At 39.6% G+C, this 72,089-nt stretch overlaps 1 protein-coding gene across 2 annotated transcripts; it reads right to left on the bottom strand.

Moving 5' to 3' along the window:
* Window positions 1–22,317: 22,317 nt before the first annotated feature.
* On the bottom strand, window positions 22,318–54,968 carry RBBP6 (RB binding protein 6, ubiquitin ligase). Of its 2 annotated transcripts, XM_043560267.1 has the most exons (18): window positions 53,711–54,968; window positions 48,927–49,026; window positions 46,566–46,602; window positions 41,982–42,026; window positions 39,801–39,889; window positions 39,592–39,688; window positions 39,052–39,191; window positions 36,014–36,186; window positions 34,218–34,321; window positions 33,769–34,103; window positions 32,159–32,255; window positions 31,939–32,017; window positions 31,537–31,591; window positions 30,149–30,217; window positions 28,099–28,461; window positions 27,705–27,806; window positions 25,088–26,845; window positions 22,318–24,306 (listed from the first exon to the last, which is right to left on the bottom strand). In XM_043560267.1, exons 1-18 carry the CDS (start codon window positions 53,874–53,876, stop codon window positions 22,737–22,739), a joined length of 5,379 nt encoding a protein of 1,792 aa, XP_043416202.1. In that variant the 5' UTR covers window positions 53,877–54,968; the 3' UTR covers window positions 22,318–22,736. The 2 variants fall into 2 exon arrangements, with proteins under 2 accessions (XP_043416202.1, XP_043416203.1); XM_043560268.1 differs by lacking the exon at window positions 27,705–27,806.
* Window positions 54,969–72,089: the final 17,121 nt, after the last annotated feature.

The following is a 72,089-nucleotide window of genomic DNA, read 5'->3' on the forward strand; positions in this document are numbered from 1 at the left end:
TGGGGGTACACATAGGGCCAGGAATACCTCCTGCTCACTATCCTAGAATGGAAAACTTCCTAATTCACAGGGTATCAGGTAGGACAGTTAGAAGTGTTTTGCCTCAGTGGTGGGACTGAATTATGCCTAGACTAAACACAACTCTGGTTTAACCAAACAAACTTTCAAAGCAAGCTTTGAAAGGATCAGCAGGTTTCCAAGTAACTGAACTGCACCCCCTATCAAAGTTCAAAAGTATTTAAAGAAACACAGAAACAGCTAGCACACGTCAAAGTAAAATTCACAAGTCTACCATCTGATCTCCAATATTAACAGACATGCAAAGAAACAGAAAAACATAACTCATGGAGAGGAGAAATAATCAATCAAAACTAACCTAGAAATGGCCCACAATAGAATTAGTATATAAGGAAGTGCAAGCAGTTACAATAATTACCTTCCATATGTACTAGAGGAAAGATGAGACATGTTAGGTGGAAACATGGAAGATGGAACAAAGAACAAAATCAGTCTTCTAGATTTTAAAAAAAGGAAAAAAAATTATGGCTGAAATTTTTCCAAATAGATGAAAACTATAGACACAAAGATCCAAAAAGCTAAACAAACACTAACCATGAGAAACATAAGGAAAACTACACCAAAGAATGTCATAATCAAACTGCTTAAAACCAACTATAAAGAGGAAATATTAAAAGTGGGTAGGGATCATTTCACATCTGCTGGAATTGCTATAATTAAAAAAAAAAACACGCTTTTGTGTTGGCAAAGATAGGGAGAAATTAGAATCCTCTACACTGCTGGTGAGAATGTACAATGGTGCAGCCACTTTGGAAAACAGTTTGGCAATTACCTAAAAAGTTAAATATTCAATTACTATTTGGTTCAATAGTTTTGATCCTAGTTGCATACCCAAGAAAACACGTGTTTCATAAAAACTAATACATAAGTGTTCGTAGCAGCATTAATCACAATAGCCAAAACATGAAAATCTAAGTGTCCCTCAAATGATTAATAGAGAAGCAAAATGTAGTATATACTTAAAATTAAATATTATGTGGTCATAAAAAGAAATTAAATGCTGATACAAGGTGCAACATGAATGAACCTTAAAAACCTATTAAGTGAAAGAAGGCAGACGTCAAAAAACCCATGTATTATATGATTCCCTTTATATTGAATATCCAGTATATGCACATCTGTAAAAAAAAGTAGATTAGGGCTGGAGAGATGAGGGTATTGGGGATGTGGTAACAGCTAAAGGGTATGGGTTTCTTTCTGGGGGTGATAAAATCCTCTAAGGTTGTGTAGTGATCACTGCACAACTCTGTGAATATACTAAAAACCACTGAGTTGTATACTTTAAATGTGCAATATGTGAATTATATTTCAATAAAGCTGTTACAAAAAATAAACAAGCAATGAGAGAGTGGAAAATTTTACAGAGAAACAAAAGGAAGGATGATAGTAAATTTCTGTTGGAAAAAATGCATATGAGACAGTATAACATCTTTCCTTTAGTAAAAGGAAAAAAAGTCAACCTAGAATTCTACACTTAGCAATAAATCTTTCAAAAAGTAAAGCAAAATAAAAATGTTTTTAGTCATACAAAAGCTGAAAAAAATTCATCACCAGCAGACCTTCACTATAGGAAATGTTCAAGGAAGTCCTTCAGGCAGAAGAAAATGATGCCAGATGGCAATCTGGATCTACATAAAGGAATCTCAATTACTTGAGATTATAAAGGAATAAAGAGGACAAAGAATAGTAAATATAAAAACTTTATTTCTTATTTAAAGCTCTGTAAAAATAATAATAATGTATTGTGGGTATACAAAATAACTAGAAGTAAAGTATATGACAAAAAAATAGCATGAAAACCAGAAGAAGAGAAATAGAAGTATAAGATCCTTATACTAACTATATGTGAAGTGGAATATCACTTGAAAGTGGGCTGTGATTTCAGTATAGTATAGTATAAACCTAAAGCAAGCACTAAAATAACATAATTAGAAGTCATAGCTAATATACCAACAGAGAAGATGAAATGGAATAACAAAAATATTCATTTCACCTGAAAACAGAAAAAAGGAAAAGGGAAACAAAGATGATTTCAACCCATTCATATCAGCAATCACATTAAATATAAATGATCTAAACACCCCATTCCAAAGCAGAGACTGTAAGAGTGAATCAAAAAGCAAGAACCAATTGTATGTTAAAAGAAACCCATTTTAAATATAAAATACAAATAGGTTAAAAACACAAAGATGGGAAAAGATTATACTATGCTAACATTAACCAAAAGAAGGGTAGATTGGTTCTATCAATATCAAACACAGGGAGATGTCTACTACAAGAGATAAAGAGGGTAATTTCATAATGACAACAGGGTTAATTAATCAAGAGCATATAACAAACTTAACATTTATTCACCAAATAAGAGAGCTTCAAAATAAATGAAGCACAAGAGATAGTACAGTCAGGAAAAACAGGCAGATCCACAATGATAGGCAGATATTTCAACATCCATCTTTCAATAATTAATAGAACAACTATACAGAAAATAAGCATAGAAAACTTGAACATTTTGACAAACTCACTCTAATTGACATTTACCAGACATTCCATATGACAATTGCAGAATACACATTGTTTTCAAGTGCGCATAGAATGCTTACCAAGATAAATGACAGCCTCAGTCATAAGACAAATTTCAATAAACTCGAATAAATAAAAATCATATAAGGTCTTCTCCTACCAAAATGGAATTAAATTAGAAATCAGTAACATAGTTTTTTGTGTGTGTCTCACATCCATGAAATATATAGCCAGATCAACACTAAACCATCCTGCACACCAGAAAACTGATTTGAGGATTAACACAACAATCTGCACAACCTGAACCACAATCTGCACAACCAGAACTCAGCAGGTAAGCGTCGCAGAGAGGTGAACTGGGGGAGAGAGAAGCCACAGAGGGCAGGGAGTTGTTTTTGCTTGTGGAGAGAGGATGGGGCGGGGGGAGACAGGAAAAGCACCCCCAAAAGCAGCTGGAGAGAAAATGGAAAAGTGGAAACAGCCACAGCGACTGAACTAAAAAGGGAGAAAGGAGAAAGGAGAGGGTTTCAATTCCATTAAGACTCTATAAACGGGGAGCGCAGAGGCTGAAACTCTGCAGCTGATACCTGGTGGTGCTCTGGTGGGAAGGACGAATCCCCGGGAGCAGAGTGGAGTCTGGGGGTCTTCGGGCCACATGGCAGAGGCGGTTCCCCAGCTGGGAGGGCATCTGGTAGAGTCCGTGTGGCCACCTCGGCAGACCCCAAAGAAAAACCACATTCGCTGGTGCTGGAACACGGTCCCTGGGGGTGAAGCCTGGTGCCAGACGCCTGTTGTGATTTGCCATAATCCCTGAAACGCTGCTACTACACTATCGCGCAAACGTTTTCTGGGGCGGGCTGGCACCCAGTCGCGGTCTCTGGGCCTCGTCAGCAGCACGGTACTGCAAACATTCCTGGGTGCGGCCGGCACCCGGCCATTGCTCAGTGAGACCCTCCACAGAGGGGCAGAACAGCTCGAGGCCACAGTCTCGCAGAAATACGGGGTCAAGAAACACACCCGCATCTGAGATAAAACTCAGAAGGGAGGTGCTGCCTGGGGCTTGGTCACGGAGGGTGTAAAAGCAGGGAATGGATGGAAGCCGAAGACAAAGGACGGGTGCACGATTGCTGATCATGGAGAACGGAGATCTGATAAGAGACTGGGTGGCTGGGTGACGCCATTTTTGCCGCTCTGGCGCATGCGCGTACGCACCTACAAGCGCCACAACCGTCCACCCCAGTAAGCTAAGCGGCGCCATCTAGTGGAGAATGGAGCCATTACACTAAGCCCCACCCAACTGGGCCAACCTCGCTCTTCAGGAATAAAACTCTCCACCTGGTTAGTTTACGGACTAAAAAGTGCTTCAGTTTGACTTCTAGGGGAAAATGAAGTAATTTTAATCATATTTCAGTCTGTTCGCTGGTCCATCTATTCAATTTTCTTTTTTTTTTCATTTCTTTTTTCTCTTTTTCATTTTTCTTGAATACAGAAAGAGAAAAATTTATTTTTATTTTCAATTTTTATTAAAAATATTTTTCTTTATTTTTTTCTACTATATTTTTTACTTTTGTGTAAATTTTTTCAAATTCTATTTTACTTCCATCATTTGATTTTATTCTGTTTCAGTGTATTCATTTTTTCAAATTTTCAAACGATTTCCTTTTTTTCCCTTTCCTCTTTTTTCTCTAATCTATCAAGCCCCTTTCAACTCCCAGACCAAAACACACCTAGGATCTAGCATCATTTATTTGATGTGTGTGTGTGTGTGTGTGTGTTGTTTTTAATTTTAACTAACAAATTTTTTTTTGTTTTTACCTCATTAATTCCTTTTCTCCCTTTAAAATGATGAAATGAAGGAATTTACCCCAAGAGAAAGAGCAGGATGAAATGACATCCAGGGACTTAACCAACACAGATACAAGCCAGGTGTCTGAACCAGAATTGAGAATCACAATAATAAGAATACTAGCTGGGGTGGAAAATAGATTAGAATCCCTTTCTGTGGAGATAAAAGAAGTAAAAGTTAGTCAGGATGAAATAAAAAATGCTATACCTGAGCTGCAATCTCAAATGGATGACATGGCAGCAAGGATTGATGAGGCAGAGCAGAGAATCAGTGATATAGAGGACAAAATTATGGAGAATAATGAAGCAGACAAAAAGAGGGAGACTAAGGCAAAAGAGCAGGATTTAAAGAATTAGAGAAATCAGTGACTCATGAAAAAGGAACAACATCAGAATCATAGGGGTCCTGGAAGAGGAGAGAGAAATAGGGGTAGAGGTTATGTGAGCAAATCATAGCAGAAAATTTTCCTAACCTGGGAAAGACACAGACATCAAAATCCAAGAAGCACAGAGGACTCCCATTAGATTCAACAAAAACCAACCATCAAAGAGGCATATTATAGTCAAATTCACAAAATACTCAGGCAAGGAAAGAATCATGAAAGCAGCAAGAGAAAAAAAGTCCTTAACCTACAAGGGAAGACAGATCAGGGTTGCACCAGACCTATTCACAGAAACTTGGCAGGCCAGAAAGGAGGGGCAGGATATATTCAATGTGCTGAATCAGGTAAATATGCAGCCAAGAATTCTTTATCCACCAAGGCTGTCATTCAAAATAGAAGGAGAGATGAAAAGTTTCCCAGACAAACAAAAATTAAAGGAGTTTGTGACCACTAAACCAGCCCTGCAAGAAATTTTAAGGGGGACTCTCTGAGGGGAGAAAAGATGAAAATAAATAAATACATAAATACACACACACACACATACATACAAACATAAATAAATAAATAAACAAATAAACAAATAAATAAATAAAAACACCAAAAGCACCAAAGACTAGAAAAGACCAGAGACCACCACCAGAAACTCCAACTCTACAAGCAACATAATGGCAATAAATTCAGTATCTTTCCAGTACTCATTCTAAATGTCAATGGACTCAATGCTCCAATCAAAAGACATAGGATAACAGAATGGATAAGAAAACAAGATCCATCTATATGCTGTTTACAAGAGACCCACTTTAGACCTAAAGACACCTTCAGATTGAAAGTAAGAGGGCGGAGAACCATCTATCATGTTAATGGTCAACAAAAGAAAGCCGGAGTAGCCATACTTATATCAGACAATCTAGACTTTAAAATAAAGACTGTATCAAGAGATGAAGAAGGGCATTATACCATAAATAAGGGGTCTATCCACCAAGAAGACCTCACAATTGTAAATGTTCAGGCGCCAAATGTGGAACCACCCAAATATATAAATCAATTAATCACAAACATAAAGAAACTCATTAATAATACCAGAATAGTAGGGGACTTCAACACCCCCACTTACAACAATGGACAGATCATCTAATCAGAAAATCAACAAGGAAACAATGGCCTGGAATGACACACAGGACCAGATGGACTTAACAGATATATTCAGAACATTTCATCCTACAGCAGCAGAATATACATTCTTCTCCAGTGCACATGGAACATTCTCCAGAATAGATCACATACTGGGTCACAAATTACCCCCTCATGAGTACAAAAAGATCGAGATCATACCATGCATATTTTCAGACCACAACACTATGAAACTCAAAATCAACCACAAGAAAAAATCTGGAAAGACAGCAAACACTTGGAAACTAAAGAACATCCTACTCAAGAATGAATGAGCTGGGGCGCCTGGGTGGCGCAGTCGGTTAAGCGTCCGACATCAGCCAGGTCATGATCTCGCGGTCCGTGAGTTCGAGCCCCGTGTCAGGCTCTGGGCTGATGGCTCAGAGCCTGGAGCCTGTTTCCGATTCTGTGTCTCCCTCTCTCTCTGCCCCTCCCCCGTTCATGCTCTGCCTCTGTCTGTCCCAAAAATAAATAAAAAATGTTGAAAAAAAACTTTTAAAAAAGAATGAATGAGCTAACCAGGAAGTTAAAGAGGAAATTAAAAAGTACATGGAAGCCAATGAAAATGATAACACCACAACCTAAAACCTCTGTGATGCAGCAAAGGTGGTCATAAGAGGAAAGTATATAGCAATCCAGGCCTTCCTAAAGAAGGAAGAAAGTTCTCAGATACCCAACATAACCTTACACCTTAAACAGCTGGAAAAAGAACAGCAAATAAAACCCCAAACCAGCAGAAGACAGGAAATAAGAAAGATTAGAGCAGAAATTAATGCTATTGAGACCAAAAAAACAGTAGAACAGATCAATGAAACCAGAAGCTTGTTCTTTAAAAGAATTAACAAAATTGATAAACCACTAGCCAGTTGGATCAAAAAGAAAAAGGACCCAAATAAATAAAATCAAGAATGAAAGAGGAGAGATCACAACCAATGCAGCAGAAATAAAAACAATAATAAGAGAATATTATGAGCAATTATACATCAATAAAATGGGCAATCTGGAAGAAATGGACAAATTCCTAGAAACATATACACTATCAAAACTGAAACAGGAAGAAATAGAAAATTTGAACAGACCCATAACCAGTAAAGAAGTCGAACTGGTAATCAAAAATCTCCCAAAAAACAAGAGTCCAGGGCCAGATGGCTTTCCAGGGGAATTCTACCAAACATGTAAGGAAGAGTTAACACCTATTCTCTTGAAGCTGTTCCAAAAAATAGAAATGGAAGAAAAACTTCCAAACTCTTTCTATGAAGCCAGCATTACCTTGATTCCAAAACCAGACATTGACCCCACTAAAAAGAACTACAGACCAATTTCCCTGATGAACATGGATGCAAAACTCGTCAGCAAGATATTAGCAAACTGTATCCAACAATACATTAAAAAATTATTCATCACAACCAAGTGGGATTTATACCTATGATGCAGGGCTGGTTCAATACCTGCAAAACAATTAACGTGATTCATCACATCAATAAAAGAAAGGACAAGAACCACATGATCCTCTCAGAAGATGCAGAGAAAGCATCTGACAAAACACAACATCCTTTCTTGATAAAAACCCTCAAGAAAGTAGGGATAGAAGGATCATACCTCAAGATCATAAAAGCCATATATGAAAGACCCAATGCTAATATCATCCTCAATGGGGAAAAACTGAGAACTTTCCCCCTAAGGTCAGGAGAAAGACAGGGATGTCCACTCTCACCACTGTTATTCAACATAGTATTGGAAGTCTTAGCTTCTGCAATCAGACAACACAAAGAAATAAAAGGCATCCACATTGGCCAGGAGGAGGTCAAACTTTCACTCTTCGCAGATGACATGATACTCCATATGGAAAACCCAAAAGATTGCACCAAAAAGCTGCTAGAACTGATTCATGAATTCAGCAAAGTTGCAGGATATAAAATCAATGCACAGAAATTGGTTGCATTCCTATACACCAACAATGAAGAAAGAGAAATCAAGGAATCGATCCCATTTATAATTGCACTAAAAACCATAAAATACCTAGGAAGAAATCTAACCAAAGAGGTGAACAATCTATACACTGAAAACTATAGAAAGCTTATGAAAGAAATTGAATAAGACACACAAAAAAACGGAAAAATATTCCATGTTCCTGGATAGGAAGAACAAATATTGTTCCATAGCCAAAGTATGGAAAGGCCAAAATGTCCATCGATGGAAGAATGAATAAAGAAGATGTGGCATATATATACAATGGAGTATTACTCAGCAATCAAAAAGAATGAAATCTTGCCATTTGCAACTACATGGATGGAACTAGAGGGTATTATGCTAAGCATAATTAGTCAGAAAGACAAATATCATATGACTTCACTCATATGAGGACTTTAAGACACAGAACAGATGAACACAAGGGAAGGGAAGCAAAAATAATATAAAAACAGGGAGGGGGACAAAACATAAGAGACTCTTATATATGGAGAAGAAACTGAGGGTTACTGGAGGGGTATGGGAGGGGGGATGAGCTAAATGGGTAAGGGGCACTAAGGAATCTACTCCTGAAATCATTGTTGCACTATATGCTAACTAATTTGGATGTAAATTTAAAAAATAACATAACATAACATAACATAACATAACATAACATAACATAACATCAGTAACATATATTGGGGAGCCTAGGTGGCTCAGTCAGTTAAGCGTCTGACTTTGGCTTAGGTCATGATGTCACAGTCCGTGGGTTTGAGCCCTGCATCGGGCTCTGTGCTGACAGCTCAGAGCCTGCAGCCTGGAGCCTGCTTCAGATTCTGTGTCTCCCTCTCTCTCTGCTCCTCCCCTGCTCTCTCTCTCTCTGTCTCAAAAATAAATAAACATTAAAAAATTTACAAAATCACTAACATATCTGAAAAATCTCTAAATATTTGGAAACTAAATAACATACTTCTAAATAACCCATGGGTGAAAAGAAAAATAAAAAAGAAACTAGAATTTTGAACTGAGTGCTAATTAAAATGTAACAAAAATGTTAGATGAAGCTAAGATGGTATTTAAATGGAAATCTGTGACACTAAATGCCTATACGAGAAAAGAAAGACCTCGGGGCACCTGGATGGCTCAGTCAGTTAAGCATCTGACTTCAGCTCAGGTCATGATCTCACGGCTTGTGAGTTCAAGCCCCACATCGGGCTCTGTGCTGACAGCTCAGAGCTGGAACCTGCTTCAGATTCTGTGTCTCCCTCTCTCTCTATCCCTCCCTGACTACTGCTCTGTCTCTCTCTGTCTCTCAAAAATAAATAAATGTTAAAAAAGAAAAGAAAAGAAAAGAAAGACCTCAACTCAATAACTTCAGCTATTGCCTTAAGAAATTAGGAGAAAAAAATAAAAGCAAATAAAGCACAGAGTAAGCAGAAGAAAGGAAATATAAAATTAGAACAGATATTTACAAAATAGACAACTAAAAGATAATACAGAAAAATCAATGAAACCAAAAGCCGATGTTAACAGATCAATACAATTAATAAACTTCTAGCCACACTTGTCAGGGAGAAAAAAGGAGAAGACACAAGCTACCAATATCAGGAGTGAGAAAGATAACACTACTCCAGATTCTATGAATATTAAAAAGGATAAGAAGAAGATATCATGGGTAACTTTACGTTGATGAACTTGACAACTTTGATAAAGTAGGAAAGTGCCTGGAAAGACACAAAGTGTCAAAGCTCACTCAAGAATAGATAGATAACTTGGATAAGTGTTATGTCTATTAAAGAAATTGAAATTGCACTTAAAATCTTTTCAGTAAGGGAAACTACAGGGCCAGATGACTTCACTGAGTAATTCTACCAAGTTCTTTAAAAAAAATGTTTATTTATTTATGTGACAGAGAGAAAGAGAGAGAATGTGTGTGGGGGGTGGGGAAGGAAGGAAGAGAGAGAGAGAGAGAGAGAGAGAGAGAGAGAGAGAGAGAGAATATCCCAAGCAGGCTCCGCGCTCAGCACAGAGCCTGACGTGGGGCTCTATCTCATAACCATGAGATCATGACCTGAGATGAAATCAAGAGTCAGATGCATAACAGACTGAACCACCCAGACACCCCTGTACCAAATTCTTAAGGAAGAAATAATTCAAATTCTATACCAGCTCTTCCAGAAAATTGAAGGAGAAATATTTCCCAATGAATTCTACAAAGTCAGCACTGCTCAGATATCAAATTCAGACAAACACAGTACAAGGAACATAACTAAAAATGAATATACCTCTTAAAAAGATGAAAAAATTCTTAACAAAGTTTTATTAAATTGAATTTAATATCATATGAAAGGGCTACCACATAATGATCCAGTGGGGTTTATTCCAGCTATATAAGGTCAATTTAACATTTAATCAATGTAATTCACATGATGACTAGAAAAGAAAACCCACACAATTATTTCAATAGATGCCAAAAAATTTTTTTTGACAAAACACAACAGCCATTACAAATAACTCTCAGCAAACTAGGAATAGATGGGAACTTTCCCAACCTAATAAAGGGCATCTATGAAAACAATCTATAGCTAACATCACACGTAGTAGTGAAAGACTAAAAGCTTTCCCCGTAAGATGAGGAACAAGACAAGAATGTCTGTTCTCATTACTAGTATCCAACACTGTATTACAAGTCTTGGCCAGGGTGCTCAAGCAAGAAAATAAATAAATAAATCAAAGGCACCTTAGATTGGAAAGAAAGTAGTAAACCTGTTTTTATTCGCAGGCAACAGGATCATTATCTAGAAAATGTATGAAAAAAACATACTCGAATTAATATGTAAGTTTAGTGAAATTTCAGGATACAAGCCCAATTTCCAAAATTGTTGCCAGACACTAGCAACAAACAGAATGGAAATTTTAAGAAATACTGTGTATGAAAGCATGAAAATATGAAAAGCTTGAGGACAAATCTGACCAAAAATATGTATGTCTTGGGGTGCCTGGATGGCACCTGACTTCGTCTCAGGTCATAATCTCAAGACTCATGAGTTCAAGCCCTGCGTCGGTCTCTGTGCTGACAGCTTGGAGCCTGGAGCCTGCCTCAGATTCTGTGTCTCCCTCTCTCTCTGCCCCTTCCCCTGCTCACTCTCCATCCCTCTCTCTCTCTCCAAAAATAAATAAACATTAAAAATTTTTTAAAAAATATGTAAGTCCTATACGCTGAAAATTCCAAAACCCCGAGAGAAATGAAAGAACATCTAAATAAATGGAAACATCCATGGGTTTATGGATTGGAAGACTCAGTATTGTTAATACATCAATTCTCCCCAAATTAATCTGTTGACTCAATGCAATCTTAACAAAAATCCCAGAAGGAGGGGTGCCTGGCTGGCTCAGCTGGTGGAGTGTGCAACTCTTGATCTCAGGATTGTGAGTTTGAGGCCCATGCTGGGTGTAGAGATTAGTTAAAAATAAAATCTTGGGGCACCTGGGTGGCTCAGTCGTTTAAGCATCCGACTTCAACTCAGATCATGATCTCACGGTTCATGAGTTCAAGCCCCACGTTGGGCTCTGTGCAGACAGCTCAGAGCCTGGAGCCTGCTTTGGATTCTGTGTCTCCCTCTCTCTCTACCTCTCCTCCACTCATGCTCTGTATCTATCAAAAATAAACATTAAAAAAATGTTTTTAAATAAAATATTTTTTAAAAATCTCAGAAGATGGGCGCCTGGGTGGCTTAGTCAGTTAAGCATCCGACTGCAGCTCAGGTCATGGTCTCACGAGTCCCACGTCAGGCTCTGTGCTGACAGCTCAGAGCCTGGAGCCTGCTTCAGATTCTGTGTCTCCTTCTCTCTCTGCCCCTCCCCTGCTCATGTTCTGTCTCTGTCTCTCAAAAATAAATAAATGCTAAAAAAAATAAAATAAAATAAAAATAAAAATCCCAGAAGACATTAAAAAAATTTTTTTTTAATGTTTATTTATTTTTGAGACAGAGAGAGACAGAGGATGAACAGAGGAGGGTCAGAGATAGAGGGAGACACAGAATCTGAAACAGGCTCCAGGCTCCGAACTGTCAGCACAGAGCCCGATGCAGGGCTCAAACCCACAGACCGTGAGATCATGACTTGGCCGAAGTCGGACACTCAACCGCCTGAGCCACCCAGGCACCTCCAGAAGACATTTTTTAAAAATAGTCTTCATAACCAGTGTAGAACTCGAGCTCACGACCCCGAGAACAAGACCTGAGCTGAAAACAAGTCATACGCTTTACCTGACTGAGCCACCCAGGTACCCCCAAAAGGCTTTCTTTTTAATAAAAATTGAGAAGTTGAGTCCATATTACTAATGTTCATAGTAGCACTATTCACAATAGCCAGAAGGTGAAAATATTCCAAATTTCCCAACATTAGAATGGATAAACAAACATGTGGTATATACATGCCATGGAATATTGTTCAGCCTTAAAAAGAAAGGAAATTCTGACATGTGCTATAACATGGATGAACCTTGAAGATTACATTAAATAAGTCAGACGCAAAAGGACAAATGTCATAATTCCACTGATGTGAAGTATCTAGAGTGGTAAATTCATAAAGACAGAAAACAGAATGGAATGGTTGTGGCCAGAGACTGGGGGGAAGAAGAAATGGGGAGTTATTGTTTAATGCGTACAGACGTTCAGTTTGGGATGATGAAGAAGATGGAAGGTGGTGATGGCTGTACAATGGTATGAATGTCCTTAATGCCACTGAACAATACATCTAAAATCGGCTAAAATGCTAGGTTGTGTTATATATATTTTACCACAATGAAATGCTGTTGCTTCTAAAATTCACGGTAATATGGAAGGCACAGAAGAGTAGGGGGAAACTTTGAGTCAGACTATAATTGGAGGACAGAACTACAGTAATCGAAACAGTACAGTACTGGGGTAAAGACAGATGCAGAAACAATGGAACAGAATAGGAATTACAGAGATAGGCCCACACAAATACGATCGATTGATTTTCAACAAACTTGCAAAGGCAACTTGGTAGAGAAAGTTGCTCTTTACACCAAATGGCACTAACAAAATGTATGCACAAATGCTAAAAAACAAAACAAAACAAAAACAAAGCCCACTTCAGTCCATATCTTCTTGCACTATACAAAAATTAACTCTAAACGGACTCATAGGGACACCTCCCAAATCATTTTATGAGGCCAGCTTTATCCTGATCTTAAAACCAGACAGACATCACGAGAAAAAACATTATACCCAGGGCACCTAGGTGACTCGGTTAAGCATCTAACTCTTGGTTTCAGCTCAGGTCATGATCTCACCATTCGTGAGTTCGAGCCGCACATCAGGCTCTGCCTGCACTGACGGTATGAAGCCTGCTTGGGATTCTCTCTTCCCTTCTATCTCTGCCCCTCCCCTGCTCTCTGTGTGTCTCTCTCTCCCTCAAAATAAGTAAATAAACTTAAACAAACAAAAAACATTACACCCAATATCCCTTATAGATGAAAAATTCCTAAGTAAAAATTCAGTATCATAAAGAAGTAATTATATACCATGACCAGTTGGGGATCTCAGGAAAATCAACGTAATACACCATATTAAATAAAAAACAAAAACCACAAGATCACCTCGATAGACACGGAAAAAGCATTTGACCAAGTCCAACACCCTTGGACTCAGTGAATCAGGGACATTCAATAAACTAGCAAGAGAAGGAAGCACCCTCAACCTGGTAAAAGTTATTTATGAAGAACTCAGTGCTACTTGATCATGAAAGCCTGACTGCTTTTCCCCTAACAGCAGAACATGACAAGAATGTTTCCTCTTGCCGCTTCTATTTAACATTACCAGAAAAGTCAGGCATAAAAAACACACCAAAAATAAGGGATCCAAATTGGAAAGGAAGAACTACAAGTACCACTCTTTCCAGATGACATGACCTTATATACAGAAAATCCCAAAGAACTCCACCAAAAACTGTTAGAACTAATGAAAGGTTCAGCAAGTTTGCAGAATATGAAATCAATACATACAAATCAACTGTAGTTCTATACACTAGTGATGAACAATAAAAAATCAAATTAAGAAAGCAAATCAATTTACAATAACATTAAAAAGAATAAAATACCTAGGAATAAACTTGTCCAAGAATGCACAAAACTTGCACTGAAAACAACAGAACCATGCTGGAAGAAGTTAAAGAAGATTTAAATAAAGGGAAAGGTATCTTGTGTTTATGGACTAGAAGACTTAATATTCATATTAAGATGATAATACCACCAAAAGAGATCACTGTAATCCCTATCAAAATCCCAGATGTCTTTTTTCCCCCAGAAATGGACAATCTAACCCTAAAATTCATATGGGAATGCAAGGCACCCAGAATATCCTGTACATGTAGATTTTAAAAGAAGTTGGAAGATTCATACTTCTCAATTTTAAAATTTACATATAAAGATACACTGTGGCACTGGTACAGGATGAGCATGTATGTCAACAGAACAGAATTAAGGATCCAGATATAAAGCCTTACCATTATGGCCAGTTGATTTTAGAGAAGTTACCACGATTCAGCACGATTCAGTGGGGAAACAAGTTTTTCAACAAATGGTGCCAGGACAAGGGAACATCCATACACAAAAGAATAAAAATGGACAACTACCTCCTATCATATGTAAACATGTACTCAAAATGTATTAAAGACCCAAAATAAGGGCTAAAATAATAAAATTCTTGGAATGCAGAAGTAGATCTTCATGACTTTGGACTAGGCAATGTTTTCTTAGATGTGACACCAGAGCACAAGTGACAAAAGAAAATAATAAGGTAAATTAGATATCATCAACATTTTAAAACTTTGCTTCAAAGAAGATCATACAGGAAGTAAAAAGTCCATAGAATGGGAGAAGATATTTGCAAATCATATATCTGATAAGTGACTTGTATCGAGACTATATAAAAACCCCGGCAATGGGGCGCCTGGGTGGCGCAGTCGGTTAAGCGTCCAACTTCAGCCAGGTCACGATCTCGCGGTCCGTGAGTTCGAGCCCCGCGTCGGGCTCTGGGCTGATGGCTCGGAGTCTGGAGCCTGTTTCCGATTCTGTGTCTCCCTCTCTCTCTGCCCCTCCCCCGTTCATGCTCTGTCTCTCTCTGTCCCAAAAATAAATAAATGTCGAAAAAAAAAATTAAAAAAAAAAAAACCAAACCCCGGCAAGTCAAGAATAAAAAGACAAATAGCCCAAATGAAAAATGGGCAGAGGATTTGAATTTGAATCGACATTTCTGCCAAAAAAAAAAAAAAAAAGATAGGCAAATGGCCATTAAGCACATGAATATTTGCTTACCATCATCAGTCATCTGAGAAACAAAAATCCAAACCACAATGAAATATCACTTTACACCCACCAGCATAGCTATAAACAACAAGATGAACAAGTGTTGGGGAGAATGTGGAGGAATTGAAACTCTTTGTACGCTATTGGTGAGAATATAAAATGGTAGAGCTGGAATGCCTGGCTGGCTCAGTCAGTAGAGCATGTGACTCTTGATCTTGGGGTTTGTGAGTTCAAGCCCTACATTGGGCATGAAGCCTCTACTTAAAAAAAAAAAAATGGTAGGTGGGGCACCTGGGTGGATCAGTTGGTTAAGTATCCAACTTCAGCTCAGGTCATGATCTCATGGTTGGTAGGTTTGAGCCCTGCATCAGGCTCTGTGCTGACAGCTTGGAGCCTGGAGCCTGCTGCGGATTCTGTGTCTCCCTGCCTCTCTGTCCCTCCCTCCACCCTCTCAAAAATAAATAAACATTAAAAAATAAAAAGATAGAGCTGTTTTGGGAACCATTTGGCATATGATCCATCAATTCCATTTATAGGATTGAAAACTGAAAATACACAACCACAGGAAAACTTGTACATGAATGTTCCTAGCCACATTGTTCATAATAGCCGAAAAGGGGAAACAAGTCAAACGCACATCAAGTGATGGTAGAGCCACAGTGGATTATTGTTCCGTCACAGAAAAGAATGGGATACTGACACATACTACAACACGGATGAACCCTGAAAACGTTATGCTCAGCGAAAGAAGCCAGAGACAAAAGACCACATACTGTATGATTCAATTTATACGAAATGTCCATAAAGGCAAATCCATGGAGGCAGAAGGTAGATCAGTAGTTGCCAGGAGTTGAGGTGAGGAGGGAATGGGGAATGACCGATGGGTAAGGGGTTCCTTTTTAGGGTTATGAGAGTGTTCTAATTAGATGGTGGTAATAGTCGCACAACTCCGTGAATACCCTCAAAACCACTGAACTGTATACGATTATACGACAAAGGGGTAAACTTTATGGTATGTGAAATAGATCTCAATAAAGCTGGTATTAAAAACTGGATCATCAATCTAAGTGCAAACCCAAAGTTATAAAATTTTTAGAAGAAAATCTGGGAGGAGCTTTTTGAATTTGGGTTAGACAAAGATCAGAAATACCGCCAAAGTGGGGTTGCTTGGGTGGCTCGGTTGGTTGAGCACCTGACTCCTGGTTTCAGCTCAGGTCACGATCTCAAGGTTTGTGAGTTCCAGCCCTTTGCTTCAAAGGATATCACAAAAACGGATCGGGAATCACAATGGCTTTGAACTCCTCGGCAATGCTAGAAGCTAGATTATGAGAAATGCTTGCAAGTATGAGTGAAAATAACTTGCAACCTACAATTCTTGACTCAAACCATAAATCAGGTGTGGGGGTGGAGTCAGAACATTCGTGATGTTACAGGCTCTCAAAAAACTTACCTTTTCACGCAGCCTTTCTCAAGAATCTACCAGAGAATGTGCCCTTCACCGCAAATAAGGCAGAAAACCTGGAAAGAGAAAGACACAGAATGGAAGACACAAAGATCCATTGCCGGGAGAGGGTGAGGAAAATTCCCAGGATGGTGGTAAAGAAGCTTGCAGGGTCATAGCTGTGTGGCTGGCCTAGAGGACAACCAATTTTCATAGGAGACGTATCACACAAAAAAAGATGAACTAAAAGACCACTTGATTTATTTGAATATACTGAGGAAGAGGTTTACATTTTTTGAGTAATCTTTAGGAAATGAAACACTTTTTAAAATAAGCCAGTTATTAATTCTGGGGAAACCAAAATTTTACAGGAAAAAGAATCCTAATATACCAAATGATTTGATTTTGAAGTACAGATGTAAAGGCCTAAGAATGTCCATAGCATTTCAATTCAGTCCAGATGAGAACTTTTATTTAGAGGATGGGAGAAGAGACTTGTGGGGGGATGGGGAGGGGCTAGAGTCAGTAGTAGCTAATACTTGAAACTGAAAAATCAAGACTTTTTATGTTCAAGTGTTTCTGTTTTGTTTTCAAAGAAAGAAGAGTTGGAACTGATTGCATCTGAAGAGCTGGAGTCTGGAGTCAGGGTGCAGTGGGTGGGGGCAGGAGACTCTGGTGTTTTAGGTCTTGAACAACTTGAAGACTTTTAAAAACTATGCAAGGACTTTGTCAGAAATAAACAAAGAATTTAAAAGCCTGTAAACTGAGGATGTGTATTACGATCTAAGCAAACTTAGTGAAACATTAACCACGGGACAAATGCTGGTGGAAATGCCAAGGGGATGAGACAAGGGAGAATTGGGTTGGTTTGGGACTTGCAGGCAACTCTAAATACCTGAAGGCAGAGGAACTTCATCTCACTGGTGTTTTTATTGCCAGTGACATTTAACCTTTTCAAATGTCAATTGGCCATTTGTATTTCTGTACAATAGTTGAGTTTGTAATTTTTAAAAATTGTACAGGGAAGAAAGGCATTGCTATTCTAAAGAAATGCCAGCAGCGTCCTCTGCTCTCTAATGGCATAATTCATCACAGGGCGATGGTTTCTTGCCTCAGAAAAATACCTTGAAAGAGGAAGAGCTGATGGTGTAGGAGAGAAAAGAAGTAATGACACTGGACACAGGGAGATGAGAGGGTGTGATGTATTCTGAGGGAAATGTCATAAAACTTATGAAGACTTGAGACTCTACTGTAGTGAGATCTGAAGAGAAGAATCAGCACCAGGAATAGGCATCAGGGAGTCAGAAAGGAGCCAACTACGATAAACCACATCTCACAAGTATTATCAGAAATATTGGGGAAGATCTTGGGTTTCCAGGTGACCGGTCAGTTTGAAAAATAAAGACCTAAACTATCAAAGATCCTCAAAAAAGGAAAACTGACCAATACTCAGGTTGGGTAGTAAAATAAAATTTTGGATATTTATTTAATCCATCTAGAATTTTAAGATGTGAAAATTTTTTTCTCAAAATGGTAATCCAGCTCTCTCAAAGCTACTTACTGAAAAATTGATCTTTTTCACATTTATTTATGCTGCAACTGTTATTACTTACTTATGTGGGTCAATTTCTGGAGTTTTACTCAATTCCTCTGATCTACCTATTCTAGTACCAATATTATCATGAGTTGAAAATTGTGTATCTTTGGTTTTTAACCCCAACTTGTAATACCCGGGGGAATGAGGCCTCTGTGGTCTAACCCCCTTCCTGGCAATGAGTCCACATACAGCCAATCTGGTTTCGGGTGGAATCTTCTCCTATCCCCATCAACATTGCAGCCTAGGTTTCAGGGTTCCTTTGTGCAATTCCCATATTAAAATGACCACAGAGGGAGTAGTCCTCATATGCTCCATAACCTACCATTGTCCCTCCCGATTATGAAGCATTCATAATGCTCAAGATCTTCTATTTGCACTTCCCAAAAGGCCATCTGCTTTGTCAAGGAAGAGAATTCTGGGCATCTGTCTTTAGTTTGAAAACAAAAACAAAAAACAAACAAAAACACAACTTTTAAAATGTGGCATTGTGGCAAAGTTCCCCCATTTCTGTCTGCTCCTCCCATCCTTTCCCTGGGTTCTAGCACTGATACAATTTTCTATGTTCACTTTTCATCCAATTTGTTTTTAAGTTTTAAAGTAATCCCTCCACCCAACGTGGGGCTCTAACTCACAACCCAGAGATCAAGTTGCATGCTCCACCAATTGAGCCAGCCAGGCATCCTTCATCCAATTTATTAGTTTTAAGTTTCAGGACATGAAAAGGAATCAGTCTACCATATTTCCTTGTGTGTTATTAAGCCTAGGTTAAAACGTATTTATAATATCAAAAAATTTACAGTGTCAATGTTTCTACAAAAAGAAACTATTTTGAATTTTCAGTAAATATCCACTCTTTTACTAGTATCTCTTAGTACTGAAGACTTTAAAAATGAAAAACTAAATTGAAAAAGATCCACACTGGCCAAGCCAACTTCATAGCAAATGACTACGTAGCTACATTTCTGTGTGGGAAGGCAAGATTCATTCTGGTGTTGGTTCTAATACGGGATCACTGTTCACCCACCATTAGTTTTTTAGAAATGCATAAATTAGCAATGGCTTTTTCCCCCCCTTCAAATTAGCAATAGCTATTCTTTACAAGTCCTTTTAACATGATCTTAAAAATAATCTCAAAAGCCTATAACAAAGAGAAGCCTTGATGAAGTGTTGAGACTACATTGCTGAAAAGAATTCTCATGAAATCTCTGAACCCTCCTGGTAACCCCATTTTTATTAGTGTGTACTGTTATCCACATATACCAGTGCCACACTACCCTTTATCAAGGATTTAAGTGGCTTACTTTATTTCTTTCATGATTACAATTCTTAAAAATGTTGATGAAAAATGTTAATGCCAAAGGATGTATTTAGGATACATAAATAGAAAAAGTAGGGCACACTATCTATACATACCTATGTATTAGCAAGGCTTTGTTAAAGTAAGAGACCAGTTGAAGCTGGCTTACGTAAATAGCAGTAATATAAAAGGACTTAAAGAAGAGCGAGCATGCTCCAAATCAGAGGTTTTGTTCTGTGTAGTTTTGTACAATAAGAACAGCATTCATTGAAGGAGTTAAAGACAGGAAAAAGTGGACAAGACAGATGGGGACACTTGCACAAATCGGAATGAATAAACCATTAACTGGCTTTCTCTGAAATCCTAGGCTTAAACATTTTGGAGGGGACTTAGCACTCTTCACTTGGCATGCTGAGACTAGCAAAGGAGTTATTCTTAGGCCTCTGATTGTAAGGCTTTGCAATATCCTTGGCACAGTGAGGCAGCTGGTTATTGGAAGGCTACTATCTTCCAAATCTGTAGTAGCTCAAAAATTATTTTCCTCCCTTACAAATGTTGACACATCGGTGGTTTCCAGGAAGATTGCAAAATTTAACTTCAATCTAAAAAAAAAAGTTACTTTGTCTTATCAAACATTATGTGCAAGGCGTGGTTTGGCTTCTGGAATATAAACCACACATTCCTTTCGAGACTCTCAGTCCCGTGAGGAAGATGATCAAAACCCATAGAAAACAACTGGAGTGTCACCACAGTGTATTCAGCGATGCCACTGTATCCCGGGTGTGCACTGGGGTGGGCGGGCAGGTACTGCAAGGGAGTAGTTCAAAAAGGGCAAGCTAACTCTTGAACAATGAGTAGGAAATTGTGAGACGGGCAGAGGCGGAAGAAAATTCCAGCCAGATTAAAACAGCTGAGTGCATTAGGTAAGGAGACAGAATGTGGACTTTCTGGGAACCAGCAAAACTAGGGATTTCTGGTTGGGCCTTCCATGTTGCCCAACTTTCTAGCTGGGCCTTCCATGTTGCCCAACTCTGCCCCATGGCGGGGGTAGTTGGACTAGTTAGGCACTGAGGTTTGAGCACCCAAGGTTGGCCTGCAGCTTCATAGGCAGTGGAATTTCCTCCTCAAAGGGGTATCAGACATCAAAAGCCACTAGAATTTTTAAGGATCAAATAGACACAAGCACCTTACAGTGCCTGGCAGTCATTCCTTAACATTTCTCTCAAGCCTTTAATTTCGCTAAACACCCCATTCAGCACCCTTGTTTAGGTTTGGGAGTTCCACTGTTTTAGAACAGGAAGATGGGGAAGAGGGGACAGGTTTGGGGAATGTCATGTGGAAATGGCAGGGCTTAGGCAACCACAGACAGTAGAAAGAGTAACAGAAAAGTTAAAACCTCGGGCCTAAGTTGAGGATGGAGCTGGAAGACCAGGCTATCTATGAAATACTGGTTTCAACTTATGAGCAGAATCATCACAGATGAGGAATTCTGGAAAACTGTCATACGAGTGCACCGCAGTTAAAAAAAAGTCAGCTGAGATTAAAATCAAAGACCAGAGGCTTGGTAAAGAAACTGACCTCACATGATGAAATTTATGCTGAAGAATTCTGGGTGCTAAAATCCTCAATGAATGGGGGAGATATGATCTAGATCTGGGGTCCTGATTTACAGTAAGAGTTAAGAGGGTAGCCTAGTTGGAGTATCTGAAAGTAGAAACAGCAGTATGTGTTGTGGGGGTGGGGTGGGGCTGGGAGCGGGCAGAACAGACATCCTCATCCCCAGTGATGGAGCCCTTTAAAGGAAAGTTGGGTTTAACTTATTTTAACAAACTTACTTTTGAGAAACAATCAATAAACTTAACTCAGTTCTGAATGACGCTGTTTAACATGTGTCACCCACATTAATTTTTCTTTGAATATTAAATGCTGCATTAAAAAACACATTCAATGAAGTATGTATGTCTGCATTACTATCCACATGGCAGAGTCTGGAAATCCCGACAAGGCACAGAGACACGAGGTTAACAGAAGCAAGTTGCTGCTAATGTAAATCCTTTCCTGTTCCATGATCACAGTCCAGTGGTACTCCAGGGCCACCCTCAGACCAGAGCTGATCTTTTTTCTCCTCCTCCTAGCAGCTGTCGTCTTGATCCCTGTTCGTGCTGCCTTGTTTCTATTCTTACCCCAACCCCACCAAAACCTTTCGATAGCTTTTCATTGCCTACAATACTTCCTGATCAGCAGACACAAAGGAAGAGCCCATCAGAGTCTAACCTAGTGCTCCCGGACCTACTGCAGCTTGCTTTTGTCAACCAGGCAAACCAAGTAGGCCTTAGAGGCTCACCGGTGTGTGCTACTCATCAATGAGTTTCATACTCCTTTATCAGGGTTTCCAGAAAAATACATGACCATGTAAACAAATCACAATTCCTCATGGCTAAAATGCAAGTCCAAACTTGTAATTACTTTATATGTTTAAGGCCCTTTTAGATTTTTTTCCCACCCAGAACTCCAGTTAATCCTGATTTCTTATTTCTGGCCATCCACTACCAGCCCACTGATGAAGTCTATCCACCATGTTTGCTTCCTAATTTTGTACACTCAGTTCAGCTTATGCTACAGGCTCAAGGATATTTTAAATGAGGAAATGGGAGGGGGGCAGAGACAGGACACACTTTCTCCAAGTAATGCAAATATTCGACATTTGAAAAGTTTACTGAAAACTTTTATTGTAATCAAAAAGTGACATAACGGGGTTGTAATGAATTCAGCAAATCATTCTGCTGATATTTTAGAACTGATATCAGCTTTTGCCAGGCAATTAAAAAAATTCAAATGTGAAAATTTCACAGTACAGTAAACTCCACCCCAACTAATTAATGGTGGTTAAAAATAATAGGCCCTAGCAAAACCTCTCATGTTACATGGTCACAACTCACAATTCTGTACAAAAGTTCGTGTTATAAAGCTCTGATGTAAAAATCAAATAATCAAGCAGCAATATTTTAAGTGCAGCACAGGGTCTTCCATATCATTATTTACAAGGCTTGAATCTCTTTACATTATAACAAAATTTAATACAGATGACTTAGTAATTAAGTCAATTTTTAAAATCTGTCCCTTTATACAGGGACAGATTTCGCTTTTTGGTCATCTTTCTCCTTCTCCTTTTCTTTATCTTTGCTCTTCTTTGACTTCTTTTTCTTGTGTTTGTGTTTTTGGCTTTTTTCTAACTCTCCTTCAGTGCCTGCATGCTTCTTATGCTTCTTGTGTTTTTTGTGTTTCTTGTGCTTCTTCTTTTCCTTCTTCTTCTTCTTCTTCTTGCTGTCCTGACTCTCTGCGGAGCTGGCACTACTACTGTGGCTCCGGGTCCGGCTGCCAGAAGGGCTATGACTTCTGCTTGGACTAACACTAGGGCTGCTTGGACTCTGGCTCCTGGCGGTGCCTACCTGGCTGGCTGCTGCCGTGTCCAGGCTGTCTTTTGCTTTCTCCACGACTTTATCTTTCAGTTCCTTAGCAATCTTTCCCGAAGTTTCCTCCTCTTTTACAGATATGTTGCTTTCACTGTCACTTTCATTATAGTCTGGTTCAAATGCAGCTTCATCAGTTTCCCTAGTTAAGTCGGAGGAAAGTCGGGAGGAGTGGCTTAACTGTGGCTTAGGCTTGACAGCGCTCTTGTCAGTCTGCCCAGTAACTTGCTCCTTTTCAATCTGTGGGTCTGGTGGGTTAAGCACATACAGTAATTTGTTGCCGCCCGATTCTTTATTGTTCCTTGCTTCTAACGTGTGCTTCTCACGATCTTTACAAGGATTTTTATCTACAGATTTTGTCTCTTCAGTCGAGCGTTTCGTATCGTAAGTGGCTTTGTGATCATGAGGTTTTTTGTCTCTGGAGGGACTAGAATTGCTCTTTTTGGAATCTCCTGTTCCTTTTTTAGGCAAATCTCTCTCCTCCCTTGGCTTAGTTTTCTGTCCAGATGCAGAATCTTTACTTCGAGAAGGGGAGTCTTTCCTTCTTGTTAATTCATTCCTTTCGTCTCTACGTTTGGAACTTGAGTACTCTCTGTTGTCATAGTCTGTTTTTTTGTCTCTGTTGGGAGTGAAGTCTTTAGTCGAGGAACCTCGAACGGAATCATGCTTTTCTGAAGTTCTTGTCTCTTTGGAAGATTGAGACAGACTTTTAAAATTTCCTGGTTCACTCAGACGGTCCAAGTTACTCTCTTTCTCTGGCTGAGTGCTGTTTTTCCTCTTTTCGGGGTTTTCCTTCTCCAACACCGAATGATCTCGATCTTTGGCTTTCCCCTTTTCACTGGATGCAGAGTTTTTTGAACTCTTGATCTCATGCTGTATAATTTCATGGCTAACTTCCTTGGTGAGTTTCTGAATTTTCTCTGACGACTCACTTTCTTTTTCAGTATACTTGACTGTATTTAACGGTTTAGTGCTAACATTTTTTATAACACTGGCAGGTTTTCCTACACTTGACATAGGCTGTGTGGCCTTAACATCTTCTTCCTCAGATTCAAAGTCATCTTTATCCCATTTGGACTGAGGAACCTGAATCATAATAATAACGTCCTCAGCAGGAGCTGTATTGTCATTATTATACTCTTCCATAGTTTTAATGACAGTCCGTTTTGTATCTGTTTTTTCTTCAGATTTCCGCACAGGACTGCCTCCAGTTGAGCTCGTGCTAAAAAGAATTAAAATGTTGTTAATGAAAAATCTGCTATTACTAAACACTGATAAATAAGAGTTTTAAAAATATTTATTTTGAGAGAGCTTGTGTGCACGGCATGTGCAGGGAAGGGGCAGAGCAAGAGAATCCCAAGCAGGCTCTGAGCTATCATTGCAGAGCCCGACATAGGGCTTGACCTCATGAACCAAGAGATCATGACCTGAGCAGACCTCGAGTCAGACACTTAGCTGACTGAGCCACTCAGGTTCCCCTAAACACTGATAAATACATAAAGGCTAATAACTTAAACATAAGTGTCCTTTTAATTCTCAAAACCCAATTACCCTACTCTAATAGAGATTAAATGATTTAAAGTCAGGATTAATAAATGCTGGCTCACAAAATCTACTTATTTCAACTCCTTTCTTTAAAGACAGGAGTAAACCAGACTAAACCCTTCTTTTTTTTTCTTTTTTAGAGAGAGCGAGCGGGAGGGAGGGGCAGAAGGGGAGAGAGAGAGAGAGAGAGAGAGAGAGAGAGAGAGAGAGAGAGAGAGAATCTTAACCAGGCTCCAGGCCTTCTCTTTCCCAACATGGGACTCAATCCCACCACCCTGGGATCACGACCTGAGCTCAAACCAAGAGCTGGACGCTCAAATGACTGAGCCACCTAGGTGTCCCAAACCTAACCCCTTCTTAATTTATAGGTTACATTTTAAAAGCATAAACATGGATAAAATTAAAAGAAACTCTTTCCGAAAACGAACATCCATACCCAACCACCCATAATCAGATACCTTGTATAATCCACAAGAGTTGAGCTGGATCCCTCAGCTCCAGCTACTTTTCGTCTGACCTTTCCTTTGACTTTTTCTTGTTTAACTTTGCTAGATGCTGACTCCAATTTTTCAGAGGGTTCTTTCGTATTAGATACATTTTCTGTACTCCCAATTTTTTTACCAGTTTCTCTGTTGAGCTTAATTTTTTTGGCTGGGGCAGTTGATGATGAAATTTTGTCTTTCTCAGGGGTCCTATCCATTTTTTCAATATCAGGTTCCATTTTGCGCTTTGGTGATGGTTTCACTATTTCAGTCATTTCCAGTTTAGAGACTTTCGTTGAAGAGGACTCAAAATCTTTCTCTACACTTTTCTCTTCAGTTTTTCTTTTTCTTTTTTCTCCCTTGCTATCAGGTGGCTTACTTTTCTCACTAGGCTTCTTGGCCTTTTCTTCCTTATTAGTTAGCTTTTCTGATTTGACGTCTTTGGGGTAATCCTTCTTCACTTTTTCCTCTTTGACTGGTTTTGTCTCTTGGTGTTCTTTTGCTGATTTAGAGTGAGCTTTTCTGGGGGTACCAATGGTCTTTTCATCTTTTTGGGAGGAAGATGATGATTTAGCATTATCAGTCTTTGGAGTCTCCTCTTTGGCTTTTTTAAGTGGAGGTTCAGATCGAGGAGATTTTTCACGCTCTCCGTCTAGTTTTTCTTGGGGTCCCTTAGCAGGTTTTGCAACATTTTCTTTTTTGGACACAGTAGACCCATCATTTTTCCGTTTGGTCTTGTCACCTTTTGCTTTTGGTTTATCTTTCTCCCTCTTGTCTTTTTCAGACACCGACTTGAAAGTGATGGATTCTGCATCCATTGGTTCATCTCTAACAGGTGTAGCATCATCTCTACTTGGGAGAACAAACAATGAGTCTGTTTTATTTTCTTCACTGCTTGTAGGTTCTCTTGATTTCCTAGAAGTTTCTAATAACTCGGGGTTTAGAAAGCCTTCACTCTCTTCCCCCTTTCTTCTTTTCCTATGTTTCTTATGTTTGTTTCCTTTACCATCTCCGGGATTATTTTCGCTCTCCTTCTCTTTTGACTTTGTGTTGTCCTTCTGATTGTGACTATCTCTTGTTGAAAGCTTTTCTGGATAGTTGCCACCTAAGTTTCGACTTCTATGACTTTGTCCACCAGCATAATCTTCTCTGCGGCCTCTCGTGAAGGGAGAATTTCTGATATTAAGAGGCAAAAATCTCTCAGGAGAAAAGTTCTCTCTATTTGCTGATGGTCTAGGCTGTGCTCCGGCAGCATAACCTTTATAATACTTTTCATACCACTCTCTATATTTTCTTTCCCATTCTCGGTAACGCTCTTTTTCAAATGGGTCTCTAAAGTCAACACTCCTCCCGTAATAAGCTTTCATGTCGTAAGGTGGCGGAACTTCTCTGTATCTATTAAAATATTCACGTTCTGTTTCCCCTTGAGGCACATTACGTTTATTGGGAGACTGTCCCCTAAATGCTTGAGGAGATCTTGACCGTGAATGGTATCGTCTATAGGGGGGTGACCTTGACCTAGATCGATGATATCCATGAGATCTAGACCGTGAACGGTAATTTCGGCTCTTGCCTCTGCCTCTTCGGGGGTATGGAGGTGATCGGGAATAGGAACGAGAATGTGAGCGGCTAAATGATCGAGAGTAAGAACGTGAACGTGTTGAACCAGATCTTGACTTAGAATAAGTATACGAACTTCTTGAATATGATGAACCACTATAAGGAGATTTAGACCTAAAAACAAAAAACAAAACAATAGTTGATAGTTGAGAAATATTTGCAAAATAAAATACAGACTCAGATTCTATAGCATGATCTCCTCACGGTTCCATCTTTCTTTATATCAAATTTCATCTTAGATGATTAGAGAGGCACAGTGACCTCTACTGGAATGGAATAAAGTACACAAAGATCAGAGCAATCACTTGTTACAAAACAAAAGTGAAATCTTGACAATTAGAGTGAAGCGCATTCATGTACCGTGAGTTATATGAGCTAATTAACTTAACATTAAACAAAATTCCAATTAAATTTAAATTTTATTTCCTATCTGGTTATTTAAACAGGAGTAATTTCTTTGTCCTACGTTGTTGGCCAACAGTCTAGCACTTTGAAAGGAACCACAAATGTAAGCTTAAAAAGTAAGTCTTTTAAACAAACTTCCAGGGAATTTTTATAATTCACTTTTTCTGTCGATAAAACAATTTGTATTCTACCACTGCTTCATAATTACACAGGTTAATGTTCCAGCAAGAAGCTGTAGCCTTAGGTAAAAGCGTCCTCAGAAATGTTCTTTGGCTAGTCCTCTATTTCTTTCCTTCCACAAACATTTCCCAATTATTTCACACTATAAGTAACTTCAGGGGACAAGGGCAATTTAATCCCCATAACTGCTAGTTCTACACAATAGAATTTACATTGAGACAATATTTCAATAAACAAATATTGGGAAATAAGCTACATCTCCATTTCTATAAGCCTGGATCGAATCAGAAAAATTCCGTAAGTGCAATGTTATTTATATCCATAGCTAATCCCTGGATATTCAAAGTCCCATTTGTAATTCTGTTGTGAAGGCTTGCAAAACACTAACCTGGAAAATGAGCGCCTACGCTCCTTTTGAATCTTTTTGTATTCCATCAATTCCTTAGCAAAATCATTTGTAAACTCATCTAGCTTGGACTTTTTCTTTTCCCTAGTAAAATAAAGTTAAAGAGTGAAAGTTAACAAAAACCATTTAAGAAAACTAACAAGACAAATGTAATTAGATCATGAATGAAATGAATGAAATTGCCATTAGTTTTCCACTTTAAAACTATAAATAACTAGGAGTCCCTGAGGAAGTTGCTTGTATGGCTTTGGTTTAATTTTTAGGTGATTTTTTTTTTGTACTAACTGGAAACAGTAGAAAATGTTTCCAAAGATAACCTGTTTAATGTTACATCAGAAAATGAAAGTGTATGATAATTTCACACTGAAACACTCACTCTTCCTTCAGCCGTCGTTGCTCTCTATAGAATTCTTCCCTGGACAACGGTGGGGCTTGCGTTGTTGGGATGGTATTTGAATGAGCTGTCTGCACTCCTGATGATACCCAAGGTGTCGATAAATTGGCCGGAGCTGGCGGAAACCCTGGAGGAGGGACACTATATCCAGCAGGTGGTGGCTGGCCAGGAGGAAACTGAGGAGAAAATTGTGGTGGAGGAACACCTGGAGGGAGAGGAAGTGTATGGGGAGGAGGTGGATACAAAGGAGGGGGTGGGACAGGCACAAAAACTGGAGTTGCTGGTAGTGATGGGCCTTGAGTTCTCTGTGATCTTTCGCTGTGGTGTCGTCCGCGGTTTATACTTCTGGAGAAATAAATTCCAAGATATTATTCCTTCAAACTAACATCACCCGAGACAAGTAAGCTTGTCTTTTCTATCCATAATTATCTTCAAACTTACAAACAATGGAATAGAATCAACTATTCAAATAACACTGATATTTATATGTAAATAAAATTTTTAAGGCCACCTGGGGATTGAGATGATCCAAGTTTACAGCGCCTTCTCCATGAGGTGCTGCTATATTTAGAAATTCTCTTTTGGGAAGTTCAGATTCATTACCCCTCCACAATGATCTCTGGTGACTTCCCAATCTGTCATTTAAAGGAACTAACAAGGCTAATGCCTCTCTGACCTAGGCCTCCCCCAAAAGCCTTCCAATATCAAAACTTTAAATGAAGAAAAACCACCTCCTGTAATCTTTTGAGGTAGGAAGTGTAGAAAGATCCTTCAATGTAGAAGAAGTATTAGGTATTCTTTATTTTTATAGTTTTACATAATTTTATTTCTCACCTGATATTATATCATGAGCATGTCTCTATGTCATTAAAATGTCTTTGGAAACCTAGTTGTTAAATGGCTTCATGGTTTTGTGGGGTGTTCTGTACTTAAAGTACTTTTTATTTATTACATTTTTAAACACTGAGGTATAGTCACAGTTACATTATTAGTTGCAGGTGTGCAACACAGCAATTCAGTTAGGTCTGCATGTTACATCATGTTCACAGTGTGACTGCCATCTGTCCCCACACCATACCATCACAGTACCACAGATTACATTCCCTACGCTCTTTCATCCTCAAGAAAGTAAGTTCCACTTTTAACATCTGTAATCAACAGCTAAAAATCTCGATTATTTTCTCTCAAAGGGTTAGGTGAAAATTACAGTGCTGGCCAAAGTTTCCAAACTGTCGCTCTTAAAAGAAAACAGTGGCTTCTTTAAAACATGGGCTCATTTCTGTTAAGCTAACGGTTCTTTAAATTCTAGGTAACTGGTACAAAGAACAGCAGCAGCCAGGGTTTAGATTTTAAGCCTCTTCAGAATCTGAATTGGTAACTATTATCTTCTATTAACACGTGATCTAGTAACAGAGTTACTTAGCAATTCTCAGTAGAGCACTAGAAGACACCCTTAATATTCTTATTATAAAGTTCATTTGGAGGCCCTTTACCCTGGTGGCGAGAACGACCTCGATAAGACCTACGTCTTACTTTGCAGAATAACATGGTTTTTGCCTGTCCAGGGCAGGAGCCCCGAACAATCTCTTTGTCTCTTCTTTTGGAAAAGAGAAGGTGGGAGAAGACTGGGACAATTGAGTCTAGAAGAGAAATAAATGCAATTCTTTCTCACGCTTGAGAGGTAAGTTAGTTAACTTTTGCCTTAAATTAAACTGACACCTTAAATACTGTCTGGGCCTTAGTGACTTCCTTCTACCCTCAAAAGAGTAAATGTAACCTAATATTCTGCTGTGTGCTGGAGGAAAGTAGTCATTGGGAAGGAGTATTAAAGATGCAGCCTAAAAGCATCATTTAAAACACTAAATGTAACCTGTTCTTCTCTAGGCCTCAAGATCAACTACTGAGGACTGAAGTGACATAAGCATAAAGCAAGTAATCTCCCTCCCTTGCCACTGCCATGCTTTCGTTTCTTTGTGTTCTATCTTTCAGCAGTGTCATCAGATTAATTTTTCAAAATTTTTAAAAAGCATACCTGTAGCAGCTCCTCTCCCCCCTTCTAATTTGCTGTGGCGGAGAAACCAGATATCCAAGCTTATTGGAACTGTGTGGAAAGAAAGATAAAATGGGCTTGAGTATAATATACAACCTCCTAGTGTGTAGACTTTAAAAGATACCTATTTTAACTACTCTAGAAGATTTTTCCTCTCCCTGATCCCCATTCGGAAACTTGCTCCAGATAGAGGAGATATGAGCAAGCATTACACTTACTTGAGTTAATTTTCCTCATTAATTTACTGTTGACAGTAACTAAACCTCAATGTACAATATTTTCCACAATATGGTATTTCATTTAGCATCCTACAAGTGACTGTGAACTTGTTACAGAAGAGAAGAGCCCTTTCATCTGCTAGGCGCCATGCCGGTGGGGAACTAGCACTGTTCCAATTCTGTAGATGAGGCAGTGGGGCTGAGGAGTAAAATTGCATGCTCAATGTCATGGCACTGCCAAGTGCAGGGGTTGGAATTCCAACTCAGGCCTACCTGTCTCCAAATCCCTTGCTCCTTCTACTGAAAGAATCTGCTAAGTCTCTCATTTAGTCTATTTGTTTAAATAAAATATTTGATTTATCTTTAAAAGAAAAATCATAGTTTTAGAATAGAAGCCAGTTTATGCAAATATGTAAGCCTGTTGATATAGACTAAGACACAAGTGATTGCATACATAGACAATAAGTAAACATACTAATTTTTAATACCATAGAACATCTTATAAAGATCATAATTCCTTGTATTTCACAGGGCAAAAAATAATATCCTATACATTTTGATATGCAATAAAATCTCATTAACACAGATTATTCAAAATGAGAAATTCTATGTTTGGTAGCCTTTAATCTTACTATGTGTTAAATGAAAATTCGAAAATCCATTTAAGGATAGGAAAAACGAGGATGGCTCAGTCACTTAAGCATCCGACTTGGGCTGAGCTCAGGATCTCACGGTTTGTGAGTTTGAGCCCCACATGGGGCTCTGTGCTGACAGCTTGGAGCCTGGAGCCTGCTTCGGAGCCTGTGTCTCCCTCTCTGTCCCTCCCCCATGCTCTCGTGCTCCCCACCCCCCCATCTATTAGCACAATGAATGATTCAGTATTTCAAATACTCTTTCAAAGAAAATAGTATTTCAATTAATCTTATCTATTCATTAACTGAGATCCTGTCAAGATCACTTTGTTAAGACATGAAAGTAAAAAGCGGAGCCTGGGTGGCTTAGTTGGTTAAGCATCCAACTTCAGCTCAGTCTTAACATGTCATAAAAAAAGGGGGGTTTACAATAAGAAACATTCAGCAACACACTAGATTATAATTCCCATTATCTAGTTTGAAAGCAATCATCTGGAGATTATTTTAAACATATACTTACTGTTCCCAACCTGGTCGACCACCACCCGGACGAGCAGTATTTATTCTTACTGGACCTTGGAAACAAGAACAGTAGGTAAATATGAAATTGCATGTTAAATAAAGTTAAAATTATTTTTTATATATATATATTTTTAATTTTTTTTCCCAACGTTTATTTTGGGGACAGAGAGAGACAGAGCATGAACAGGGGAGGGGCAGAGAGAGAGGGAGACACAGAATCGGAAACAGGCTCCAGGCTCTGAGCCATCAGCCCAGAGCCCGACGCGGGGCTCGAACTCACGGACCGCGAGATCGTGACCTGGCTGAAGTCGGACGCTTAACCGACTGCGCCACCCAGGCGCCCCAAGTTAAAATTATTTTTTAAAGGAGAAAATGTTCAACCCAAAATGATTTTACTCACCAGTTGTGGGGATCAACTGTCCATGCAGTAGTGACTGTCCAAGCAAAGATGGGGTTCCAAGTACAGGCACCTGGTAACCCTTTAGGAAAAAAACATGCATAAAAAGGAACAGTTAAAAAAAAAAAAAAAAAAAAAAAGAGGGAGAGTTAAAAAAAGAAAAAATTAAACCCATCAGAAAACTGTAAGATAAATCTCACATTTAAAAGCCAATAAAACTTACCTTCTCTTCCATAAGAGCAGTAATTGCAATTGAAGAGGTTCCCTTTGAATGTTCTGATGCAAGGGCTGCAGCTGGTAATATTTTATTATCAGAATCCCTAGAAGACAAGAGAATTTGCAATACGTGAAAAAGTCATCAGAAATGGAGGAGTAAGAGTAAGCAAATTACAGTACATAATTTAGTAAGTCTGTTCACCCACCACCTGCATGAAGATGCGTTGATGAAAAGTTCTGAGTCAAGTGGAGAGCTCTTTGGATACAAAAGTGATAAGGAAAAAAAAAAAAAAAAGGAAATCTCTTTAAGAAGTCCCATCTATATAGATGGGAGAGAAATCAGTAGTAAGAATAATAAAGCTTAAAAAAAAAGAAGAGGGGCGCCTGGGTGGCTCAGTCGGTTGAGTGTCCGACTTCAGCTCAGGTCGTGATCTCGCAGTCGTGAGTTCAAGCCCCATGTTGGGTTCTGTGCTGACAGCTCAGAGCCTGGAGCCTGCTTCAGATTCTGTGTCTCTCTCCCTCTGCCCCTTCCTTGCTCATGCTCTCTGTCTCTCAAAAATGAATAAACGTTAAAAAAAAATTTTTTTTTTTTTTTAAAGGAAGAAAATCAAATTGTGGGACCAAAAGAATACAGGATTAAGAGTAAATTCTACTTCCAGCTCCACCACTGAAAAGCCAATGAATTCTGACTGAGGTCTTAAATATAAATGTAAAGGTCCCAGTCCTCAAGATTTTGCTTCAGTATGTCTGCACAGACCCCTGGCATCTATTTTTTTTTTTTTTAAAGTGGCTGATTCCTCAAGAATTTATGAGCCCACTGGGGCACCTGGGTGGCTCAGTTGGTTAATGTCCGACTCTTGGTTTTGGCTCTAGTCATGATCTCAAGGTGAGTTCAGGCCCCCAGCTGGGCTCTGCGCTGACATAGCGGAGCTTGCTCAGGATTCTCTCTCCCTCTCTGCCCCTCCCCCACTTGTGGTCATGTGCGCTCACACTCTTGTCATTCAAAAATAAACAAACATTAAAAAAAAAAAAAGTAGGGGCGCCTGGGTGGCGCAGTCGGTTAAGCGTCCGACTTCAGCCAGGTCACGATCTCGCGGTCCGTGAGTTCGAGCCCCGCGTCAGGCTCTGGGCTGCTGGCTCAGAGCCTGGAGCCTGTTTCCGATTCTGTGTCTCCCTCTCTCTCTGCCCCTCCCCTGTTCATGCTCTGTCTCTCTCTGTCCCAAAAATAAATAAACGTTGGAAAAAAAAAAAAATTAAAAAAAAAAAAAAAAGTATATATGAACTACTGGGGACTACATGTCCAAAGATCCTTTTCATGTCTGAACCAGTAGGATTTAAGTGAGTTTTAATTCACCACTTAACAGGGGTGGTTGGCAACTCGTACAGTTCTTTATCCTGGGATGCTTAATCATTTGCCAAGTGAAACTCCTTCATTTGCCTGTTCCTCCAATAAGATTGAGTCATCTCTTAAAAGTACCCGTTTAGCAATGGGTTACTTTATGGAGTCACCCGCCTTAACTGAGCACAGTGGTTCACAAGGATGATACTTACCAGTCACTATAACAACTACTAAAGCAATAAACAACAATGAAAAACCAGAGAGATACACAGACTTACCGGAAAGGTCCATCTGGTTTTTCAGAGTGGACTGAGATGGACACTGTGGCAGTTATATCAGGTACAGGAGCCGGGGTAGAAGATGAATTTCCAGGCACAGGAGGGGCCAAGGAAGACTGATTAGAAGTTAATGAAGATATAGAAGGAGCTGGGTGAGTTGAAGAGGTCACTGGAATCATCAGGGGATCCTGTTGTCTTGATATTGGAGATCTCATCAGAGGTTGTAGGTTCCGCTGAATGAGTGGTCTCGGAGGTGGTATTGGGGGCTGTGGTGGGGGTAACTGTTTTCGTAGCCTTTTTGTATAACCGGTTTCATTTTTGAAGTTATTAACAGCCTATAGATACCAAACAGAAAGATGCAGGAAAATGTAAGGTGGTATTTCCTCAAGCACAGTTTAAACCACCAAAAATTTTTAAAAATTTTCCAAAAGGGATACAAAGTCAGTTACCTGTCGTAAGAACTTATTGGCAATTAAAGCATCAGGAGAGACATCATTCTGATGGCATGTTGGACATGTATGATCATCTGATTCCAAGAGTGCTGTTCTTATACCTATGTGAAATATTTTAAATATTACATTACTCTTCCCAAGCACACATTACTTATCATTTCTAAGACTGAAAAACTTAAAAGTACAGACTCTCGCCTGATAGCACTCCTCTGCTGTAACTTCTACCTTAAAAACAGAAGTCATTGGGGTGCCTGGGTGGCTCAGTCGGTTAAGTGTCCGACTTCAGCTCAGGTCATGATCTCGTGGCTCGTGAGTTTGAGCCTCGCGTCGGGCTCTGTGCTGACAGCTCAGAGCCTGGAGCCTGTTTCAGATTCTGTGTCTCCCTCTCTCTCTGTTCCAACCCACTCGCATTCTGTCTCCGTCTCTCTCAAAAATAAACAAACATTAAAAAAAAAAAAAAAGTCATAAATAGAATTTAAACAAAAATTTAAATTGAGAGAAAAAGCACTCTTTCCTAAATACTATTCTCTTTGTTTAGCTAAAAATTGGAATATTATAGGGGAAAAAAATAGAAATAATATATAGTCTAGAAAGGTAAAAAATTTACAGGGCTAACAGGATTTTTAAAAGAGCATCAGGAGGAGGAGTGCCTGGCTGGCTCCATCAGAAAAGCATGCAGCTCTTGATCTCAGGGTCGTGAGTTTGAGTCCCACATGTGGTATAGAGATTACATAAATAACTTAAGAGAAAAGGGAATTATAAAAAAACAGAAACATTGTTCAGGCAAGGAAATCAGCAACACCTACAGCACAGTACAGAGGAATAACATTAAATTACAGATTCACTGCTTATGCTTCAGTGTAGTAAAAAATTCAGTAATGCAAGTGGTTTGTTAAATCTAAGACACTTGGAAACAAATCTTAAGTGACCTCTTCTTGACTTTGGTCTTCACTGGAGAGGCCCCGAAATAAAGATTTGTATTCCAAAGCTATGAAATGAAAAAAGCCAAAACAGGACTAAGCAGTGAAATTTTCAGATGATGCCATTTTCATCTTGGTAAGAAATAGGCGGCAGAAAACCCAAGTGGGAAAAACCCAACCCAATATAAAAGATCAGAAAAAAATCACAAGTAACCACAAAGGCAAATGTTGGGTAGTATGTTTACAGAGAGCAGTTCTCAATTACACTTAGGAATTTTAGAATAAACTATTTTTCCACCATCCAGGAAAGGGTGGAACCCTTTAGGTACCATTTAAAAATATTTCCAGAATATCTAATGCCCAAAAGGCTTTCAAAATTCTGCATACCATTTAAAATGTGTAGGAAACAGGGGTATGTCTGTGGCTCAGTCAGTTAAGTGTACGACTTCTACTCAGGTCATGATCTCACAGTTTGTGAGTTCTAGCCCCCCATGGGCCTCTCTGCTGTCAGCACAGAGCCCACTTTGGATCCTCTCTCTGTGCGTCCCCCCCTCAAAAATAAACTTTAAAAACTAAAATAAAATGTGTAGGAAACAAAAGTCCTACATTTTATAAAACCTTAGTACAGTCACCCTAATGAAGGTATAAGAAATGGTCAATTCTAATATTTAAAAGGACAAAGAGGCTGTTGTTTAAAGAAAAAAATGTAGAGACAAATACAGTTCTTGCTATTAAAGGTGCAATGATGAACTAAATGATCAATTATCAACATTTCATACTGCATTATTAAAACATACAATGTTGCTAAAGAGCCCTTCCAAATAAATACACATATTCTAAGATGTGTATCTCTGAAGGTTCAACATTTCTTACATTCATCGCAATAACTGTTTCCACAGCAGGGAATGACAACGGCATCAGTCATAATATCTTTGCAGATGAGACACAATAATTCATCTGGGATAGGATCATCTTCTTCTGAAGAAGAAGATGGTTCCTCTGGTAAGAAAGGTGGTTTTTCTTTCTTCCCAATTGCATATGCTTCTCTGTAAAAGAAGGTTTTACTGTTTTAACATTGTTAAGAAAACAAAGTATTACTAAGATAGTACATGTTCTACTATACCATAATGGGAGCTTATAATTCAGTACGATGCCAAATTCGTTTACACAAGTATAATACCTTCCAAAATAAGGGAGTAGTTATGAACATCCTCCCCCTAAGCAACAAAAGACAAAACAAAATCCTAAACAAGTATAACAAAAAGAAACAAATGCTATAAAAGTGGCTAAAAGGATCTTAAGAATCCACAACTCTAGAACTCAGGGCCAGAGAATAAAGGGACACATTCAATGCCACAAGTTTATGCTTAAGTGGCAGAGACAGGATTTGAACTTGGACATGACAACACCCTAACCACAATTTTCTCTATCCTACCATGTTTCTTGAGGGGGTGGGGGGTACGGAGGGAATTCCCTTCCATAGACCAACAGTCCCCAAAACCTGTGAAGGTATCAGAGAGCATGCTATAATATAGGAAATGGAAACTGGTGCTGACATCATACAATCGAGGGGGACAGTTCAAGGGAAATATTATGCAACCAACCACACCAGTAGCTAGTAGCTAGAATCATCAGACTTCAAAACCAGTGGTCTACTTCTAATTAGTATTTTAAAAGAGAGATTAATCTATTTATAGCCAACTAAGAAATACGAATGACTTCAATGATTAGAATATGTGTTACAAGAATATAAAGTAACACTTCGGTCATTTTGGGTCCGTTTTCTGGTAGAAATACATTTTGCAGAAATGTTGCATATTAAACATATTGAAAATAAAACACTAGGGGTGCTTGCATGGATCAATTGAGCGTCCGACTTTGGCTCAGGTCATGATCTCACAGCTTGTGAGTTCGAGCCCCATGTCAGGCTCTGTGCTGACAGCTCAGAGCCTGGAGCCTGCTTCAGATTCTGTGTCTCCCTCTCTCTCTGCCCCTCCCCTGCTCGCTCGCTTTCTTTCTCAAAAATAAACATTAAAAAAATTTTTTTTAATAAAATAAAAAACCAAAGTACACTATTCTCATTTGTCACCACTGCTTCCAACACCCACATCTTCTCTAATCAGGCAGATTTGTATAACATAGGAATTCCTAGGTAAATTCTATCTCATTTAGGAACAGAGTGTGTCAATCTCACTGCTGAAAATGAAAGCATCTCAGCTGTACAGAGGAGGGTACCTGAGGTGTGTTATTTGTGTTGCAGCTGCTCCATAGACATCACCACGACTCCAGAAATAAGTATCAATTTGCTTATGCCCCATTGTTCCCAATTTGTGAAAGAGGAGTCTCCCACTGCCCAAAAGAGAGAAAAGAAAGAAAAAAAAAAAAAAAAGAAGAACAGAGGATAGAAAAAGAAACAGAAGAAGAGTCTGAGTTGCTTATCAGTGGTGTTAGTGGAGAGGGTGAAAGTTTCATTTAAAATATTTGGGCTCCCATTTCCCCAGTATTTGCTGTGTGTCTGGCACAAATGGGCTTTTGCATTTCAGCATTCAAAAACAATGAAGTTAATTATTAGTTAGGGTTCACAAGGGTGATGTTAATTTTTCCGACACAAGCTTCCATTTAAGTACTTATACTTGTATATATTATATCAAGATGAAGCGGTCTGCTCTTAAATTGTGTCTGTAAAAACCATCCATTTCAACCTAAGTTGTTTGGAAGCACGTATGAAATGTCTGAATCAGAAACAGCGTAAAAACAGACTGCTCTAAGATGAATCACAAGACAAAGGATGGTGACTGATCAAAAATTGATGGGGGTGAAACGGAGAAAGTGAGCAGGGCTGGGAGTTCAGGAAAACACTAATCCTTATCTGTGAATGAAAACAATCTATTTACTAAAGTGTATACTCAAAACCATAAAATCTTTTCAAGATCATTCCATGGCACTGCCGTTTTCATCACCTTCATCTGCGCACTATGCTGCGTTTCAACGCTACAGCATGAGGCTGAGGACAACTGTTCTTTTACTCATTCTCTTCATGTCACGATGAACAAGGGCACTGTTATTCTCTAAATGGATGTTTCTCAAGGTATGTCCTGATGATGCCCTCACTTCATAACCCACTGGAGGACTTGTTGGAGAACCCAGTCCAAAGGGACAGTTAATACTGTGCTCTGTATCATGTGAGTTCATAACTGGTGAGGGTAACCACAAAGGTAATTAGCGGGATTAATAAAAGCAAATAAAATGAGAAGTTGTCAGTTGAATTATACCACTAGTAGGTTTTCAGGTCTATCCACTTCATTAAGAATTGGCTCCTAAAATAAGATCTGAAAACACATTCCAAATAAGCATTAAGCTGTAGGGTATAGAGCTGTAGCTCATCTGAACTAATGGGTTTGTAAAATAAATCGTTATTTTAGAAGTTTAAGACTCACACGGTACATCCAAACTTATTCAAGAGGACTCAGTTCTTCATTTATTCTTGGCACTTAAATTTGCCCTGACATCTTATACAACTTTTGTGCTTAAGCCTTCTGTTTCTCAGAATGATTAAGACATTGGTCTTTTTCACTTAACACATGTAGATAGCATAGAAGATCATGTGGGAGTATGTATGTGAATGAAGAAGAAAGCAGGGTATGACAGAAAAAGAAAAAATTAGAAGCCCACAAGGGAAGTGGCACTCAGTGGTAACAAAAACCCCCAAACCCATTCTAAATTTGCATTTAATGGAGCAGACTGCAGCCTCTCATTCTTCACACAGAAACGCAACATGTGGAGACCAACAGTCTTGCTATACAATGCTCACAAGAAATCCAAGTAGCCAAGTGGCGACCCCAAGCCTACATAAAACACCAGTGCCCAGACGGGCTGTGGCCTCACAGGTCATACGTAACTAGAATACTTACGCGTCTATAGTCGGTATCGCATACTTTCCAGTGTTGGTAAGCATTGCACCTTTCATGTTAGGATCTTTCACTTCCATCATAAAACTTCTGGGAATACCAGTGCTCTTTTTAATCCTCGGACCAGATTCAAAGTTTTTATCCTATTTGGAGGGGAAAGGAGAAAGGAGGAAGAAAGAAAGCAGTTACCCTTTGTTTAATATTAGCTAACACGCAGTGCTTATTAACTGCTTATAGTTTCTGTAGTGCTCTACATATATGATCTCATTTAAACCTCACAACAGCCATGCGAGGTAAATACTGTTATTACCATGTCCGTTTCATAGAGAAGACCGAACAGGCTTGAAGAAGTCAAGTGGCCTGCCCAAGCTCAGTCAACCGTTGAGCAGCAGAGCCAGGATCTGAAGCCTGGCAATCTGGCTCCACAGCCTGAGCTCATTTGCCATTATAATAGAGAAGGCAGTATTTACCAAGAAAAATCCGATAGCTAAGAAATCATTGTGAGAAAAATAAGGTGTACCATGGTTTCTACTTTGGACTTACCCCGTTTGTTGGGCAATTCTTAATGTAATGGCCAGGTTTACCACAACGAAAACAGGTATAAGATGGAGGTGGTGGGCCTAGAGGTTTCTTCATGTAACTGAAAGGGAAACAGAATTACATGTACACAAAACCTTGAAAGAATAAAGCTTCTGATTGGGGGGAAAATCCACCCCAATGTACCTGTTAGTATGAAGCATTTATGGACTTACTTGATTGGGTCGTATTCATGGCCAGATTGCGACATCATTGCTTTAATTTTATCTTCTTCAGAAGCATTGGCTTCAGCCAGATTGGCAGTCTGTTTAACAGGTAATTATTTGACACACACATTAGAAACACATTTAAGACCACACAGCCAAAGACAACACCACTCATCCTGTAAAGAGCAGTATCTAATCTTGCATAAAACCTAAAACTGAAAGCTATTTACACGTATAACCTAGAAGAGGCATCAGGAGTTCCTTAGGTCATTCATTACATGACGTTTGGGTGTCTGCAGGGCTGAAGGTCTTGCTGGGGGCACTCAAACCTTAGACCCTGTTTGTACCTTACATTAAGATTTACATATGACTCCTCTAAGAGTTAAAACAGATTAAGGAAACACTTGACATTTTAAGCCTTAAAAATAATTCAAGTGTCGTAGCATAAAGACTTTATATTTACAACTTGGAGGTAGGGTTATGGGTAAAACAATTGAACATAATGCAGATGATATTAAGTCAGAAGGCTCTTTAAGAAGTAGAATCAGTTTTAAATTAAGTGCAAAGCACATGCAACGGAGCACTCATCATTTTAAATCCGATTCTCCGAAGTTTTATGAACTTCATCTTTAAGGTATTATATAGAATAGCCTAGATATAACCAGGGTCTAAGGGAGTGAGTCCTGATAACTTGAAGCTTCAAGCATCTAGCACTCACATCAGCCATTCATTGGGTTTTATCTTTACATTCATCCACAAAACAAGCAACCAGTTTTAACATTTTATTGTAATTTTATATACAAAGAATGCTTAACATTAACAGAGCTTAGAACAACAGCAACATTTACAGAAAACTGGATTACAGATGTTGAACAACTAATTTGTTTGAACCCAAACATTAATTTACAAGTAGTTAAAAAAAAATCTCCCAAACCTCCAAAATTCCCCAACTGCTTCCCACAAAGAAACAATGGTAGGAACAGACCAAAACTGAAATAGGGTCCTTACAGCACATAAGAATTAAAACCATGAACTATAAACTGCTTAAGATGTAAACTCTATGCTAGACCACTTTTGCATTAGAAAATTGTTAAGAGACGATGGTTTCAGCCCACTTCATGTTTTAGAATCATCGATTTTAATGTTTAGTTTCCCCAGAACAAAAGCTTAAAAAGCTGTATTTGTTACTAGGACATTTCTTTTGGGATACATTCTAGGGGAAGAGGATACAACCTAAAACAAAGTCAAGGATAAGATAGGGACAGCACTAATGGAAAATCCATCTAACTCATTAATCTTGGTTGCTAAGTCTGGTTTTACTTTGATAGTAGGGAAAAAAGGATTTTTGGAAAACTGGAAGACTTCCTTCTTGGTCCTCAAAAATCTGTCTAATCTGTAATGTCTTCTTCTTTTTTTTTTTTTAAAGGCATGATTTGCAAGCTACGTCTATTGCTTTAAAAAGTAATCCATCACTAGTGCTTTCCCAAACAAAAGGTACACATTGTTGAGCAGAAAATGCAAGCAATTTTATCGCAAAACATGGCATATACAATTATTTCAGGAGGTAACAATTTGCCCCTCTGCCAAACATACACATTGGTATATTCCTGCAAACAGCTTTACACATTTACACAATTCACTGTAGTCTGTGTTCAAACAAATTAGGTTGTCTAAAACTTTTTCTAATGCAGACAGACTACAAGTCTAGAGCATAAAGAAACAATCGTAACACATTTAAAATGTTGACCTTCATGGGATCAATTCAAATATTCAAGAAATAGCCGTGCAATTGTCCATGTAAAGGAAAGCTTCTATTTTGGCTGCATAAAGAAAGTCCACATAATTTACAGCCAAAACCAGGGAATTCCTCCAGAACTTTGTTAGTTTCCAATGTATAATTAAACAAAATGTGTAAGGGGGGAAAAAAACCCACCAAATAAGTGTAGCTTCATGTGTTTCTTCTGTCTTGAAGATGACCAATACTCCAACATTATGGTGAGGCTGACAAAACACTCCCCCTATCTTCTCAAAGCGGCAACTACTCTTTACAGGATAGTAACAATGTGTACAATATTTTTGTAAGACATATCCTCCCCAACCCCTCTTTAAACAATTGTTCCACATTTAAAAAAACACGATGTTAGAAAAAGATTTATATTTGCAAGAATAGATATATATATATATATATACCTTTGTAAGCTGGGCCAGAGAAATAGATGCAGAAGAGTCATCAATCTGTTCACAAAAAATTAAACACACATTCAAGTTCCACACTGAAAACATCTGAAAGTGATCATTTAGTCCCTATTGCCAATTAATGTTCAAATATTGGGCATTTTCTTAGAAGTTTTCTAAAGAATGTTATTCCCTGTTTTTAAGCTGAAATTGCTCACCCCACTTTACCCTTCTCTACATATTCCACACATATAATAAAGGCTTAAGTTGAGGGGGACTCAATTACAATATTAAAAAAAAAAACAACAAAAAACAGGGTAAAGAAAAATATATCACAGAAAATATGTTCAGAGCAGTGACTGAATATTAAATAAGAGTCCGTGTCTATCAATGGTTTCTAAATCTGATAATGCTCAAGAGAATATACACTAGAGAGAATAAGAAATCTAACTTTCCTGGAGTGCCATTACAGAACATGGTAAAAAACAAGCAGCTCTTTAAAGGCTCAGATAATTGCTTTAATAAAACAGCTCCCACATAATTGCTACTTTTTTCTCTTTTTTTAAGCATGTACTGTTCGGTCTGAATAAGTTTGTTTATTCTCCCATACAAAGAGTAAGAATGGCTTCTTGCCAAAGAAACCACAATTTTATCAGAGCAAAGATGTTAAACCAAAAAAAGGAAAACCAGTGGTAGTGTGGAGCAAAGGCAAATAGGGCTATTAGGAGGATGGACTTTAATAACGCGTGAAGAAAGTTAATTTAATCAAATGGAGAAAGTATTCTATATTGAATAAAATTTTAAAAATGTATTTTCAAATGTGGTATTTTAAGATTTTTCACTATTTGACCCCCTGAAATGATTTTAATATCAGTTTTTAAAAAGTGTGTATCTGTATACACACACACACACACACACCCCTTTCCCATCTAACTCTGAAGATATGATTTCCCTGTTAAGTGTACCAAAAAGAAAACATTATTTGCTTCCTATATAGTAATTGGGTTGCTTATTCAACATGTTGTAAGCTTCTCATGCATTATTGGTCAGAACTCTTGTTTAAAATGGAGAGAATGTAACAAGATGTCTGGATCAAAGAAAAATAACAACAATGAAGGGAGTCTTCATCAGGTATTTTTCAAATATTCCAGAGAACTAAGAGAATTAAAATAAAAGCAGCATGACTTACAGCCCCAAATAGAAATGTTACCAGTTTCAATATGAAGCTCTTAGCACAATGCCTACCACAGCAGGAGTTCAGTCAATAAAAATCATGTTTGCTAAATTTAAAATATATCTTATAAATATCTTAGGGTTTTAAAAGTCAGTTTAATGGATAGTATTACTGGGACGCTTACTTCAACAAAAGGTTCTTAGCTCCCCACTGAGGGGCTGCCCCAGAATTTGTAATGCACTATTCCATATTCCTAATATGCAATCATATAATTCACCAATGTGTTCTTATTCTCATCTGGCTCTTAAGTGTTTTCATTACAGAACTAATCTCAAAGGAAGCTTAAAAAAACAAACAAACCATAAACATCCTATTTTTATCCAGAATAAATTCTGATCATCTCAATCGATTTTGAAAAGGGCTGCTTTTTGCATTAGTTAGGAACTATGTGAATCTAAATAACAAGAACCAAATGCTGTCAAGCATCATCTATACTGTTTCTAACCAATGAAACTAATAACCCTTCAAAACAGCCCATTACTATCTAGAATATGAACACTCATCATTTCCTTAAGAGAAAGCAGTTATATTAACTTTCTTACAGCTAGAACTAAAATACTAACATTTTTTGTTCTTCCCACTATATCTGTTTTTTGTTCCTATGTCGGGCCATCTGGTCCTTTTAGTTTTCTGTTGATTTGTCATTAGTACTGGATAAAGTGGTTTCAGATACTCAACAACATCTATATCACTTTTTTCCCCACCAATCATTCTAGCACCTTAAATACCTTAAAGTCCATGAGAAAGTCAAATTTACCATAAATTGTGAAAGGTGTCCAATAGTTTTCTACAAAAAGCAAGGTACTAGAAATGAGTGAAAATTGCTAACAAGGAATGGTTTAAAAATGACTAGGAATTTACATGTACTAGGCAGCAATAAATGTATTAACTCTCAGATACTAATGATTTAAAAAATGCACCACATTAAAAAAAAGTCGTCTTCATAAAAACTGATCAATGCATACTGTGGACATCATTAAAATTAACCCACTTCCCCACATCTAATTTGTGGTCTTGCTTCTGGGAGAAAGAATCTGAAATATTTTATGCCACTTACACTCACTTGAAATTAAAGGATCCTACAAAATACAATTCTGATATTTAGTAAACAGGAAGAACATCCAGCTTTGGAATACCAACATGAAGGATGGCTAAATAAAATAAGCTAAGGAATACAGACAGAAACAGCCATCCTTGATTACAGTTGGCTTAAGTTACCAAAAATGTACACACATTTACTTTTATTAATCAGCATTTAGAAATCTGGTTTAGTGGCTCTATCTTACTTGGCTTTTGTGAATGTGTACAAGAATACGTGATTCATAAGATGGGCATTAATTATGCTTAATGAATATATTCTCTCATCCTAAACACCAGCATATGTACCCCAAGCAAGTAAGTGGTGGGGATATTAAGTTATCTAATGTCTCCATTTCAGACAATTCTACCTAAAAATTAAAGCCACTTTTAAAGTATTAAAAAAAAAAAAAAAGAAAAGAAAAGAAAAGAAAAGAGAAACCTAAATAAGCATAAAATAAACTGCTTCTTATAAGTGTAATACAGACATGCCAGGGAACACACAAGGCTAAAAGAATGTTAACTTTATTTATGAACATGTGATTTGTGTTTATACACATGCTAATAAACAAAAAGGAAATAACTGTTTTCAAGAAATAAAACTTCATCTGAATTAGTTTAAATACTATATAAAAATACTTTATACAAAACGTGTTACATTAACCACTACAGTCACCAGGATAGTCACTCTGATTTGTGCTAGCATTTGGATACATAAAATCAGTTTTAAACCAATCACCAGCAAAACAGAAACTTGGACAGTTTGTTTGTTGTTTTTTTTTTTTTTTACAGCATTATGCTTTAAAAACCAAAAAAAACAAAAACCAAAAAAAAAAAAAAAACCAAAAACCACCAAAAAACAAAAACAAACCCAAAAAACAAAAAAATAAAACAAAACAACAACAACAAAAAAACCCCAAAACAAAAAAAAGCCCATATACCCCAGAGGGTGGGGAAAAAAAACCCAAATCTCTAAATTTTGATCTTCAAATCACTGTATTTAGTTCCATGAGAACTAAAGGCCATATATTTTAGAGAACAAGTCCAAAGTTCAGATATTCTATATTATCATGTTTAAGATGCAATGATCCAAGGTTAGTGAAATGCCTGATACACAATTAAAGATCAGTAGTATTTAAAAAGGATAAAGTGAAACAGCAAGCAGTATCCTTGAATTCTAAAATGAAGATTTCAGACATCTCGTATTGTGTACAAATCAAGCCTGAGCAGTAAAATGTTTAGAGAACCATCAAGTTTACAGAACTCCGTTACTACAGACCTACTTTCTGAAACACATTTCACCTCACAACTTAGGTATTTCCACTACCTTTTATTTAAGACCTTCAAGTCAACATGGTGTTGTACTTTAGCTATGATAATAAAAATTAAGATGTTATTCCTCTTAAGGGGAGTTATCTTTGATAAGCTACAGCTTTCAATTAGGTTATAATTAATGCAGCATTTTAATATCTTATAAGAGGGAAATATTTTATTTTGGAGAACTAAACAGGCTAGAACTGGAAGACCTTGTATTAAAATTTGAAAACAATGTACTGAATTGTAGAAATCATCACTGAGACGTTTATGTACTCAGGGGGCCCAAATTTCAGGTCTCACTTTTATAGTACAGATATCAACAAAGAATAAAAGCTTGAAATTGCCAAATAAAGCAAAACTGAATAATAAAGCTGCATCAAAAGTCTTTGGAAAGCTTTTTTCTATAGGTGTCTGAACTTGGAGAAAGCATCAAACTTTCATATTAGTTCTGCATGTTGCTAATGCATTTTTTAAAGCCATCAATTAGGCAGAAAAAAAAAAAAACTAACAAAAACTAAGTGATACAACGTGAAAAATGGCAAAATATACACTCCAAACATTTTTTTTATTGCAAGAAACAAAAAGCACACAACAGCCTGTACATACATACAAAATACTAACTATAGACAGACAGATGTAGAACATGTTATCATGTTCATTAGTGTAAAACCTACATGATCTAAAAAGAATCATACATTAACTGTACAACACAGTGTCATACAGGGAGAATGCTATCATATTTAATATGAAACAGCGTTTTTTGGGGGGCACAAATTACCCATTTCTACAAAATAAGTCTGCAAATTATGCCACATATATCCATATTCAACTGAGCTGTCATCAAAATACATTTTATTTACAATATGTACTATGATCAGTTGGATATTAAGTTCTAAATGATTCACTTCACTGCTACATTATAAAGGTAAAAGCAATGTGTAGAAAAAGTGTGAGATTGTGTTTTTACATACTGCTTTTGAAGTTCCCATCACTGGTTCAGTTCGACTTCTAAAAAATAAACAAAAACAAAAACAACATTAATTATGAGTTGTTATTTATGAATTGTGCTAAAACATCTTAACACATATGTCTAATTACATGTCTTTATGAACACAACTTTCCTTTGTACAAACATTTAAAAACAGCCAATTTCCAAAGTAATAAATACACTACTTTGATCTTTAGTACCTTTAAACAGCTTAAGACATACCTGTGACAAAAACAAAACAAAACAAAACAAAAAACAAAACAACTTGGTACAGAGGAATTCTAGAATAGGCGTATCAAGAGTAATAAATACATTACTTAGGTTAATCTTTACCACCTTTAAACAATTTAAGACAGATCTGCAGGAAAAAAAATTCCATACCAAGGAATTCTAGAATACGTGAGAACAATAAACGTTTTCTCAAAGGTAGCATGAAGATCTTGTTAAGAAACTTTGTAGTTATTTAATAGACTGAACAACCACATTACATCATTCCCCAGTTTTTTTTAATAGGTAACAAATGTAAACTTTCACACATCAGATCTTCTTGAAAGAAGACCACTGGTAACATTTATACTTTGGATCCCTGAGAAATTGCTGTGCTCCAAAAACTAAATGTCAAATCCAGAAAAACAGGTTGATAGTTACTTCAATTTTTTAAAAAGTCTCAAAACAATGACCAAAGTTAAACAAGAATTCTAAGTTTCAGAAAAACACAACATACTCTGACACTATTTTAGTTCAAAGAATGAGTCTGATGGTTATGAAGAAATGAACAGATTGATTTTTTCAAGTACATAACAAATAAAGCCCAAGAAGAAATTCTTAAAAGTCCACACAGGAAAGGGGATGGGGGCTGAGCTTCTGAATACAATGCTCAAATGCTTCGTTGAAGTTTATGCTGTCCTGACTACAGAGAAATGTGAGGGAACATCTGAAGGGAGTTTCTAAGTTTGCATGTAATTTGGAAGTCCTGAGATAAAAATGAAGCTTTCCTTTTCTCAACAAACTTAGAGCCATTTTACAAGGCAAATATATTACAAAGGCAACCTCACACACAGTGAATTAACAAGCAATTCTGTAAGAGGCAACTTATTTTCCCATGTACTTCAAATAATTCTCTAAGTTTCTTAGTGTCCAAAAAAAAAAAAAAAAAAAAATCAACTGAAAACTATGTGTTTACTGTTTTTAAAAAGCACTTAGTAAATTAAAATGTAATTTCACAACAAATTCTAGGAATTACTTCCTTATAATTTCTTAAAATTACACAGCTAAAAGCACACAGTTCACTTGTAATTACAAGAAAAACAAAGTATTCAGGTTTTAAAACTGTTACTACACAGAAGGTATTACACAAAAGATCTCAATGCTGGGATATGGAGTATATAACTTTATAGCAAACTAATAACCGTCTTAGAATGAGTGTTTGCCCCTACAAGGTAAAGCTCCAAGAAATAACTTTTACCTCAATTCCAAGAACACATTCCATTTCCGAGGACTGGGAAATTCCAGAATTTTTCACTGGCCAAAAGTAGAATTTGCCAGAATTTCAAATCACTACCCTTTTCACATTAGCATAATTCTATCACCATTAAAATTACAAGAAAGCAGGGACTAAGTGTGAATCCTGCTCCTTTCCCGGATTTCTTAAACTCTAGCCTAGTGCTAAAATACTGCAGTGTTCTTACTCCAATCATGGGCAACTACCACACGCCAGGCGCTGTTCAATTCTTACAGCTTTCCTCTGGAGGGAAGTACTCATATCCCTATATTATTTTGAGGAATCTATTTTGAGGCTTTAGGGAACTTACCCAAAGTCACACAACTGGTGTGAAGCAGCAACTGGAGTCAAACCTAAGCCTGATTCCAGTCTGTGCTAATAAATCCTATACTCAACAGCCTCCCCACAAAAGCCCCTTGTTGAGAAGCAAATGTATTACTGATGCTGTCAAAATATTTAGGACAAATCTCTCAACACACTTATATATACATGTATGTATACATATGTATATATATTTGTAGTGAAAGAACAGTCAGAAATAAAAGTGTGCCAATAAAAAACAAAAGGGTATGTATGCAAATACTTATTCACCGATTTGAGCATCATTTTGTCTCTGTAAATATTACAAAGCAAAAAAATTCTTCTTGATAGCTCTTACCACTAACTACAGGTTAACTGGGGGAAGAGATAGGAAATAACAAACCCATCCTCACCGTTTTAAGGATTAAGAAGATATACTTATTAGGGTAAAGTAATGAGTTCAGTTCTAAAATACTTGTTCTTCCTCACAAAATAAAAAAGTATTTTGAGGACTTAAATACATGAGATTTGATAAACACTCACATAACATATGTCTTGCTTGTAGATTTAACACCTCCAATAGGAATTCTTCTAACAATTACAGATGAATTCTTAGGAATTAGAGCATTATCATCAGTATATTCTGTAAAAAAGATAAAGAGTTGAATTTCTATTTGGCGATTTGGGTAAGTCAGTCCTCAAGAATTAGAAAACTTCAACCAAAGACAAATTTTACGGAAAAGGAATTTAAATTTAAGAGAGCATGTTCCTTGCCTCTAGAATACTGATAATGTCAGAACAAATATCCGCATCCATAAGGAGGTTCTCTTCAAAGGACACCAAATACTGCCAGCAGGTTCCTGGCTCTGGTGCCTCTACTTCTATGGAACCCCAAATCTCAGTAAGACTAAGTCATTCTCCACTTTAACCAATAACGCTAAACATCTGATCTATGAGAAAAAATATGTAATTTAAATGAAGACATTCTGTCTCTCCTAGCCCCTCAACAGAGTATTACAAAAGAAATTATGCCATGTTTTGAATAGAGGAAAAGGGTTTTATAAAAAGAATTAGTAGTGGGATGCAACTTTGCATAAAATGTTGATTCAAGGCCTCTCTAGGAACTGATGCTTGAGACTTAAAGACTGAGAAGCCAGACAGATGTGCAAAAAAGATGGACAGAGTGTTTAAAGACAGAAAGAAAAGCAGGTGAAAAAAAAATCATTAAAAGGCCAGCATAGCTGGAAGATAATGAAAGGAAAAGAATGACTTGAACTACAGTTAGAAAGTACAGGTCACATATTCATTTATATTTTGTTTCTAAGTACAACAGGAAGTCATTGAAGGATTTTAAACAAAAATGACAATGATTTACACTAATAACAAACAAAAAAGATAACTCTGGTATCTATGTGGAAAATGAACCCATAAGGGAACAAGAGTAGAAACAGGGTGACTAATGAGGAGGCTGCTGCGAAGTCCCGGTAAGAGATGATGGTCTGTGCTGGGTTGTGACAGGTGAAGACATGGAAATCAGAATGTTCTGAGGTAGAACTGATAAGGCAATCAATGGATTTAATTGGGGGGGGGGGGGGGGGGAAGATGAAGGAAAAAGAGCAATAAGGCATAAGTAACTGAGTTCCTGGCTTAAGCAACTGGAAGAACAGTGATGTCACTTTCTGAGAAGAAAACAGGGAGGATGAATGGATCCTATTTTCTACTCTTTTAATTCTCTATTACTTGCAATACTTCTGGAAGAATGAAATTAAAAGAGAAACTGGACCAATTAATTTAACTATGGGTAAAAAGATTTCCTGAGGAAGGGATTTGTAAAATTACCAAAAAGAAAAATAACCCACCACAGGGAGACAGATGCAAGAATGTACCCATCTCCCTAAATCACACATTCAGGCATTAGGGTTCATTCTTAAGAATACAGAGTTGACTTGCAGTGGCCAACTACCTCTGTTCTTCCAGTTATTTCAATTTATCACACATACAAGCATTTTAAGCTTATGTATATTTATGGGTGTGTGTGTGTGTGTGTACACACACATAATTAATTTTAATCATAACACTATTAGTTATTTCCTGTTACAAACTAAATTGTTCAAGAAAGGGTTCTTTTCAGTATATTTCAAGTAGCAAACTGTATATGATGCAATTTCCCAGATTCAGGCATACCATGAGAGGACTATCATCATTGCTTTGATAGTTCATGATAGTCCCAAATTTCCAGCAAGCTCTGAGTAAGAAAAATTGGAAGATGGGGGATGTTCAAAAAGTAAATTCTAGAAACAAAAAACACTTGACAACAAGTTTCTAAACACATAACAAAAGCATTCACTGTAGCTTTCCACCACAACTTATTAATCTGATCGGCACAATACTGTGTCAGACTAAAAGTCAGGTGCCCCTACACCAGATTTGACCTTTTAAGTACCTGAATTACACTGATGACTTCCTACCCTTAAAATACCTTGCTAAGTAGCCTGTTAGGTTCAAAAGACCTTTTCCAGGTGCCAAAGTAATTTCTGACCCAAAAATATAAAGACCATGGATTTCGGAATGAAAAACAAGATGAATCTGAGAAATGGATAAAGATAATAAGAGTCTTTTAAAAATACTTCATTCTCAGCTTTCAAATCTTTCACACTCAGTTCAGAATGAAGGTTTGTTTTGTTTTGTTTTGTTTTGGAGGGGGGAAACTGAAACACAGAAAAACAATGGGAAAGCTATAAAAAATATATAGGAAGGATCATTTAGGATTTGTTTTGAAATATAGTCTAGAGATAAAGGAGCAAGACTCTTAAATCTATATTATGAAATTCTGATCCAAGCATTTTGGTCTCATCAGATTTAAGGGTCCTAAACATGGCCAGATTTCCAAACCTCTAAGGAGTGTTTTACAGAAATGTGATACACTGAGTAATTTAAACATTAATTCAAACAAATTAAAGTGATCCAGTTCAGCATCCTCTCCTGGGCAATCTCCTAACTATGAGGCTATAAACATTAATTCTGTACTCTCTTAATTCACTGGATGGTGCTAAAACCCAACCCATTCTTACTCAACTGCCTGTGACACTGGATGTTATTTCCCATAAAACTCATTAAGTGACTACCCTCTGCACTACTATCAATAATATCTTTTCCACCCCTAATCTGAGGATTGAACAAAATGCACATGCTCTCGCCCCAGAAGCTCCCTCTCTTAACCAATGTAACATCAAAGCTTTCTCCAGTAAGGACAGTTCACATAAATATATAAAAGAAAATAAGCTGCTAGGCAGAACACTTCCCTGGTTTTCAGGGTTTGTAAAAATAATACATCATATAATGTCCTGGCTTAGGAAAAAATATAACAATGCCACAAAACCCTTAGATTTTTGACAAGAATTCCATCAACTCTTACTCCAATCTAACAAAGTTGTATTCAATTATTAGGTGGAGAAGATGGACAAAGTCAAGTTTCAAATGATGAAATCATTTAATACTCCAGTAAAAGACAAAACTTGCCTAGCATATGATTAAAATAGTCTTTGTATTCTTTACTTTCATTTATATTCTTTCCTCCTACTTACAAGTATTATTAACATATCAATATATCCTGAAAGTCTCATAAATCCATCTGTTCTGTGAAGTGTGACAATACTTAAAGGACACTTTTGGTGGCCTTAAAAAGTATTTTTAAAGTATTTTCTTGAATACTAGTTTAAAACAGATGTTTCTCAACTGTTCATGATGATCAGCAATTTTTCCTTTCCTTAAGTAGAGGATTCTACACATAATTACAATTACCAAAGTTTCATGTGAAGAATCCCTTAGGACGCTTTAAAAGGGGGAGGGGAGCGGAGAATATTTTTTTAGATGTTACCATGTGAGTAAATAAAGTTCTTCCTTAATAAATATTTTTGAGTCATGCCAGTAGTGCCATTCCTTAACATAACACAATTATACTTATGCCTGGATATAAATGGAAAACAGCTCTTATACATGACAAGATGTGCTCTATTAAAAACAATAGGCTAGAGACGCCTGGCTGGCTCAGTTGGTGGAGCCTGCAGGACTCTGGATCTGGAAGTTGTGAGTTCGAGCCCCATGTTGCCCACAGAGATTAAAAATAAAATCTCAAAAACCCCAAACTCGTATAGGCTAGAAGTGAGGGACCCCCCCAATTTCAACTAAAAGAACACAAGTCACACCTTAAGCCAAAGTTGGTGGTTAAAAAAAACTCAGTGATCAATAAAAGACCCTAAACCTAATTAGAACTTCACATTATTTCCTCTCATCCCATTAATAAAACTCAAAAGACTGACCTACTGAAAACTACATATCAGCATTACAGTACCGAGAAAAAGAAGCCAAAACAAATGCAGAGCCATAATCTGAAAAGCCAGTTTATCACATTGTCATATCCAATGTTAAATTCTCAACATTATAAAATGCTTTTAAAAAGGATAAAGAACTTAAAGATTCCAATCAGTGGCTTGTTTGAAACTCATCCGGTAGCAGCCTACTACTTTCTGTACCCTAGTAACAATAAAATCATGTAAAGTCTAGCAATTACTCCTTTAAAAAAGAAAACCCTTTACTTTTAATCCTTACTAAACTGCTGAATTTTAAGATTACCGTGATGAATTAAGAGTTCAACCACTTAATTACTAATTCTGCAATTTACACACAAAAGTGGTGACATCAGAACATATCAAGTTCCAAAAGCAATTCCAAAAACATTCAAGACAGGCTGGATTAATTCCTCAAAAAATATTTAAGTGAAGGTCCCTTCTCCACGACACAGGCAACTCCAAAATAAAAATAAATTAAGTACACAAAAACAGGAAGAAAAGGAGTACAGAAAACTTGCCACTGAACCCCAAACCGCTGTCAGATTACAAAGTTAGAGAAGTATCTCTACGCTGCTTTAACAAAAAAGAAGCCTGCAATACCCTCTCCTCCCCTCCTTCCGAGGAAAAAGCAAGTTGGAAAACGCCACAAGGCACAAGCACCCCAAGAACCTGGATGTAACACCCCTCGGCCTCTCCCACCCCAATCTTCATTTCAAATAACATTTGAGAAGGATAATCAGACTTCCACGTTTTTGGATTAGCCAGTTACCGATGCTCCCAAGAACGCAGAAATCAAACAACCCAGTTCAACTCCCAGGCCGACTGCAGCAACCCTCGGGTCTCCAAGAAAGTTGTTCCAAAAGTACTAGAATGAACCGTCCCACAGGAGACGTAATGGCGGTTAGTCTCCTGCCAGGCCCTCGCACAACCGGTATCTATCTTCAACCAGCAAATATCTGGAGCCCATGTGGCCCTTACCTTCTTTCGTCTGCGCGTTGGTGATCTGCAGGTCGCAGTCGGCAGCTTTCAACTTCTCTCTCCCCATAATCTGCTTCTTTAAATCGCAGAGGGAGATGTGGAGCCCATCAAAGGTGACGGTATCATAGTTGAGTTTAGAGGAAAATTTATAATGCACACAGGACATGGTGCCAAAGGATTCCTAAGGTTCAGCGAGGAGACGTGGACACTCTCAATATATGTATATTTATAAACTTAAGAGCAAAATATGTACACACAGAAACACTCAAAAGACACCGAAGGACCCTAAGGCCTGAGATTAAATACCCCCCAACCACAAGCAGGGGTTCGTAAAAACAATAATCCAGAACCGCCCCTCCCGACCCCGGTACTCAGAAGCACTTCATACGGGAGGAAGCGGACGAGGACGGGGAAAGGGGAACTCGAGAATCCGCCAACGGGCACAATGTCACCCGGCTGGGTCCCCCTCGCTCATGCTAAGGGCCGGCAGGAGACGGGGGGCAGGCGGTGCAGTCAGTAGCGGTCAGTCCACACGTTAGAGTCCGAATGACCCCGCGGGGTCAGGGGTCCATAGCGCGGCCGCACCTCCCGGTTGTTCTCTCTTTCCGTGGATTGGGGTGACCCAGGCCCCGGGAGAAGGTTGGGGGAGAGGGCCTAGGCCCGGAGTCCACGAGCGGCCTCTCGCCTCCTCCTGGCTTCCGGACGACCGGCGTCAGCTTCCCCAGGCCCAGGCCCCCCCACACACAAACCCCTGTCGCCTGCTCCCCGGAGGCCACGAGCGGCCCGCGGCCTAGGCCAAAAACGCGCGGTCGGCGGAGGAGAGGCCTTCTCGCAGGCCGCCCCCGGCTCCGCCTCCCCCCCGCCGCCGCCGCCGCCGCCGCCGCCTCAGACACAAAGCCGGTACTAGGCCTCAACTAGGCCTCGAAGCACTTCCTCACCACCCCGGGCCCCAGCCAGCGGCCGGGTGGCTTTGGCGGACCCTGGGGACGCCGCCGAGGCTCCCCGACGCTTCCTCTCGCCGTGTGCTCCGCGCTTCTCTCGCCTTTCGCTCCCGTCGCCTTTCGGCCCCGAACCGCAAGAGTAGGCCCGGAAACGGCCGGGCAACGGCAAGGGCTTCGGGGCTCTCTTTTTGTTCTGCCCCCCTGCCGCTCTCGGGCCCTCACCCAGCGCCGGCGACACCTCCAAGCCAGCCACTATGGCGGACGCGGCCTGGCTTCGGGCGAGCGCCCCACTCCGGGGTCTCTTAAGCAGGGATTGCACGGGCGGCGCGCGCGAGGCGGGGCTGGCGTGCGCGGATAGGCGGGCCGGGAGGCGGGGCCCGTGGCGTCACAAAGCGCACCGGCCCGCCCACGTGACCCCGCGCTTTGTGACTCTGGAGCGCGGAACCTGAAACAGCCGGGAGAACGGAAGAAACCATCCGCCCCGAGAGGGAGGGGGCGATGCGTGGAGGGCCGGCTCACCGGGCGGCTCCGGGGAGGGCGGGGGGTGGGGCGCGGATTTCTCCTGCTACCGTGCTGGTTAGTCTCCACCGCAAAGTGGAGTGCCTTGGGGTGGCGGGTTAACTCCCTTTCTCCGCAGTCCCCACCAACTCCCCCAAGTCCACCAGTTCAAGTAAACATTATGGTTGCTATGCAATGAACTATGGTTGCTATGCAAGCGCCCCCTAGCCTCCCCTTCCAACAAACCAGCCACCTTACGCTCTTCCTAAATGGAAATTCTGGAGCAGCCCCCTAACTGGAACTGACCACCACTAGAAAGATTTATTGAGCTCTTGCTATGTATTAGGCACGGGGGGGGGGGCGGGGGGGGGAGTGGGTGGTGGTTAGCGCTGTGTAACTGCCGGCCCCGGAACCCAGTTGTCTTGGTTGGAATCCTAGCTGTGGGACTCTAGATTTAACTCCTCCGTCCCTCAGTTTCCTTGGTTGTACTGCAGTTTAAATGGTACTCGGTCTACCGGCTTGTTATGAATTAAATGAATGAATATGTTTCCATTGTTTAGGACCACGCCTGGCATATGGTTCATTGTGTCTCACATGTAGCTCAATAAATGTCATTTTAGCAACATCATAAAAACCCCTAAGTGCTCAACACTACCATTATCTCCGATTTATAGATGAGGTAACTGAAGCTGGCAATCAAAAACTTTCTGATTTCGCAGAATCGGGGGAATAATGCCTGCTCTGTAGCAAGGTCCAAAATCCTAATTGTAAATGAAGGGAGCTGTGCCGAGGACCCCCTCAGTGGATTGGATTATTTTTTTCCTTGGGGGCATAGGGAAGTTATTATTACACCCATAAAATTCATACTGTAACAAAATTGCATTCATAAACTGCAGTAACCACTGCAATTTACAATGCATTTTTCTTATCCTCTCTGGATTTTTACAGGGTTGGGGTCAGAGAAGTTAAGTCACTGAGAACAACATCACACAGCCATGATGGGACAAAGTTTGCCAGGGATTTCCTAAATACATACACATGGTCCTTACTGAACTTGGTTTATTTATTTATTTTAATGTTTATTTATTTTGAGAGATAGAGACAGTGTAAACAGGGGAGGGGCAGAGAGAAAGGGAGACACAGAATCTGAAGCAGACTCCAGGCTCTCAGCTGTCAGCACAGAGCCCGATGCGGGGGCTCGAACCCACGAAGTGTGAGATCATGACCTGAGCCGAAGTCGGATGCTTAACTGACTGAGCCACCCAGGCGCCCCTATTTATTATTTTTTTACATTTATTTATTTTGAGAGACAGAGCCAAGCAGGGGAGGGGCAGAGACAGAAAGACACAGAATCCAAAGCAGGCTCCAGGCCCTGAGCTGTTAGCACAGACCCCCACAAGGGGCTACGAGTCATGATTGGTGAGATCATTACCGGAGCCGGTCAGAAGCTTAACTGACTGAGCCACCCAGGAGCCCATTCCTGAACTTGGTTTAAATCAGTCATCGTCTTGTCAGGAAAATCTTCCTGAGACCACTTTATCCAAATAGGATGGCCACAATTCTCTATCTCTTTACTGTTTTAATTTTTTCCCAAGCATTCATTACTACTTGACATGGTATATATTTATTTTTTAATTTTCTGTTCCCCATAGGGATTTTATCTCTTTTGGTTATGCGATATACCCAATTCTTAGAACCCCAGCCTTGGGGTGCCCGGTGGCTCAGTCAGTTGAGCATCTGACTCTAGATTTTGGCTCAGGTCATGATCCCAGAGTCGTGAGATTGAGCCTGGAGTTGGGCTTTGAGCAGAGTTTGCTTGGGATTCTCTCTCTCTCCCTCTCTCTCTCTGCCCCTCCCCTGCTCAGGCTCCAAATCTCTCTCTGTCTCTCTTTCTAAAATAAATAAATAGAAAAAGAACCCCAGCCTGGATATAGTGGGCACTCAATACATGTGTTAAATAAATACATTTTTATGTGATCCATAGAAAGATCATGGCAGTAAGATTTTGGCCAGTCAAGGGCAGCCCTGGAGACACAAATACAATTTAATTCAACCACATCATTAGCATCAGTGCTTTTCGCAAATAACAAATTGCTCCCACCTTTATCTTCTTTGGTAACCAAAATTTTCATGCTCTAGGGTCCATTTCTGTCAGAATGGCTGCTTTTCTGGAAAAATCTGTTGAATGAAAGGGGGAACATTACATCTGATGAAAGAAAAGGTGCACAGGAAATGATGTATTGTTATCTGTAGTCACCACTCTAAAGTGGTAATCTGTGTTCTTTCACTGCTCCTTGGCTAACCCTTCACACTTAATTCAATGCTAATTTAAATCGGCCTGATAGAACTCAAAGGGAACCACATCCTTAGGGTAGAGTGTATTAGCATCCTGCCAGAAGGTGAGTATGTGTCCTTGGAAAAACCATAGTCCGCGTTATGATTTGTTCCAATGGTTCTCTTCAGCCAACAGCCCTTCACAAAGATTTTGGAGCCCTCATTCTGCATCACATCAAACAGGTCAAAATTCACCCGCAGCCACATTAAATGGCGCTTGTGATGGGATTTCACTCAGTTGGTGGCCTAATTGACAAAATGTTACATTTGGTTCATTTCATTAAATCCCTCAACGAATCACAACTTTGTAAATTTCCATTGGTAATATGGAGCTGATTTCCCTGCCACTTCTTAACCACCCCCCCCCCCCCGCAATATTCTTATAAGCCCTGGAAAAGCCTTTTGTACTGTACCTACCTTTCCAAGCTTCTTGTATGTAGCAACTCCGGACCTCCCACCTCCTAGGATTTTAAACTTTTGTCATCCCCAAACCCACTGTACTGTCACATCTCCACCGAACATATACACTTAGTAGATCTCCTACCTTATTTTAGTATGCCAAAATTTCAGTTTCAGTGAACAGAACTGGGAGACCCAAGAAACTCTGGCAGTCACCTGCAGGACACTTGTGCTACGATCCAGGCTCTGGAAGTTAGAATGGGATCTGTCCTGCCCAGGCTGCTGTATATGTTTATAATCTAATCCCACTAAGTGCCCCAACAGTGGTCATGTTACCAGATTCTGAGTCTGGCCTCCAGGTTGTCAGCCCAAATTCACAAAAAGTAGATCCTTTATATCACCAATGCATCTTCCCCAGATGGTTGATTACCTTTATCTTTTCTTTAATATTGAAGCCTACAAAAAGCTTTGCATTTGAGAGAGAGAGAGGAAGAGAGAGAGAGGGAATCTTTTTTTTAATGTTTATTTTTGAGAGAAAGAGAGAGAGAGTGCAACCAGGGGAGGGGCAGAGAGAGAGAGAGAGAGAGAGAGAGACAGAATCTGAAGCAGGCTCCAGGCTCTGAGCTGTCAACACAGAGCACAATGTAGGGCTTAAACCCGCGAAGTGTGAGATCACAGAGTCAGACGTTTAACCGAGTGAGCCACCCAGGCGCCCCTGGACATCATGATTTTAAATTAAACTCCGTAATCTCCTTGAATTATTTGTGTATAGGGTATAACATAAAGCAAAGACCATTTTATCCCTTTTAAAATTGTGAAATATATTGTTGTTAAAGGGAGAAAAGCACAAAACATGTATTATGGTTTGATGCAAATTATACATGTGTTTTATAAAGGGAGTTTTTATCTTTTGTTTTTTGTAATTTTTTAAAAATGTTTATTTATTTTGAGAGAGAGATTCAGAGACAGAGCGCAAGCAGGCCAGGGGCAGCGAGCAAGTGGGAGACACAGAATCCGAAGCAGGCCCCAGGCTCTGAGCTGTCAGCACAGAGCCCCAATGCAGGGCTGGAACCCACTAACAAAGAGACCATGACCTGAGCCGAAGTCAGAGGCTTAACAGACTGGGCCACCCAGGCGCCCCTATCTTTTGTTTTTTTAACTATTTATATTTTATGGCATTTCCTAACATTCTACATCCTACAATCCTAACATCCTACAATCCTAATGATTGTAGTTTTTGTAAGATTTTTGCAACAGTTTACTTGAAATTTTTCATTTTGTCTTCTTGGCAACATTTTAAAGCACACTTAATTTGCTTAGTTTATTGATTGACCTAAAGTTAAAGGTTATTGATTGACCATAGGAACTTATTTTTTCTGAACAATCTATAGTATCCCCATTAGTCGATCATTTATTCATTCAACACTCATTCAACTGGAAAAATTATAAAAGTTGACAATACCATATGTGGGAGATGGAGATCAGTGGGATCCCCTATGATCACCGGGGGGTATACTTCGGAGCAGTAATTTTGGGAAGTGATTTGGCATTCTCTTGCAAATTTTAGCATTACTATACATTACTATACCCTATGAATCAGCAATTGCACTCCTGGGTATATACCCAAGGCAAAATTTGACTCATGTACTTACATGAGAATTTCATGGAAGCTCTCTCTCTCTCTTTTTTTTAAGTGTTTATTTAGTTTTGAGAGAGACAGAGACAGAATGCTCCAAGCTGTCAGCACAGAGCCTGACGCGGGGCCTGAACTCACAAGCTGTGAGATCATGACCTGAGCCAAAGTCGGACGCTCAACCGACTGAGCCACCCAGGCGCCCCGGAAGCTCTCTTTTTAATAGCAAAAATCTGAAACAACCTGAATGCCCATGAGAGGGCAATGGATAACTACATTATAGTCTGTCCAGATAATGGAATGTTCTATACTAGTGAAAATAAATAAAATACCAGTCTATGTAACGACACGGCAATGGACTCTTTTCAGCTATTCTTGAGTCAAAAAAGCAAGTCTCAGAAGACGGCATAAAATACCCTTTCTATGAATTTCAAAATACCCTTTCTATGAATTTGCTTTTAAGCAAACAATACATTATTTAGCCAGGCATGCAAATGTAACACATCTGAAAACTAGCAACCAGGACACGTGACATTCGGGACAGTGATCACGTCTGAGATGGGAAAATGATACGGGTAAGGAGCCCAGAGGAGATAGGAATTATCAGCAATAAGCTAGTTCTTGGGTGAGTTCAGAGGTAATCGTTACTGCACTGAAAATAAACAAAGAATAGTTAAACTAAAAGGGCATACTAATAATAATAACAGGTCATGAGATTAGGACCATGATTAATGCATTGATGTGCCCCTGAGATTTTATCTCTCCTTTCTTCCCATCACCAGCAAAGAATCTCACAGAAAAAATGAAGTCTCTTTCATAGAAACAAAAAATAGGTTAGCTCCTTAAACTCTTTTGCAGCACTGAATGCCATAGCTGTAAATAAAACTCGTGTTTAGCTTATCCATTTATAATTTGGTCCTCGTTTTCTTGCGTTCAGAAACAATCAGAGAGGGGACTTGGCCGTCAAACTCGTGGAGACCTGAGGACCCGGGACCAGAACATGCCGCCAGTGACCTCAAAGCCCCTGCCTGCAGGGAGTTTACAATAAATAAAGGATTTTTAGAGGCTCCAAAACTTGCTGTGTGACCTTGGGAAAGTAACTTAACTTCTCTGGCCCTTGGTTTCCTCCAGGGCCCGTTTCATGGGTCCTATGTGATTGCGCCTGGTGCAATGCTCTGCTCTCATCATCTTGATATTCCTCATAATTTCCATTTGTCGTCTTCATTTTGCTCCGAGTCCCTTAAGCTCTGTAGCTGATCTTGGTTTCTTGACTTGTGAAACAGCGTTAAAATAGTACCTTTCTAGAAACAGAAACCAGGGGTTACAGGACGGGGAAGTGAGGGGATGATGTTCAATGGTTATAAAGTTTCATTTTTGCAAAAACAAAAAGGAACACAAAAAATTCTAGAGATCTATCGCATAACCGCGTGAATATGCTTAACACCGCTGAACTGTACACTTAAAAATGGTTAAGATGGTAAATTTTATGTTATGTGTTAACAAAAAAAAGACAAAAAAAATAGCACCTTCCTTATGAGGTTGTTAAGACAATTCCATGACGGAGCCTGGCACAGAAGCGCCATGGACGTGTTGTTGGGATAATAAATGCAAGTGGCAAATGCTAGAGAGGTTTCTTTGAAGTTGAAACACTTCCAACTGGGATAAACATAAAAACAAAACAGCTAGCATTTGCCACTCGCGTTTCCTATTCACCACCCTGTGCCAAGTACTTTTAATACAGACTTCCTTAAATCTTCTCAAGCACCCTGTGAATGGGTCCCAGTTGGTATCTCTATTTTATAAATGCAGCAGTGAGGTTCAGAGAGGTGAGGTCATGTGCTTGAGGTCACACAGGAGCCGTGATTTAAAAAGGGGTGTGCCTGCATGGGAAGGGCATTCTCTAAACCACTGACTCTGTTTTATTGCCAAGACATCCTAGAGAGGGGCCCATGGAAGGGTGCCCTGTCCTCAGATACGAGGAGCAAAGCCGGTGGACTGCTGTTGGCCCCCCTCTGTCTGTCTTCCACTTATCCTCTTCGGTCGTGCGCTTTTATCTTGTCCCTGCTCCTAGATGAAGTTCCCAGACCTCCTCATCTGCCTCATCTGTGTCTTTTGTGAGGCACCTGGCAGGTGCTGGGTAATTATTTGGGAAGCCCCAAAAGGACTCTTGATAAGTGGTTCTGCGTGGCTTCTCCGGCAGTAACAAGCTTGGCAGATTAAAGCAGGGCAGTGGCCTCGAAAGTCCCCTCAGACTCCTGAACCTCCCTTGAGGAAGTGCAAATGGGGACGCTTGTCAGGCTTTGTGCGTGCCCCTCCCCGACCCTGCTTCCCGGACGCCCGATCTGATGGGCCTGGCACTGTGCTACGTGCTCCACGGGTCCTACCCCATTTCACCTTCCGTGCCCCTGTGAGGTAGGTCTGATTCTTTTCCTGACTTCACGCAGGAAGACAACAGGCCCCTCAGAGAGGAGCCCAAGGTCACACTCTGCAGAGGTGAGGCCGGGGTCACAGCTAGGAGTGACAGAGCCAGGATTCAAATGCAGTTGGTGAGCTTACTCTCCCGGCCAGGTGTTCCTGGTGGCGTGTGTTACACCTGTGCCTGTCTCAGGGACACAATGTGCCTTCAGTTTGCTGGCTTTGCTGCTGGAGGACACTGGTCTGGAGGACGGGGATGGGGGGGTGAGGGTGGGGAGAGAGAAAGCGCTGATGGCAGAGGCTCTCATTCATCTCATAGATACTTACGGAGTGTTCTAGGCGTGGTTCCTGGCTGGCTTCTAGCACTCAGGACACAGCAGGGACGGTGACAGGCAGAGCGTTCGCTCTCCTAGTGTTAGAGAGATAAAGTAAACACCTAGAGGAGCAAAGGGGAGACAGTTATGGAAAGCCGTAAGTATCATGAAGAAAATCAGACAAGGTTAGCCAGATGGAGAGTGAGGGGGCAGGGAGAAGAAGGGAGACTTTACACCAGACGGATGGCCTCTGTGAGGAGGTGACCTTGAAGCTGGCATTTGAATGACAAGAAAGAACGAGCCATGTGAGGTGCCAGGGGAAGAAGTCTCTAGGTAGGATGAATGGCAAGTGTAAGAGTCTTGAGGTGAGATTCATGACAGTGAAAAGGCTGGTGCGGCTCAAGCGTGGTTCGTGATGGGGAGTGACTGACTGGGCTCAGGTCAGAGAGATAAGCAGGGGCCATGTTGCACCATAAAAGCTCTTTAAACAAATAATTTTTGAAGTGTTTATTTATTTATATTGAGACAGAGGGAGGGAGAGAGAGAGAGAGAGAGCCAGAGAGAGAAAACGAGTGGGGGTGGGGCAGAGAGCAGGAGAGAAAGAATCCCAAGCAGGCTCCGGGGCTCAAACCCATAAACTGTGACATCATGACCTGAACGAAATCAAGAGTCAGACGCTTCACCTACTGAGCCACCCAGGTGCCCAGCGCCCCGCCCCTCCCCACCCCCACCCATACTAACAAATTTTGATTTGAGAGAGGAATGTCCTAAAGGGGTATGAGAACTCAGGGCCAGCCTATTTTAACGTTCAGGGCCATCCGACTATGGCTGGTTCCATGGGTTCCTACCATCCAAGTTACAGCTGAACTCTGCCTTCTGAAACATCCTGGGAGTTTCCAGGAAACTGAAGGAGCTCGGGATAACACAGTGTTGTCAGGTGTAGTTTACTTAAAAGACCGAGACGTTGGGTGGCACATCCACCGTGGCTCACAGTATCTCTCCCACTGGTCACATGACCGGGTATAGCTTCAGACAGGTGGAGAAGGATGATCCCAGGACGGCTGTTTCCCCCTGAGGCAACTAGAACCTGTTCCTCCTGACATGCGGGCTGGTGACATAGATGTGTCAGGAATGGGTCAGAGGCAACCCTAATAGTCCAGTCCTAGAACTTGGTGAAGAGCCAGTGAGTCAGGAGAAGGAAGCCAGAGTGGGGAATGCCTGTGTTCCAGCTCCGACCGTGCCGAGGCACGGAGGTTGATTGCAAACGCGGAGGCTGGGGAGTCTGACTCAGCAGGTATTTGCAGGACTGGCACGTGAGTCTGACGCACGCAGGCTTAAGACCCCCGTTCCAGGTGCACGTGGCTGAGCTCCCGGATGCGGACGCCACAGCCTCTGGCCGAAGCCGGGCTCCGCCACTGCCTGCAGGAGGGCACGGAGCGAGTCGCGTAAGCTCACCGTGCCCCAGTCTCCTCACCGTCAAATGGAGCTGATGATAATAATACCTCATTCATAGGCCGTTGCAAGGAATAAAGCCCCTGAGGGCGGTCCCTGCACGGACTAAGTACCGCAAAAACATCGGCCACGGCCACGGTTGCCCATTTCATTGCCCTTCGGGACTGCCTTGTGAGGAAAGTCTCATGACTATTCAGATTTACAAATGAGAACTGAGGTTAAGTGACGTTTCCAAGGTCATAGTGAAAGTGTTTTATTTCAAAACAAACAGGAAAACAAACAAACAAAGCCAAAACAGAGGCCATTCCCAAATGCTCAAATGATCTGGGGTCCGATGGGCCCGTATCACCTACTGCTCTGCAGACAGGAGGCAGAATGACACCTTTCCTGCAGGGGTGTCTGGAAGGTGAAATGTGGCAGTTAAAGAGTGAGGCAAAATTCCGCTCCCAGTCATGGCTGAGGATCTCCTCCCAGACGGATCCTGTGCAGACAATAACATTCAACTGGACAAAACGCAAACCCCACCCCCCCCATACAAACTCAAACTGTCTGAAGACACAGGGGAACAACCCAACACAGGGAGGTGCCAGAGGGATGTCGTCACTTGGAAGAAAGGGACACGTCGTCCAGGGTGAGTGTCCCGTTTTCAAAGGTGTGGCGAATCTGTGCCGAGAGACGGTGGCCCAAACTCTGCCAGAACACCTGATTTTACCTGCCGGAAGAGCCAGAGGACAGGGGGGTGTGCAAACACAGCCCCGGGGTGTTGAGTCGGGAGTCCTGGAAGAGGAACATCCAGAGGAGGGGAGCCCCAAATTCTCTGTATGAGCTCTGCTCGCATCTCGAGCAGAACGCTTGTATTCGGGGCTAAAGCTAAGCAGAGTGAGCCGATGTTTCAGTTGTCCCTCACCCCCGTGGAGGCAGTCTGCAATTCGAGGTTAGCCACACTGCCCGCCTGCTTTAAAAAAGAAGGAGAAAAGGGGGCGGCTGGGTGGCTCAGTCAGTTGGGCGTGCAACTCTTGGTTTTGGCTCAGGTTATGATCTCACGGTTGGTGGGTTCAAGTTCAGGCTCTGTGCTGGCAGCACGAGCCCGCTTGGGATTCTGTCTCCCTCCTTCTCTGCCCCTGCCCTGCTCACCATCTCTCTCTCAAAAATAAATAAATAGACATTTTTTAAAAATTAAAGAAAAAAAAGAAAAAGAAAAGAAAAAAGGATGAGACCAGCTGCTATAAAATGATGTGGAAGGATGTTTAAAACATATAGTTAGGTGCAAAGCAAAGACCAGTGTATAATATGTTCCCAAAGTTATTTATACATATACATATACATATACATACACATAGTACATATGTAAATTTATACACATGTAAATGTATATACACATACCAGTATTCATGTGCACTTGTATATATCTAGACTATTTCTGAGAAGCCTGAAAGGATCTACAAACTGGTAACAGTGACTATCTTCTGGGAAGGGAAAATAGAATTGAATGGTTGGTCCAGCGATGTAGAGGAAGGACCATTTCTTTTTCCCCTTCCTATTTACTTATTTATTTGAGAGAGAGAGAGAGAAAGAGAGAGAGAGTGAGTGGAGGAGGGGCAGAGAGAGAGGGAGAGAGAATCCCAAGCAGGCTCCACATAGAACCCGATGTGGGGCTCGAACCCCCAAACTGGGAGATTGTGACCTGAACCAAAACCGAGTTGGATGCTCAACGGATCAGGCCACTCTTGTGCCTCTCGTTTTGTTGTTGTTGTTGTTTTTAAGGAAGATTCATTGAAGTATAATTAACATACAGAAAAACTCACTCCTTTTTAGTTTACACTTGTCTGACTTCTTAAAAAATTTTAATGTTTATTTATTTTCAAGAGAGAGAGAGAGAGAGAGAGAGAGAGAAAGAGAGAGAGAGACAGGGCATGAGCAAGGGAGGGGCAGGCAGAGAGAGGGGACACAGAATCTGAAGCAGGCTCCAGGTGGTCAGCACAGAGCCCGATGTGGGGCTCGAACTCACAAACTGTGAGACCATGACCTGAGCTGAAGTCAGATGCTCAACCGACAGAGCCACCCAGGCGCCCCTGCACTTGTCTGATTTTTGGCAAAGACATACAATCACGTAGCAAGCACTGCAGCCAAGATACAGAGTATTTCCATCCACTTCCAAAATTGCTGTGTGCTCCTTTGCAGTCAGCCCCTCTCTACTCCCAGCCCCTAGCACCCACTGACCTGTTTTCTGTTCCTATAAATGGGCCTTTTCCAGCTTATCATGTAAATGGAGCTATACAGATTGTTGCCTTTTGAGGCCGGCTTCTGGAAATGCATCCTTCTTGCTGTAATAGCAGCAGTCCATTCCCTCCTGTTGCTGACTAATCTTCCGCTGGGTGCATGCCCCGCTGTTGGCATGCTCATCAGTTGACTCTCTGGGTTACCTCTTGTTCTGGCGTTTATGAATAACACTGCTATACAATTAACGTGTAGGTTTTCCCATGAACATGAGTTTTCATTTCTCTTTGGTTAATACCTAAGAATGGGTTATCAGCCCATCTGGTAAGAGGATGTTTGACTTTACAAAAAAGAAAACATGCCGAACTGTTTTCCAAAGCTTCGTTTTGCATTCCCACCAGCAATGGAGGAGATGTCCAGTGAGTCCGCAGTTTTGTTAGCACATGGCATCGTCAGTCTTTTTTCTTTTCTTTGTTTTAATTTTTTAATGTTTACTTATTTTTGAGAGAGAGACAGACAGACAGACAGACAGAGCACAGCAGGGGAGGGGCAGAGAGAGAGGAGGACACAGAATCTGAAGCAGGCTCCAGACTCTGAGCTGTCAGCACGGAGACCAACGTGGGGCTCGAACTCATGAACCGTGAGATCATGACCTGAGCTGAAGTGGGATGCTTAACCGACGGAGCTACCCAGGAGCCCCGCTCACTGTGACTTTAATATACATCTTCCCTAATAGTTAAAAGTGTGGAGCGACTTTTCACATGCTTATTTGCCATCCATATATCTTTTTTTCTTTACAGCATTATTGAGATGTAATTCCTATACCATAAAGTTACCTTCTAAACATATGCAATGTGGTGTCTTAAATATATCCACAGTTATGCAGTTATCACCATTATCAATTCCAGAACATTTTTTATTATCCCCAAAAGAAACCCTGAAGCCATTAGCTGTCATTCCCCATTCATACTCGCCTGACCTCTACCCTTTCTGCCCAGCCCCACCCCAACCAGTAATTTACTCTGTTGATTTTTCTGTTCTAGACCTTTCATACAGATGATATCATACAATATGTGGTCTTTGGTGCCTCACTGAGCATAATGTTTTCAAGGTTCATTTATGTTTTCAAATGTGTTGGTACCTTACGCCAAAAAATTATCCAGCTTTTTAATGGCAGTGTAATAAACCGTTGTATAGAGTTTTGTTTTTCCATCCATCAAGTAATGAATATTTGGATTGTTTCTACTCTGGGGCTATTATGAATAACGCTGTATGACCGTTCATGTACAAATGTTTGCAGGGACATATCTTTTAATTCTCTTGGGTACAGGAGTGGAATTGCATGGTCATGTGGTAATTCTATGCTTAACTTTTTTTTTAAATTTTTTAATGTTTATTTATTTTTGAGAGAGAGACAAAGTACAAACAGGGGAAGGGCAGAGAGACAGAAGGAGACACAGAAACTGAAGTAGGCTCCAGGCTCTGAGCTGTCAGCACAGAGCCCGATGCAGGGCTCGAACTCATGAACTATGAGATCATGACCTGAGGTGAAGACAAATGTTTAACCAACTGAGCCACCCAGGCGCCCCTATGCTTAACTTCTTAAAAAAAAGTTTTTTAAATGTTTATTTATTTTGAGAGTGAGTGAACAAAAGCCAGGGAAGGGCAGAGAAAGAGGGAGACACAGAATCTGAAGCAGGTTCCAGGCTATGAGCTGTCAGCACAGAGCCTGATGCAGGGCTCGAACCCGTGAATCATGAGATCATGACCTGAGCCAAAGTTGGTCAGTCATGACCGACTGAGCCACCCAGGCGTCTCTCTATGCTTAGCTTCTTGAGGAACCACTAGGCTATTTTCCACAGCAACTATGCTGTTTTACACTTTCATCAGCAATGTATGGGGGTTCCTGTTTCTCCGCATCCTCACCAACACTCATGATTGTTCTCCTTTTTGATTACAGCCATCTGGTGGGTTGATATAAAATTCTATCTTATTGTGGTTTTGATTTTCATTTTCTTGATGACACAATGATGTTGAGCATCTTATGTGCTTATTGGCCATTGGTATATTTTCTTTAGACATATATGTATTCAAATCCTTTGAATATTTTTAAATTGGGTTGTCTTTTTGTTATTGAATTATAAGAGTTCTTTATATAGTCTGGATACAGGTTCCTTATCAGACATATAATTTGCAAATATTTTCTCTCCCATTATGTGATTTATCTTTTCATTTTCTTGATGATGTCCTTTGAAGCACAAAAGCTTTAATTTTGATAAAAAATTTTCTCTCTCTATATATATTTTGGTGTCATATCTAAGAAATCATTGCCCAATCTATAGTCACAAAGAATTATTCCTATGTTTTCTTCTATGAGTTTTATAGTTCTTGCTTTTATATTTAGTTCTATGATTCACCTTCAGTTAAGTATTGCACATGGTGTGAGGTAGGGGTCCAACTCCACTCCTTTTTATGTGTGAGAGTGACTGTCCCAGGACTCTTTGTTGAAAAGACTATTCTTTCTTCACTGGGTAGTCTTGGCACCCAACGTTGAAAATCAATTAGCCATAAATATAAGAGTTTATTTCTGAACTCTTCAAATCTATTCTATTGATCTATATAAGTGTATCCTTAAACCCAGTACTACACTTTCTTATTACTGCAGCTTTATGGCAAATTTTGAAGGAAGTAAATGAGAGTCCTTCAACTTTGTTCTTTTTCAAGATTGTTTTGGATATTCAAGGATATGAATTTTATGATTAGCTTATCAATTTCTGCAAAAAAAAATTCCTGCTGGAATTTTGATACAAATTGCACTGAATTTGTCAACCAGAAGTATTGCCATCTTCACGTTATTAAGATTTCTGATCTGTGAAGACAGAGTGGATTTTTATGTACTTAGGTCTTCTTTATTTCCAACAATGTTTTGTAATAGTCATTGTACAAATCTTCCTCTTCTGTTGTTGAATTTATTCCTAAGTGTTTTATTCTTTTTCATGCTATTGTAAATGCAATCATTTTCTTAATTTCATTCTCACATTGTTCATTAATAGTCTGTATCTCCTTTAGTGAATTGTCTTTTCAAATATTTTGCCCATTTTTAAACTGGGTTGTTCATTTTCTTATTATGGAGTTTCACTGTATTTTTCGTATATATATAGAATGTGTTTTGCAAGTATTCTCTCCTAGTCTGTGGCTTGTCTTTTCATTTCCTTAATTTCATTTTCAGATTGTTCACTGACAGTCTATGTATCTTCTTTAGTGAATTATCTATTCAAATATGTTAACTTTTTTAAAAACTGTGTTGTTCATTTTCTTATTATGGAGTTTCATGTGTTCTTTGTATTTTTCTTGTATATATAGAATGTGTTTTGCAAATATTTTCTCTTAGGTTTGTCTTTTCATTTCCTTCATGTCTTTTAAAGAGCAGAAGTTTTAAAATTTTGATGAAGTTCAACACATCAAAATTTTCTTTTGTGGATTGTGCTTTTTCTGTCTTATCTAAGAATTTTTTGCATAACTCGAGATAACAAATCCCTTATGTTTCCTTCTGGACGTTTAAAAAAAATTTTTTTTAATGTTTTATTTATTTTTGAGACAGAGAGACAAGAACATGAATGGGGGAGGGGCAGAGAGAGAGGGAGACACAGAATCTGAAGCAGGCTCCAGGGTCTGAGCTGTCACCACAGAGCCCGATGAAGGGCTCAAACTCACACAGAACTGTGAGATCATGACCTGAGCCGAAGTTGGATGCTTAACCAGTGGAGCCACCCAGGCACCCCTCTTCTGGACGTTTTATAGTTTAAGGTTTTACATTTAGGCCTATCCTCCATTTTGGGTTAATTTTTGACTATGGGTCAAGGATTATTTTTGTTTGCATATAGGTTTGCAATTGTTATGGTACTGTTTGCTCAATAGTCTGTCCTTTCTTCTCTGAATGCCTTTTGACTTTTAATGAGAGTAATCCATTATATATACATATACATGTACAAAATGCATAAAATATATTCAGCTTAAAGAGTAATTACATACAGAGTGCCTGGCTGGCTCTCAGTTGATGGAGCATGTGACTCTTGATCTCGGGGTTTTGGGATTGAGCCCCACACTGGGTTTAAAGATTACTTAAAAAAAAAAATCTGGGGCACCTGGGTGGCTTAGTCGGTTAAGCGTCTGACTTCAGCTCAGATCATGATCTAGCGGTTTGTGAATTCGATCCCCATGTGAGACTCTGTACTGACAGCTCAGAGCCTGGAGCCTGCTTCAGATTCCGTGTCTCCCTCTCTCTCTGCCCCTCCCCTGCTCACGCTCTGTCTCTGTCTCTCTCAAGAATAAGTAAACATTAAAAAAAAATTAAGGGGCGCCTGGGTGGCTAAGTCGGTTAAGTGTCTGACTTTGGCTCAGGTCATGATCTCATGGTCCGTGGGTTCCAGCCCCATGTCAGGCTCCGTGCTGGCAGCTTGGAGCCTGGAACCTGCTTCAGATTCTGTGTCTCCTTCTCTCTCTGCCTCTTCCCCTCTCGTGCTCTGTCTCACTCTCAAAATTAAATAAACAAAAATTTTTTTTTAAATAAATAAATTAAGTAAGTAAAATCTTTAAAAGAGTATGTACAGTACTATTCACGTCAATCTCCAATTACAGCCCCATTCTTCTCTCCCAAGAGTACTGACCATCTTGATTTTGCAATAATAATTCCCCTTGCTCTTAAAGATTTACTATGCATGTATGTGTACTTAAATAATTTCGTTTAGTTTGGGCTGTTTTGAAACGTTATTATATGAATGGAACCTAACCAAGCATATTCTTTTAAAAACTTAAATTGTAGTAAAATACACATGACATACGATTCACCATATTAACAACTTGTGAGTATACATTTCACTGGTATTGAGCGCTTCACAGGGTCGTGCAAACTTCACCGCCATCCATCTCCAGAACTCTTTTCATCTTGCAAAACTAAAACTCTGTACCCAGGAAATAATAACTCCCCATTCCCTCTCTACCCCCCTCCCCCCCCAAATGTATTCTTTTGTTCAATATGATATTTGTGAGAGCGGTCTATGACATCCCACATACTGATGTAGCACATTTTCATCGCTACATTGTGGTGCTTCTCAAAATCAGGCCATCCAAGAAGTCAAAACTGTTTTCACACTACCAACTACGCATCCATAGTATATAAGTTTGCCTGAGAAGTTATTTGCCTTTTTTAATCTCCGTTCTCTCACGAGGGTACTGTGGAGCTTTCCAGAAGCTACACGGTGTGCAGTATTGCAACAGACTGGATGCAGAAGCAGATTCAAGAACTCATTTATCTTCTTCTTCTTTTTTCTTTTTTTTTTTTTTAACGTTTATTTATTTTTGAGAGAGAGAGACAGAACACCAGCAGGGGAGGGGCAGAGAGAGAGAGGGAGACAGAGTCCGAAGCAGGCTCCAGGCTCCGAGCTGTCAGCACAGAGCCCGACACGGGGCTCAAACTCACAAACCGTGAGATCATGACCCAAGCCGAAGTCAGACGCTTAATGGACTGGGCCACCCAGGCACCCCACTCATTTATCTTCTATAAAGGAAGACATTAAAGAGATTTGCAAAAATGTAAAGTAATTCTGCCATTCTTGCTAGTTTTTTTTAAACCAAGTTATTGTTCATAACAATATAATTGTTATGTTATATGTTTATTATTTTAAGGATGAATTAATACATATATCAAAAGTTTCTCAGTTCAAATGTCTTATCTGGCAAGTACATAGAGCTGTAACCATGTAAAAAAAAGCTCTCTGAGGGCAGTTGGTAGATTTTAAGAAGTAAAGAAGTCCTGGGACGAAAAAGATTGACAATCACTGTAGAATCATATTCATTATATGAATATGCCACAATTTATCTACGCACTCTACTGCAGATGGACATATGGGATGTTTCCGACTGCATTAAGAACAATGCTCCTGGGGTGCCTGGTGGCTCAGTCGGTTAAGCGTCTGGCTCTTGACTTCGGCTTGGGTCATGGTCCCACAGTTCGTGAGTTCGAGCCCCACATTGGGCTGTGTGCCAACGTGGAGTCTACTTGGGATTCTCTCTCTCCCTCCCCCTCTCTGCCCCTCCCCCTCTTGTGTACTGTCTCTCTCTCTCTCTCTCTCAAAATAAATAAACTTAAAAAATAATAAAAAAGGAACAATGTTCCT

This window comes from Prionailurus bengalensis, chromosome E3 (genome assembly GCF_016509475.1).
Source record: "Prionailurus bengalensis isolate Pbe53 chromosome E3, Fcat_Pben_1.1_paternal_pri, whole genome shotgun sequence".
NCBI lineage: Eukaryota > Metazoa > Chordata > Mammalia > Carnivora > Felidae > Prionailurus > Prionailurus bengalensis.

Coding starts and splice junctions, on each gene's coding strand:
- RBBP6 (XM_043560267.1), bottom strand. CDS start 53,876: ATGTCCTGTGTGCATTATAAATTTTCCTCTAAACTCAACTATGATACC. Junction 32,018..32,158: donor CTGCTCTTATGGAAGAGAAG/GTAAGTTTTATT, acceptor TTTTTCCTAAAG/GGTTACCAGGTGCCTGTACT. Junction 27,807..28,098: donor CAACGACGGCTGAAGGAAGA/GTGAGTGTTTCA, acceptor TTATTTTACTAG/GGAAAAGAAAAAGTCCAAGC.